Source organism: Urtica dioica, chromosome 8 (assembly GCF_054948205.1).
Source record: "Urtica dioica subsp. dioica isolate 48M chromosome 8, U.dioica_male_clone48M_v1_H2, whole genome shotgun sequence".
In the NCBI taxonomy this organism is placed as follows: Eukaryota; Viridiplantae; Streptophyta; class Magnoliopsida; order Rosales; family Urticaceae; genus Urtica; species Urtica dioica.
The window spans coordinates 31,763,858-31,835,946 of NC_142763.1; the positions used below are offsets into that span (position 1 = coordinate 31,763,858).

A 72,089-nucleotide genomic window follows, 5' to 3' on the forward strand; every position below is an offset into this window, starting at 1 on the left:
ACTTCCGATACATCGACATTGATTATTCAACTGATTTAGAATCACAATCCATTTATAGCCCGTAAAAAAATAAAAATAAAAACACTTACACAAAAAACAAACACACTTTTAACTCAAGCCAAAATCAGAAGTTCAACAATGCCCAAGACCAGAAGTTCAACAATACCAAAAATCAAAAGTTCAACAAGTACATAATCAATACCCAAATTCACATTCACATATTCAACAAATACACTACGAGTGACTCTCTAACCAATACTCAAATGATTTAAAGAAACTGAATATGATACGTTGTAATGAGACTATAATTATTGTGACTGTCAATTATATATTATGATTTTGCAATATGAATTTAATTGAATTGAAATCAAACAAAATTGAATATGATACGTTATTATGAGACGATAGTTATTGTGAATTGAATTGAATTAAAATCACATAAAATTGAATATGATACGTTATTATGAGATTATAGTTATTGTGATTGTAAATTGTAATTGTTCGATATGAATTGAATTGAATTGAATTGAAATAAAATAAAATTGAATGTGATACGTACTTTCAATTTCAAATTGTGATTTTTCAATATGAATTTAATTGAAATCCAATAAAATTGAATATGATACGTTATTATGAGATGATAGTTATTGTGATTGTGAATGAAAATTGTTTGATATGAATTGAAATAAAATAAAATTGAATATGATATATTATTATGAAACTATAGTAATTGTGATTGTTTGAAATGAATTGGGATTTTTATTGCTCCCGTTAAGTCAATGGGTATACTATTGACTATATGTTATCATATGTGAATTGATATTTATACGAATATACTTTATTTATTACATCATGTTTTCTAATATCAATTTTATGTTTATAATTATAATTTTATGTTTATAGTTATAAATTTATAATTTTACATATATAATATTAATCGTGTTTAAATGGATCGTAATCGTGCTATTACTCGTAATCGTGTTAATTGGATCATATTCGTGCGGGTCGTAATCGTGTTTCGTGTCGACCATTTAATAATCGTGTTAATCGGCTTTTTATCGTGTTACCGTAATCGTGTCGTTTTGAACCATTATTTAATCGTGTTAGCGTGTTCGATCCAATTAAGAACCGACCCATTTATTGAGATCCAAATCCGCTTTAAATCGTGTCGTAACTGTTTCGTGTTTCGTGTCCGGACCAAATTGCCACCCCTAGGAAATAACGTGGGCCTAATTCATTGGTACCGTTTTATAACGTGTTTAGTGGGTAGATTGGGTTTTTATGTAACGAATGATTTTATAGACAACAATATAGGTTATGAAAATCTTTCAATATTTATCACCTAAAAAAAATGGTATTCTAAAAAAAAAAAAGGAAAAAAAAAAGGTTATTCAGTACCGGATGATATCCTGGGCCGGTTAACAACCTCAAATTACTTCAATCAAATAACAATTGACATTTTGATCTTCAAAATAAATAATTATTGAAAATATTTCATTGACAATTTTTGTGGAACACTATTACACGCTACGGTTCATAAATTTGCGATAAGAAAATATCGGGTTTGACCATTGAATATTGTGCCCTTGGGAGTTTTTTTTTTTTTTTTTTTTTTTGAAGAAACCAGCTGCTGTTATTAATTACTTGGCAAATCAGCCTTAATGTCAACGTACAACCATGGTGGGGCTTCATCGAGCCATACAACCGAAGAATTAAACTTTAGGGAATACTTTGCCAGCTTATGCGCTGGAATATTGCAGCTACGCGGAATGAACGAGAAGTCGCAGCTTACGAAGCTGTTGCTGAGGCATTTGATCTCTTCAACAAGCATCCCCAGTTCCGTCGTCGGGGGGTGGGTTTGGGCGAGCATCTTGATGACCTTCTGGCTATCCGACTGGACATATATTTCCTTGTAGTTGAGCGCCGCTGCAGTCGTCATACCAAACAGGATAGCCTTTGCTTCTGCTTCCGGGACACCGATTTGCTGGTTTATTGCCGAAATTGCCGAGGCCAGGAGCTGTCCTTCGGGGTTGCGAAGAATACATCCAGCCCCAGTCCTCCTGACGTTGGAGTCTATGGCCGCGTCGACCGTCACAGCCACAGTACCCAGCGGCGGAGGTGACCAGGTGGTATCATGGGGACATGGTCTTTTCACTGAGCAAGGCTTTACTCTGACTGCTTGGAAGTCTGAAACCAATGAAGCAACCCACTCCACTGATCTCAGAGCATCTTGGCACTTCCCGGACATAACCCACTGATTACGGATGTTCCAAGCTTGACAGGTTAGAGCTAAAAACCACTCCATCTCCTCCTTCTTCAACTCCAGCGCCAGCCTAGCAAGTCCTCCCTGAATGTCGCCAGAGTCCTCCGTTTTCATGCTTTTAGACACCGTCGCAGCTCTCCAGAACTTCTTAGCCTCTCGACAACCCCATAAGGCATGGAAGCAGGTCTCCGGGTCCTTGCCGCAGCGTGGACAACTATCTTCAAAAATGATCTTTTTCCTCCGTAGATTAGTAGAAGTAGGAATCCAATTGTGGCAAAGCTTCCAAATGAACATTTTTATTTTTGGGGGCAGGTTCGTGGCCCAGAGGAATGACCACCAATTAGCTTCGGAGCTCGTCTCGGATCCGCTTGCCTCCTCTTTGTGGTCTTGAGTGACTCTGTACCCACTTTTGACGCTGTACTCGCCGTCAACTGTGAAGTGCCACATGAGCTGATCATCCCTCGGCTGGCTGATACACGGGATGGATAAGATTTGATCGGCATCGATCGGGGAGAACATAGCCGATATCAGTTCTACATTCCAAGATCCATCAGGGTGTTTCAGTTCAGCGACTTTCATACCGGAAGGGAGCGGTGGAGGGTCCACGATCTTGAATTCCTTTGGCCGAGGGATCCATCTATCTCGTACAATATCTGTTCGCTCTCCATCGCCAATCCGCCACCTTGAACCTTTTTCAACGAGCTCTCTCCCCCATAATATGGCTTTCCAGATTTGAGAGCTGTCATTCCGATCGTTAGCCTCTAGAAAATCTGAGTTGGGAAAATACCTTGCCTTGAGGATCTTGTTCACCAAACTGTCAGGATGTCTGATTAAGTCCCATGCCTTCTTGCCGAGGAAAGCTTGATTAAAGTCCTCCAAATTTCTGAACCCGAGTCCGCCTCTCGATTTGTGCTTGCAGAGTTTATCCCACTTACCCCAATGGGCTTTCCTTTTTTCTTTTGTGCTTCCCCACCAAAAGGCATTCATGAGCTTATGGATTTTGTCGATAAGACCTTTCGGGAGTCGGAAACAACTCATCGCATGACTTGGGATCGCTTGCACGATGGCTTTGAGCAAAATTTCTTTACCTGCTTGAGAGAAGAGACTACCTTTCCAACTCTTTATTTTGCTCCAAACTCTGTCGAGGACAAAAGTGAAGAGTTCTTTCTTTCTCCGTCCGGAAAAAGTGGGGAGGCCGAGATAAAGGTCTAGGTTTTCTGTGTGTCGAACCCCTAGCATCTCAGCCAACGCAATCTGGTCTTCCGTCGTTACCCGGGCTCCGAAAGTGATGCTAGATTTCTCGAAATTCACCTTTTGTCCGGAAGCAGTCTCATAAGTGGCCAGGCATCGCTGAACAGACCGTATATTATCCTCGTCGGCCTTAAAGAAGAGCATACTGTCGTCGGCGAATAGGAGATGGGAAATCCTCGGGCCCGAGTCTCCGAACCGAATTCCCACAATCTCCCCAGCCTCCTCCATATTTTGTAGAAGACAAGACAGTCCTTCTGAACAAAAAAGGAATAGGAACGGAGAAAGGGGATCGCCTTGACGGAGACCGCGTTGAGGGGAGACCGAGCCCACCAGTTGGCCATTAAGGTTGAAGACAAACTTTACCGACGTCACAAACCTCATGATAAGCGCCACCCATTGCTCTGCAAATCCGAGTTTGGTCATAATAGCTTCTATAAAGTGCCACTCCACTCGATCATAAGCTTTTGCCATGTCTAATTTGAGGGCAGCGTATTCACCGTTATCGAACAAACTCCTCTTCATTGTGTGTATCCCCTCGAACCCAATCACAATATTATCTCCAATTTGTCTTCCTTTGACAAACGCATTTTGATTTGGGGATATGGCTAGGGACATCACTCGTTTGAGTCTCTCGGTGAGGCATTTTGACGCGACTTTGTATAAAACACTGCAGAGGCTTATCGGCCGGTATTGCTTCACCGATGTTGGGGATTTGACCTTCGGAATCAGCACAATGATAGTTTCATTAAGTTCTTCCACGCTGTGCCCATCGTTGAGGATACGAAGACAGGCTTTCGTGACCTCATCAGCCACCGTAGACCAATGCCGTTGGAAGAAAGCCACTGGGAAGCCATCTTTTCCGGGGGCCTTAAGGGGCTCCATCGAGAAGACCGCTTCCTTAACGTCTAGCTCCGTAAAGGGTAGCAGTAACAAGTTGTTCTGCTCTTCTGAAATCTTTGGCTGAACACATCTTAGGATCTCAGCACAGGTTCCCCCGGGAGAGTCACTAGACTTGAAAATATCTTGAAAATAATCTGAGATAATTTCCAACATACCAGCCTCATCAGATTTCCAGATACCATTCTCCGTCACCAACCCCTTAATCGTATTTTTCTTCTTTCTTTGCGTCGCTTTCCGATGAAAATACTTGGTGTTGCGGTCTCCCTCTTTAAGCCATAGAGCACGGCTTCTTTGTCTCCAATAAGTCTCTTCTTTTTCTAGGAGAGCATCCAACTGTCGCTCCTCTTTACGTATATGCTCTACCGGGATAATATCAGGCCCTTCCGTGAGCCTATCGAGGATCAGAGTTTGCCGTTCAATTTTCCGTCGAAGCTCCACCAGTCGGCCGTGACCCCATGAGCTCAGTTGGCGACGACATCGATCCAATCGTAAGCCTAGTGATATTGGAGAATCACTAGACCATGCTTCAGCAATAATCTGTCCACACTCCGCTTCTTCGCTCCAAGCCTCGTCGTACCTGAAGCATCTCTTGCGCTGTCGGGCCTGCTGTCGGTCATGATGAAGAAGCCCTCCAGTGTCTAAAAGCAAAGGTCGGTGGTCAGAGCCCCTGAGAGGAAGGTGAGAGATAAAAGCGTTTGGCCACTCTTCCAGCCACGAAGGGTCGGCAAAGCAGCGATTAAGTCGCTCATAAATCATCTCGGCCCCATTTTTCCTTCGCCAAGTGAAATGAGCTCCAGTGTACCCGAGGTCTTGAAGATCGCAATCGTTGACTGCTTCTCTGAACGCTTCCATCTGTCCCATCGGTCTCGGGTTCCCACCTTGTTTCTCGTGTGCATAAAGGAGTTCATTGAAGTCCCCCCCAACGACCCATGGTTCTGTGCTCTGTGAGTTCAGCCTTCGTAGAAGATCCCACGAATGGCATCGGAGATTAGTTTCCGGGTTCCCATAGAAGCCGACGAACCGCCAGCTTCTCCCGTCTTCTTCCACCAGTCTGGCATCGATATGTCCTCGTGAATAGCCCAAGATCTGAATATTACAAGAGTCTTTCCATAAGAGAGCCAAACCACCACTGAGCCCCCTTCTGTCCACCACCAAGCTACTACTAAAACCCAAAGTGAACCTTAATCTTTCTATCTGAGACCCAACAAGCTTAGTCTCAGAGAGAAAAACAAAGTCCGGGGAGTACTTCTGAACGTGAGTCTGAAGCACTCGCTTCGTCCAAGGATTGCCCAATCCTTGGACGTTCCACATCACACCAATCATTGGGCTCGGCGGCCTTGCTCCTCAAGGTTCGCCGCTTTCAAATCAGGGGAGGCTATGTGATCATCGGTGGATCTCGAAAAATCCATAGCCAGAGTTTGAGATGCCGAGATGATTGAACTTGTGCCCTCTTCATGTCTCTCAGGCGCACATTTAGAGGGGAAAGAAGAAGGGATTTGGCTAGCGTTCTCGGATACTCGCCTCGCCAGATCCTTAATCGAAGCTTTTCGTTTGAAATTTTGGCCTGCCAACTTCCTAGAGCTCTTCGCCACTTTTCCCAGGACATCTTTTGAGGTATGCTTTACTAGCTTGCTCTGTTTTTCAATTTTATCGCGAAAAGTATGTGCAAGAGTGGAGACTGACTGCTGATGTGGTTCAGTTTGATCCAAATCAGTGGAATTCTCATTTTCGGGCCCAATAACAAAAATGAGATTGTACCTGGGCTGAGTAATGGGCTGGGCCTGAGTCTGAGGATGTGACTCTGCAGATTTGGCGTGGGCCCCATTCTCCAGGGTTGAGTCAAGAGGAGTGACATCAACATTACTATCCTCATTATTGCTCGTGCCTCTTTTTGGGTATTCTCGAGCCTGGGCAGAAACCCCAGGTGATTTATTGGATGTAGTTTCCAATAAATTTTGCGGCTCCACGTAACCCCGGGTGTTATTGGCTGGGGGGATATTCGACGAGGAATTTTTGCCAATCGAGGGCCGTGACGTAGCCTTCCCTCCGTTGTCGTTTGAACTGCCGCCGACCACCACCTTGCTAGCCGGAGATAGGAACTCTCCTGGTTTTCTCTTGTCAGCTTTTAGCCATCCTCCATAAGCTTGAACCATCTCTCCGGTTACACTTGGAATCAAAAGCGCCGGTCTGGTGCACTCCCGTTTGTCATGTAAAAAACCTCCACAACTAAAGCATATTGGAGGAAGTCGCTCATATTGGAATTCGACCCATACCTTCCGGCCACTGTGAGGAACGAATCGTCCCGGGCTCAAATTGCTCTTTAGCGGAACTGATACACAGAACCGGAAGTAGTTATTAAAAATAACTTCTTTCGGTTTTGACAAGATCAGCTCTGAAACTGAACCAGCCGCCGAAGCGATTTTCATAGCATTCTTCGGAGTAACCATGTCCGGGGGGGTTCCTACCGCCCGCACCCAGAGCTTTAGCGTCTCCATATTTTCTTGTCTCCAATTCCCTGATGTTGGCCAGGGTCTCACCACTATGATGCCCTGGGCGAAGCACCATGGATCTCGGGCCACCACGTATTGGCTTTCTTCTTTCTTTGCACACCATAGCTGAAAGAACATTCCTTGGTCATCGGAATCTAGAACTTTCAGACGCCAACCTTTCGACAGATTCCACAACCCCTCTAGGAGGGCTCCCAGAACCTGACGTCGGATTGGCTTCCTGTGAACTAGCCTCCCAAGGATTCCCTCGTCAGCGAACGAAGACACCGGAACCGTATCCAAGTCCCAGTCATCATCCTCATCTTCCATACCTAGCAGATTGGCCTGCTTGGTTAGCTCTTCCATGTCCGATGTAATATCTGTCATCTTCCACACTACGGCAGTCTTTCTCTAGCTAGGCAGAGAGTATATCACGAAGAGTTTTTTTTTTTATGTGCCCTTGGGAGTTAAGACGAAGTTAAAGCTTAGAAAGAATGTACACTAAATATCATATTTGTAATAGAGAAAATTAAAATGAATTTGATCAACAATATGATGAATTTCACAATTTCTTTATATTATTTTCCCGTAAATTTTGTCGTTCATAATACCAGCCCTTCCGCACACGGAGGACACGAATTGGCTGATCCGGCAACACCTGGTGTCCCTGGCGGCGGCTTTCCCTTCCCTGGAGTCGAAGACCGCCACTTTCACCCACAACGACGGGGGAACGGTGAATTTAAACAAAAGATGTAAATTGAAACATTAAATTGTACTAAAAAAAAAAAAACCGAGAAGAAGTTAAACAAGTAAGCAGTAAAACTTAATAAACAAAATGGTAGAAAACATATAAAAGAGGTTTGAGATATGAATTGGTTCAAAACGAACTATAATTTCAAATAATATTTTTTTAAACACCAAAAATGATACCATTTCAAAATTGGAATTCTGAAAACTCACTCAATTTCGTAGACCAAAAACGACTGCTTTTTATTTTTATTTTCTAAACACCAAATTCGGTTAAAAGAGATCAAGAGAGCAAATCAAGGAAGAAAAATCAATGCTCAATTCACACTCATGGAAGGATAAGGAGGAGAGAAGAAAAAACTTACCTTGTCTTTGTGCGACTAACCCCCGATGATATGAATCCTGCTATGTGGAACAAGGTAGTCATTGACCGGCGTCAGAAAATCAAGTTGCTCTGCGAAGTCGTCGTGGTGGTGCTCTTCTTCCACGCTTAGTCCTCGGAAAATTGGATCACGAATGCATTAGACCTCCCTTACAAAATTGGCGTCAACATTCGTTTTTAGCGTTACATCCATGCTCTGTTTAATGCCACGCCAGTGAAACTTCAACCTCACGAAGACATTCAATGGAATAATTAATTGCACAGGAAAAAAAATAATTACGAGAGAGAGAGAGAGAGTCGGCGATGGTCTTGAAGAGATCAGCCGCATGCAGGGGCGATATTGTAAGCGACGCTAGCGTGGGATTCGGTTATAACTTCGGGAGAGGGCGAAGGGGAACCCATCACCATCGGCGTTTCCAGAAACACCGTCGTCGTAGAAGGAAGACCTATTGTACGTTGCTGGGAGCTTTGTGCAAGTACAAGTACCGTGGGACAGAGGGCTCGGAAGAGGTGTCAGGCACAAGTACCATGGAGAGAGCAAGAATTTGGGTTGTGTCAGTGTGTGTGTAACGTATATATTTGTAACAGAAGGGATAAAGAAGTACAAAAAGAAACGTTGGGCTTATCTGATTGGCTGAAATCATATAATTTTTTTTTTTTTTTTAAATCAGCTGTTAGATTCACAACGGTTTGAATCTGGACAGCTGAGAAAATTTGTCCGTTATTTGTCCGTTATTTGACCGTTAAACCTCCGAATTTACACAATTTCTTAAATTTTAACCCACTCTTTTATTTCTCCTATAAATACATCCGATTTCTAAACATTTTAATCTCAAATCAAACATTCATCTCTCTTAAACTCTCAAATACTCCACAAATATATAATTAAGTTTGTATTCTAATTTTATTTATATAGTTAAGTTTATAAATTTTATTATATACTTAAGTTTGTATTCTACTTAATTTTATATACTTAAGTTCATATTTTTTTTTATATAATTAAGTTTATAAATTTGTTTTTATATATTTAATTTTTTTATTCTAATATTTATTATTATATACTTAAGTTTATAATTTCTTAGTATATAGTTAAGTTTATAAAAAATTTATTATATACTTAAGTTTATAAATTTTGTAGTATATAATTAAGTTTATAAATTTTTTATTATATACTTAAGTAGTACAAATATATATTTTAGTTTTAATTATAGTTTATAATGTCTGGCGAGTCATCATCTCACCGTGGTTCTCGTAGAGGTTCCCAAGAATCGCGTCGAAGTTCTAGTCGCACTATCAAGCCCTCGCAATCACAACAAGAAGATGAGCGACACGAAGAAGTTCAACATCCTTCTCCACGAAATCAATTTCCACAAAACTGGCTAAACCTTTCTCAAAATCTCAATTACATCGAATTCCAACGACCACAATGGCATCCACTAAATGTCCCTCAAGAAGTAGCCCGATTCACCCCGATCTCCCCTTATCAACCAGAATATCTACCACAATTTTTTTCACAACAACTTCCACCTCATCCTCGTCGAATTCATGGACAATATCATACACAACATCCTCCTCCTCATGATCAACCTTCTAGCTCCCACCAACATCCACCCGAAGACCCTTACCTCGTATACCAAGAACAACTTCGTAGATTTCAAGACCAACAACACGAGCCACCTCCTCCACCACCTCAACACGAAGCTCCCGACGCACAACAACCTCAACAACCGAAGAAGAAAAGAAAATCACGTTCCGAAATGTGGAAATACTTCCTCGAGATCAACGACGACGAAGGAAAGAAGGGTCTATATAGCGAATGCGGGAAGCACATCAAAACCGACTCTTCCTCTCATGGTACTTCCTGTTGCGCCACCACTACAAGATGTGCATCTTAAAAGGATCTTTATTCAAATTAGGTAAGTACCCACGATCCCGTAGAGTTTAGAAAAGAACTTGTTAAGTACATAGTTTCTACCGACCAATCTTTTTCTCATGTAGAAAACGAAGGTTTTGGTAGATTTGTGCATTACCTAGTTCCTGGTATTCACATTATTTCAAGAAAAACTCTTCGAAGTGATATTATGGGAAATTTTTTGGAAGATAAAGACACACTTAGAGCCTGCTTCATGTCTGCTCGGTTTAACGTAGCGCTCACTGATGGGTGCGTTAATCACGCGGAAAGCTCATATTTTCCCGACTAAATCCGAGCTTGTTCTCGAGTATTTGTGATGTTTTTTTTGTGTTTTTAAGAGACTTATAGGTTTTAGAGGCTAATGAGGTATAAAGGAGGTTAGTAGAGCATCACGTGAAGTAACAGAGCAATTTTGAGAATATTCGAAGACTTTTCCCAAGTTAGAGCAAAGAAGAAATACATCGTCCTATTGTGAAAAATTCTGAGAGTTTGAAGTAAATATTTTGGATGATCCAATTTCATAATTGGATAGAGCTCTCTCTTATCTATCCAACGCATATTTATTTGCAAGAATCGGACGTCGGAGCTAGGAGTTATGGCTGTTACAAAAACGATGCGCACGGGAAGAAAAAGTGCGCGGCACGACCCAAGGACCTCGTGCCGCGAGGTCCGCTGAGACTAAAAAGGAGGAAACGCGGATTCGGAATCGATCTGAGCCGTTGGATCACTTTTAATTACCCAGTCTGTTCCGAAAATTAAGAAAAACCCAATGATTTCGACCTAGGCCTATAAATACATCTCTCAATCTCTTGTTTAGGGATCTTAGCACTTTTTTTTTTATTTTTTATTTTTATTGTTTTCACTTAGTGTTTGGGAGAAATAGAGAAAAAGAGGAGAGCCGTTCTTCATCAATTCGCGCCAATTACAGTTTTATTCTTCTCCTTTACTCTTGAACTCCCATAGTTTAATTTACAATTGAGTTTTTAATTATGGTTTCTTATTCTTATTTTCTCATTCTCTTTTTGTTTTCTCGCTACGAACTAATTCCATTAAGGACTATCGCGTAGCGGGTTTAGGATTCGGTTATGGATATGATTTAATATATTGAAGTTCAATTTTCATTCTCTACTACTTTGCTTAATTTAAATCCGTTTTAATGCTTGATCGAGATTAGCTACCTTGTTCATGATTTTATACTTCAACTTGATGCTTGAGAAAGATTAGGTTGTTAGTGTTTAGGTTTGAATTACTATGATGCATTCCTAGGCTAGAGATAGTTAGGTTGCCATAGAATCTTGTGAATACTCTTGATATTAATGCATGTTGTTGTTAAGGATTGGGATCGAGAGAAGATTTTCCTAATTTTGACATAGGTTGTTAGATGCTTGAGAGAGATTTAACAATATTGTTCTGTGAGTATGATTAGCAAAGAGTAGTGAGTTGATTATTGATTGTGCGTGAAATTTGTGTATCCAAACCGTTGAATAAACCCGTGAAGCCTGGGTCCTTAGCCTCTTTTTCTGCTTACAACCGTTATTTGAGTTTTTTTTATTTTATTTAAATGCGTTAGAACTTGTCAATAATTTGTGACATCTTTCCTTCTCCTCTTTAGTTCAATTCGTGCTAATTGATTTGTTTGCTAATTTAATCTTTTTCCTCGTGGGATCGACACTCTTACTTAATTCACTATATTACTTGAGCGACACGTGCACTTGCGTGCATAAAAATCGCAACACCCACTTCTTATATATGGTCGGAGAATTCCAAAATGGATTGCATATCTATTGTAAATCATAACATAGACGAGGCTTGAAATCTAAACAAGAGGATCGTAGCCTTTAAAAGAATAGATGGTAGTCATACATTTGATGACATACTAGGAATCCTTCTAAATGTAATAGAAGAGTGGAATTTTCATGATAGAATAATTACAATAACTCTAGATAATGCCACAAACAACGACGCCGTGGTGAGAGCTTTACGCCTTAAGATACCCAATCAAGAGTGTCTTTTACACCAAAGGAGTGCTACCCATATCATAAACCTCATAGTGAAAGCCGGGTTTAAGCATTTTGACGAGTGTATCAGTAAGATTAGACACGCCATGGCTTGGATAAACAGTTCAAACCAAATGGTAGACGACTTTAAGAGGCGTTTTTTAATGAACGATCTTGACGAGAGGCAATTCCACACTGATAACAGGACTAGGTGGAACTCAACATTTTTAATGTTGAATTCTTTTTTTTGATAAACATGTAGAGGTTACATGTGAATACGTGAAAAAAACGGAGGCCATGACATAATCGAAACAGACATCGCAGTGGCTAAGGTCTTTACTCATTTTTTCACGTTTTTTACGATGAAACATGTGCATTGTTCGCTGTTTACACACCCACATCTTATTTAGCCATAGATAGTGTTACAAAAATTGCTGAACATCTTCGCGATTGCAACCATTTTGAAACTTTTCAACCATGCGTAGAATCTATGAGAGCAAAATTTTCAAAATATTGGGGAACTTCAAAAATTCCTTACTTATATGGTTTTGCATGCATTCGAGACCCCCGAATGAAATTTGGGGGTTATTTAACATTTTTACAGTATTTAAAACGTCACACTGGACAAGATTACGTTACACATTATCAACGAAACCCCCCAAAGAAAGAGGGGGAAGGTTCCGACCCCTGGATGCCGAAGGCGTCCTTGCAGGCCTATATTTCTTGGTTTCAATAGGACTCCAATAAAGATTGAGAAGATTTGCTAGGATCGTGGAAGAAATTTACTCTTTTTTCAGGTTTTACCAGCGACAAACTCTAGCATATCCCGAGCCAAGTCCACCTCGACACTCATCGATAAGCAAAGGAATGTTCCAAGATATAGCTCACTTTGCTCGATATGGAACTTCATCTCCAAGATCGCCACCACATCCCCAACCCACTGAAGATACGACTTCCAACAACGAGATCGCGTTATACACTTCTCAACAATTTGCCTACATGAACCAAGACGACCTTAACTTGCTATCATGGTGGCGTCAACACGAGAATATGTTTCCGATCTTATCGAAGATGGCCCGAGACGTACATTCGATCTCGGTTTCAACGGTGTCGTCCGAGTCCGATTTTAGTAGCTCGGGTCGCATCATTGACGATCGAAGGCAGAGTTTGAAACCCGAAATGATCGAAACTCTCACCATATACAAAGATTGGTGTCAACACGAACAACGTTTTCAAGAAACATTTGTGAACATTAATCTTGTTGATAACTTTGATATGAACTTTCAAAACATGACTATTAATACAATGTAGTCTTATTTTAATGTTTTATTCATAATATTGTTGTAATTTTTTTTATTTTTTTTTTTTAAGCTATAGATAAAGATGAAATTTGATTTACATATTACTACCTTCATTTGAAATTTTAACAGTTTAGTCCCTTTCATTTACCATTTAAATTTGATTTTTTTTTAATTTTTTTAATTACTTAATGGAAGTTAATGGAAATGCATATTTCCATTAAGCCTAACGAAAATTCCACTTTCGTTAAGCAATGAAATGCACTATTTTGCCTAATGGAAGTGCCACTTCCAATAAGCAATTGGAAGGTGACTTATTGGAAATGGAAGATGTAATTCCTTCCAATAGTCAAGGTGATCCATGACCACGAAATCAGGTCACTTCTTCTTCTTCTTCTTCTTCTTCTTCTTCTTCTTCTTCTTCTTCTCTTTCTCTCTCTCTCTCTCTCTCTCTCTCTCTCTCTCTCTCTCTCTCTCTCTCTCTCTCTCTTCTCTCTCTCTCTCTCTCTCTCTCTCACACACACACACACACACACACACACACACACACACACACACACACACACACACACACACACATTTCTTTTATTGGATTACAGGTGTGGTTTGATTTTGGCATGACTTCTTTATTGTTTGATTTTAAGATATTTTGAGGTCTTACTGATTTTCATTTCACCCTTGACTAATTTAGGGGTTAAGGTTGTTTCTGATGGATTTTGAGATTTTTTTGAATATCCTAAATTTGATTTATGGGCCTTTAGTTTTCTTCTTCTAACAATTGTGTGCGTCATATATGTAGTGCATGTTCATGTTATGAGATTTTGGATATGTATATCAGTTTCTAATTCAGCATTATCGGATTTTCCTATTCTTTTTTTGTGTGTGTGTGTGTTTCTTTAAGTATTATTGCTTCATTTTTTGTTTCATTGCAGAGAATAATGGATTGGAGCAAAAGGATGTGCTTGTATATATGAGATCGATCGACAGAAACATACGTGAGTACAATCTTTGACTTCGCCACCAGAGGGAAGATCAAAACGTGGAGGTCCTCACGGTTAGCCTATGTGGCGGCGATATCCATCGTCGGTGGTGATGAGGAGATGTTATCAATGCCGTTTCTCGTCAAAGTCGTTGCTAGGGAATTTGGTAAACTTGATACGGATTCACTGCATGGTTATTAATCTATGATTTTGCCATTGCTAATCTAGTATAATTGGACTAGAATTTCCTACACAACTCATATCTTATTTAGAGAGCTACAGAGATTCTACTATAATTGACTTCTAGAAATTATACTTTTGGCTTAAAATTCCCAAGGTCCAAAAACTAAAATACAAAATCAGTATATTTTATTCTAACATATAGAACCGTCACAAAACTTGTACTTCGTCGGATACCACAATCGCAAAATCATTGCTACTTGTCTCCGTCAATTCACAAGATGAAACCGTAATTTTGTCGTCTTTTCAGAGAAGTTTGTCTTATGTTAGTGGCTAAATTTCAATCATTCATATAGTTTATAGTATTTTCATTTACAACAAATTAAGAACCAAAATCATGTATTTGAAAGATATTTTTATTCAAAAATAGAATAAATAGGCATAATTCTCCAATTATGATATGCATAAATAAATTGCGAGAAATTGCCTAATTTGCCACCAATTTCATAATATTTTCTCACTTTCCACCAAAATGCTAATTTTTCTCAAAATGCTACCATCTATGTCCACAATGTTGACATCTTTGTTTTCCCTTCACTATTAGATGTCAACATTGTTGACACAGAGGTGGTATTTTGGGAAAAATTAGCGTTTTGGTGGAAAGTGGGAAAATATTATGAAATTGGTGACAAATTAGGCAATTTCTCATAAATTGCAGAGACTCTCATGTATATATTTAAATTTATTAGTGTCAGTTACATAATAAAATTGAACAAAATTATTTGTTTTATCAAATAAAATTATGTTACTAAACATAACATACGAAAAACCGTTAAAAAAAACTCTTCACATATTGATGATCATATATTTATATTTGATAAAAGGAATAGATCAAGTGATAGATTAATTGTTATTCGACAAGCTAATTGCTAAAATGAACGTGTATAATTTATAATGTAATGTCATCGGTTTGATTCAAATAGCGGGCTTTTCTTCATTTGTTTACCTTTTATGGTTGAAAATGTGCAGAAAAAAAAATCGAAAAGGCTTGTTATGGTTTTCCCACGGAAAAATTCGTATATAAAATTGCAAAAATCTATCTTTGTGGCCACTGCATCAATCAAAAAAAGAATCTTACTCTCTTTGATGTTTACAAATTAACGTGATAAGGTGCTGGTGATAGATATGGGGTAAAATTGTCATCAATAATCACCACTCCAACATATAGTATGGTAAAAACCAAGGTTCGCCCCACCGTTATCGTTATCGTATCGGGACTTCAATTTTGAGGGTAAACCGCTTACCTGAAGGAAAACCAAAGGGTATTCAAACAAAAAAAATCGGTACCAACATGAAACCGCTTACCGTAGAGAAAACCGAAAAAAAATGTAAGAAACCGATGGGTACTCAGACAAATATTTTGCAAAAATAAACATATTTTTCATAGTTCAAACTTCATAATTCATACGATGAATACATGTTATCAATTCATCATCACAAATAATCATATTCATCATCAAATCATCATATTCAACTCAAGAACATCATTAAACATCATATTCATCTCAAGAACATCATAATCCACATCATATCATCATCTACAACATTAAAAAAACTCAGATTCGGATTAAAAATCAACATTTTAATTCGGATTATACCTAAAAATACATAGAAAACCATATAAAACAACCAAAAAACTCATACTCATTGATCAAACCCTTGAAATCATGGATTAAAATAAAAATGATCAAAAAATGAAAAAAAAATCCCAAAATTTGAGAAATTCCCGAAACTTACCTACCAAAAGCCAAGGAAAGTTGACAAAAAAAACCTGCGACGAACGAAAACCGCGGAAAACACCAAAAAGTATCGGAACCACTGGTAAATTGGAACGAAAACGGTAAATGTCGAACTTGTACCGGTACTCTCCGGTAAGACGGTTTTCGGTCAGTTTCCGATCGGTTTCCCTGAAAAGTCAATCCTTGGTAGAAACTACAAATGAAATGGGTCTCCGTTGTTGGGTACTTGGACCAGGTATAGAAGTGAATTAGATTTTTTTGTTTTCGTGAAAATTGCCAGAACTGAGTGTCTGAAGTTCAAAAATAATATTTTACATATTGTAAATATTCATTTTTCTTAAAAATTTGTTTACTTTTTTGGGGTTCATTGTCTTTTACTAATTGTTTACATTTTCATTTATAATAAAGATTCTTTCAAATATTAGTTTACAATTTGAAAAACGACATATTTGGAAGGATTTAAAATAGCCATTATTTTGATATTGCTTTTAAATATATTTTTTTTGTAATTTTTCTTTTTTTCCTAGATTTTGTTTGATATGAAAGATGAAAAAATAGATGGATCTATTAAGTACGAGGGAAGAGAAAGAAAAAGAAAGTGATGAATTATAAATTTTTTAAAAGTTGTTTAGTATAATGTGAGAAAAGATTAAAATTCACCATTTGTTTGTTTGGTATAAATTAAAATAGAGAAGAATGATTGGTATTTTATATACTAAAATTACTAAATTTTCATTATATTTGTATACTAATTATAGTATTAAATGATATATTTATAATTTACTTAAATTGTTGTTTCCATCTTTCTCAATCCCTACAAATTGAAAAAGATAGTTTTTTGTGGGTCCCACGGAAAATAAATCTTTCGTAATCCTCTCAACTTGCTTTCTCTCATCTCTACCAAACAACACAATGGATTTCTTTTCATCGAATAATTCCTCCATGTTAATCTATCCTTTCACTTTCCCTTCTAGGAGACTCAGCTTGAAAAGTTCTTGTGTAAAATATAAACTTTTAATTTTTAAATAATAGAAAAATATATAAATTTGAGGGTTTAAACCCAATGCATGTGAAGGTTCTATTGCATCACAATTAAGAGACCCGGCCCAATCTTTAGAAGAACATGTCTTGACGTCTTTGGTGTGTTTTGACAAGCCGTTCCGCAAATTGTGCTGGTAGCATCTTTTACAGGTTGTAACTTTGGCATCGATAATCAAAGTTCTCGATGAAATCTACGTCGTTTCAGAAACTTTTGACCCATTTAAAATTTTCGTCATTTTTCTTCGGTTTCCAATTTTTCCCGGATTTTTTTTAGCTCCGTATTTAAGACTTTTGTTCCTCGGTTATAAGGAGCTTTTCGCCGTAGTTTGAAACATATATTTTTACCCAAATTCAAAATTCTTATGAAATGCCATTTTTATGCTTATAATCTAATATTGGTAATCTATTGAACGGCCTTTTTTATATATAATCTCTTTCGTGCGCGGACAACAGTCGAGAGTTTGCCTTTATATCGGGTTTCCGTTACATCACTCTATCATTGAGTGGAAGAATTATCTTTTGCTTGGTTTGTGGACCAAAGTATTATTTTGGATTGCTCCTTGTTCCGGATGTTTGCACACTATAAACCTTGAATTTTCTCAAACGGTTTAGGGATTTTAGTGTTCTTTATCAAAAGTTTTAAAAGAAATTTGTTAACCACGGGTATTATTCTCGAATTCTATTTGTAATTATGCGTGTTTACTATTAAAAAAAATAATAATAAAAATAAAAAAAAATCGAAAAAGAGCTATTCTCAAGGTCTTGCAGAGTCCCGAAAGAAAGCCTCCCAATTCGAATGCGACTCCCTGCCCTCTCTGATTGCCCGAGTTGCTATCTCAGCTAACTTACTATACCGCGAAATTCTCATCCTCTGATCCTAATTTACTAGTACAATTAATGCGATTAGTTCTTCTTGGTTGAATTCAACTCCTCAATTAGACTCCCCAAGTCCGTATACGAAGACCCGCCCTCCTTGACAGCCCTTCGTGCGGCCTCCGCGAGAGCCTTGGCCCGAGCCCTCATTTGGGCCGACCCCTCGCCAGCAATCACCGCCCTCACGGCCCGCCCCACTTTCTCGGCCTCCACAAAATCCCCCACAAACCGGGCCCACTTCCTCGCCCCGACCCCAACCCCCGTCCCCAACACCTCCACCACCATCTTCTCGTTGTAGAACTGCTCCGCGAATATCGGCCACGTCACCATCGGCAACCCAGCCGATACCCCTTCCAGCACCGAGTTCCACCCGCAGTGCGTCACGAAACCCCCGACCGCCCGATGGCCCAGGATAAGCACCTGCGGTGCCCACCCGCGGACGATCACCCCTCTCCCCCGCGTCCTCTCCTCGAACCCCTCCGGCAGCCAATCACAGCCCTCCAAGTCATCGCTCTTTTTCGCGACCACCCACACGAAGTACTGCCCCGAGGCCTCGAGCCCCGCGGCGATCTCGCGCAGCTGAGCGTCCGAGAAGCTCACGTTGGTCCCGAAGCACATGTACACGACCGAGCCCGGGGACTTTGAGTCGAGCCACTTCAGGCAATCGTGGCCGTCGATCGCGGGAGAGTACTCTTTTGTGCGGCACAGAGAGACCGGTCCGATGTGCCAGGCCTTCCGCCCGATGGCGTTCCGGTAGTGATCGGCGTACGCCGGCTCCAGCTCGTAGAAGCTGTTGACGATCATGCCTAGGCTTCTCTCCGCAGCCTTGCTCACGCTCTCGAATATATTAGTGAACTCGTTCTCGGGGTCGCCGTGCCAGAGAGAGTCGGGGATTTGGGTCCGAATCAGCTCAAACCGGTCCGGGAGGCCCGCGAGGACGAATGGCTCGTCGTCGGAGCTCACGGCCTCGTACGGCTTGTTCCTCCTCAGGCTGTCCATGCAGCACATCGAGACGAAGCTCGTGCCGTGGAAGGCCAGCCACGGGACGCCGTGCCTCGCGGCGATGTCCGGCGCCCAAGCGAAAAACACGTCGGCGACGATGGCGTCCGGTCGGAGCTCGGCCAGAACGCCGTCCATCGCCGGCTCCAGGAGCGAAACCGCGCGGAAGAACTTGAGCTGGTGCTCAATGGACTCGGACACCGCGTCCATGCTCTCGACTCCGGCGGGAAGGCAGGCCTGCTCCGACGGGAAGGGGACGGTGACGACGGAGATGGCGGCGGTCTCGCCGCGGCGGAAGAAAGGGGCGTTCTGAGGGGTGGTGACGACGGAGCATCTGACGCCCCTGGCGGAGAACATGGTGGCTATGTCCAGCGCCGGAATCATATGGCCCTTTGCCATCAAAGGGATGAACACAACGTGGAGGTCCTCGCGATTTTCCATCGTTAATGGTGGTCAGAAAATATCCAGAGTAAAGAAGGTCCTGAGCAGAGTGGAAAAGATGTGAGATTTAAGAAAAAAAGAATCTGAATTAATAGAGCGTTGCCTATGACTCTATGAGGATGTGAAGTCATCGATGACGACAGGACGGACAGGTATTTAAAAATATTTATGTGGACAAAGATGAATATAAACTTAATAAAGCAAGTAGACTTGGTTTGGAAGTCAAAATCATTGCCTCAAATTATTAACTTTTTTTTTTTTTTATATGGATAAATTACCACAATTCCCTTGAACTTTGAATTCGGTAACAAAAGCCCTTTTTTCGGAAAATCTATCTAAACTCTAATTTTGCTATGTAATTGTCTCTTCCGTCAACGATTCTCAATTACCATCCAAAATTTGAGCACGTTTTAATCACGTGAGGAGTCAAATGAGGAAAATTATTTTTGTTACCCTCAATTTCAGCCTAATAAATATCTCATCAATTTATTTATAAAATCCAAATTTATAAATTAATATACTTTTTTTTCCCGCTCTCTCTCTCTCTCTTCGTTTTCATCTTCTTCGGCATTCCCCAACTCAATGTTCCAGTCTGGGATTGTTGCCGGCGATCAAAGAAGTCTCCCTCGTTTTTATGGGTTTGAGTCCGAAGGAACATCCACAAGACTCATATTGTCGAAATAAGTCCCACCAACACCGCTATCGCGGTTGCAGAGTTCGGTTTCGCCAAACACTTAAACGGCGGAGGAGAGACACACTTGTGGCTTTTTATGTGTGGGTTTGTGGAGAGAGAGAGAGAGAGAGAGAGAGAGAGAGAGAGAGAGAGAGTTGAATAACGATTGTATCCTTTCATTTAAATATTGATCATGTGAGAGCCACATGCTCAAAATATAAATTGTAACGGAATACTTTTGACAAAAAGAACAATGTTTTAACATAACGAAATTCAGGAGAATTTTGTGGATTTTTTAAAAAGAGGGACACTTTGTTACCAGCCCTTTATTTATTTATTTATTTTTTTTATATATACTAGTTTTAGGCTATGCTATGTTTGATATGGTCCCTATCAAAACATCACAAACAAATAGAGAAAAGAAATATAATATGCATTTTTGAGAGAAAGCCAAGTCTGGAGAATTTTCTTTTCAATTCGCGTTCATTTAATAAATGAATCAAATACACATACACGGTGCTATTTAATTACAAACAAATACTAACTCCCACTCAAATCCACCAATATAGGACTACACAAAGACCACTAACACACTGTACGTAATTGTTACCAGCCACCACCACTAGCACATTCTGAAACTAACACACACTTCCTAATAACGTGGCTTAATTAAAATAAAATGAACACTAGTAATTAAAAAACTGCCTTGACCAAATCAAGGTTACAAGTTACAACTCACATGCTCCGCATGGAATAGCACTGCACATAGTTGTTTATTAATATAATCATAAATGACATTAAAAAGTTAAAATACAGTATAGAAGCAAATATATTGTAGTTATGACAGATATAAAATTATGTTTTAAATGATAAAATTGAATTAGTTGTAATCTAGTATTCAAAGCCATAAATTGATAAAAAAAAAATTTAATATCAGAAATTAGTATTAAGGAGACAATGAAGAGATGGTATATTTATCGAATATTAAATTCCTAATCATATTATTTACAAAATCAAGTGTAAAATGAAACAAAAAATATAAGAAAATTAAAGGGCAGTGTAGCAAAATAACCAAAATGAAACTATGAAATTTGTTTTTAGCTTACGTTTCACAACTTTTAGGGAAATAGCAAACAGGTTTATGTGGCAATAATTAAGGTCTAATTTGCCCTTATTTATTAACAAATTCGTAATTTTCTCTCTCCTACTTTTTTTCCTACACTTTTTTTATATAAAAACTTCAAAAAACCATATATATCTCATATGAACTCGAAATCGAGTGATTCCAAATCCTACGGATTCGTGATGTCGAGATCTTCAAAAATAGATCCATTGTGTTTGATGAAAAATCATGTTTAATACCATAGATGTAGAAAAATCACGTTACTACCTTAAATATGGAAATAACTGAATTTTTTTGAAATTATCGACATAAATATAATTTTTCATCAAACGCAATGGGTCTATTTTTTAAGATCTCGGCGTCAAAAATTTGTAAGATCTGAAATCACTCAATTTCGAGTTCGTATGAGAAAGATACGAATTTTTGAAGTTTTGATACAAAAAAAATTATTTGAAAAAAATATGAGAGAGAAAGTGGCGAATTTGTTAATAAATAAGGGCAAATCATACCTTAATTATTGCCACATAAGCCATTTGGCTATATCACTAAAAATTGTCAAACATATGCTAGATCCAAAATCACATGTTTAAAGTGGCCTAGTTAGTTACAAATCTCAAAAATAAATGACAAAAATATAGTATACTAATTTTACCTTATAAGGAATTAAATTGTCGTGATATTTGTGTTTAGACTTAAATAGTCATTAGTAATAAAAATGTCATGATTATTTTTACAATTATTTAGCAAAATAGCCAAATCAAACCTTTAAAATTGCTAAATAGTCAAGGTTTTGTAAATACTAAGTAAATAGCCAGATATCATTTAAGACACTTCTAAATTTACCAAAACGCCCAGACTTTCCAGCTCATAACACACGGTTGACTTTAAAAAAAAAATAGGTAACGTGATTCCGAGAATCAAGGAAGTAATAACTGCATTTAAAACCGATCATCTCCCCACCGATTTTTACTCTGCCATAAAAAAAAAATCGCTCCCAAAATTATTTTCATAAACCAGCTCCTCTCTCCGACGAACTGCAATTATTTTGGCGACTTCCGACGAACTGCAACTATTTTTCAGACCAGCTCCTCTCTCCGGCTGTAACAGTTATGCATGTGTGATTTTTTTTTATTGGAACTCTTATTTACTAATGTTCAACCTCGATTTACATATTAAAATTTTTCAATTTTTTTTTTTGAATCGATTTTGAAATTAGATGATATTGAACATTCATCTCCCTATGTGTAATGAATCCGTGGATTATTGGTCATTAATCCTAAAATTTACACAAAACCCTTTTCATCACAATGAAATTTGGGGGATCCGACTATTGTGATTTAAATACAAAATCATGTGTCATTCAGTGATTATTATGTTTATTGTAAATCCTTTTGAATGTTTAAGTGTTGTTGGAACGGGTTTGGCGTACAAATCTTGATGTGTTACATCTATATCTTGATGCGCAGTAAAATGAAATCATGTATCGGTGTGTTAGTTTTCCCGATATACCATTGTGAATGCGTTTAGAAAATTGGGTGTTTGGATGTTAGAAGAAAAAATTGGAATCGACATATTTTGCAGTAAATCTGAGTAAATATTGGATAGTCTAAGTTATTTGGACCTTTTCTTTATTTACACATATTTACTGCTGAGTTTGGATGTTAGAAGAAAATAATAGCAGTCGACATATTTTGCAGTAAATCTGAGTAAATATTGGATAATCTAAGTTTTTTGGATCAAATATTTATTTACACATATTTACTGCTGAGTTTGGATGTTAGAAGAAAATAATAGTAGTTGACATATTTTGCAATAAATCTGAGTAAATATCACACAATCTAAGTTTTTTTGACATTTTCTTTATTTACACATATTTACATCTCAAGATGAACGGCGAACCAGTTGCAGTGAAGCTTGCCATCAATGAGAGACCAAAACGCGTTATAAAGAAACCAGCAATGCTACATTCACCATATGTCACGAAGAAGAAAGTAACAAAGCAGGTTGATGAGAATCCAAGCAACCAACCTAGTTTCTCACTCAACATCGACGATGTCTAAACCGTTTATCTTGCTTTTTAATTCACCATCAGGATTTCAAAATTTATTATATTACTTAATGATGTGTATTTTGATATTTATGTTTGCTAACTCTTTTGGTACTTTGGATTCTTCGTTAATCCAAAGAAACATATATATGAGTAAACTTTGTCATTACTAAGACCTATATATTTTGATGTTATTGGTTAAACTGAAACATGACTTATGTAAATCTGGGTAAATAACCTATCGACGCAAATGTAAATGAACACTCAATCAACATTATTTACATTAGTTTAGTGATCCCTACAGAAATCAAGAATGCAATATAAAGAAACAAAAAAATTACAACTGCCACGTCCATTTAGTTCCTAAAATAAAGGGATCATTGATAGACTAAATCATGTTCACACTTATATCAGGAAATACAATTCCAAAAATTTCGGGAATAAATTTCATCCGAAAATTCAAATTAGTAATTCAAAATTCAAACGCTCATGGGCAATTTTCGGAAATAAAAAAACTATTATTGGGCCACGTCATCGGAATGGCTATTTACTTAGTATTTACAAAACCTTGGCTATTTAGCAATTTTAAAGGTTTGAGTTGGCTATTTTGCTAAATTACCCTTATTTTTAAAACATAATTTATATTGTATGACGTATTTTAGAAAATGCAAACAAAAGATAAAAATAAAACTATATGATTTTGTTTGGAAAATTGACACGATTTCATACAAATATTCATGTATTAGAAAGAATAAAAGAGAAAAATTAATCACAAAATAAAATTATTGTAACATTTTTTTTGCAGTTTTTTTTATATAATAAAATTTGTCAAAGTCTTCCAATAGATAATGAGTATGAAACCCAAAAGTACAAATATTTTACATATTTTATAAGATAAAATGATACCTCAATCAAAATTTGTAATATGAAATATAAATCTTTGTGAGACAGAGAGAGTAATTGGTGTGGATGATTATATCGCAAGTGGCATACTCTATTAATAACTATAATGATAATAATTATAATAGATAGTAGATTCTTTAGCGACGTAACTAATATAAATAAAAGAAAATATATAATCAAATGTCACATGACATGTAACAAACTTGTGTTCAAAGCTTCAAAGCTCTTTTATAGCAAGGTATAGATACAGATTTTCGAAAAATTATATGAATCCTCCGATATTGAAATTTTTTGATAAAAGGATGTTAAAAAAAATAGTTAATAAATTTTTAAAATAGTAAATATTTGTCTAAAATTAGTTAAATAGCCAAAATATATAAGAATCAAATTTTAAAAAAATTATGACAATTTTGAAACTAATAAATTGCTTATATAAAAAAAATATTGACAGTATAACTTAGACTATTTTGCTGAAAAACTTGAAATTAATTTTGATCATTTTGCTAAATAGTTAATTTTAAATGGCTATTTGGTATAACTTTTCCAAAATAAATCGTCGTCCGTCAACTGCCACCATGCAAAATCACCGCATTTTCCACATGAAACCATAATCTTCGACCTAGCTATAATTTTGGAAAAACACTCAGAACTCGCCAAGGCTCTACCACACCTTTCGCTGACCAAATATATTCCTTTCCATGGAACAGGGCATTCATATGGGCCCAAATATATATGCTCAAACACCACGGAGATGAGGATATCGTGAACACCACGATCGCAATGAACGCCACGATCTCGCGAAGATGATGATGAGCGGGTGGTGTTCAGTTCAATCCTGTTTGAGCAAATCGGCACATAGGAATGCTAAGTTACATGGAAATAAAATGTTGTTGGGATCAATGATCTCATCATAAATACAAATACGAGGACAGCGAGTTCTTGGCATACCAAACCCAACATAAGGAGATGAGGATATCCAGAATTAAGTTGTTCTTCAAACCGAGGGACCTACAAATGAAGAGTGGTTTTGAATTATGACTAATGCGAGTTGGAGTACAACGAATGGTTAGTGGGCATCAGCAATTTGTGTCCGAGAGGGTGTGCTCTGCAAAACAAATGGTTTTTTTTTCACTCAAGAGGTAGAACTCGACGGAATCAATGGAGCAAGTACATGGGCGTTAGAAAAATATGACAAAAAGTTTAGGATAACCTTTGATGCCAAGTTGACGGTGAAGGCCTGCAACCTGTCGATGCACTACTAGGATTGGAAGTTGATGGGCAAGATTGATAGGTCCAAGGAACTCCTTTCTTTGTTTATTGCTTCTGGTTTTACTTGGATTCCTAGGAATTGTAATGAAGTGACCTATAGATTTTGTAAATGGGCATGTGAAAAGAAGTTAGTCGGGTCTCTCCATTCTAAGAACCAAAATGTACCTTTAATTTAACGTTCATAACTTTTTGCATTTAATTTATAACATGCAGTAAAAAAAAAAAAAACTTCATAAACAAAGCCTCGCATAATCCTGGACATTGGAAGCTAACGGAAATAGCGTTTCCATCAATGTGTCTTTCAATGCTTAACGGAAACGGTAATTTTCGCTAGCTAAAAACCGGATTCCGAGCTTAACGGAAGTGGTATTTGTGGGGGTTAAAAATCAATTTCCCAAAATTAAAATCATTCAAGTTGGGCTTCGGTTCGACCAAAGCCCAACAGCAGACGCAATCCGGTTTTCAAAGAATTATCTAGGCCCAGCTCGATTCCTGGAGGTCGGCCCAAGCCTATTGAGAAGCCCAGTTCGCCAAAGGAATGACGAATTACCAGTGTGGACCCAGTCAGGGGAATTCGTCTCGGTCAGATAGAAGACCTCGCCGCAAAGACCGGATCTGAGATAACTTTGACCAGCAATGTGGCAGAGCCGAACTGATGAACACGTGTCTTCTTCAACGAATCCTCCCCTGCTATAAATAGAAACGGATATGTCAATTTTCGCACACACGCAAGCATACGCATTTTATACTCGATTTCTCATTTTTCTATTTCTCTGAGTTCGCCCCCTTTTGAGTTCGGCACTCCACCCCCTGATTGTAATACCTCCGATTATTAATAAAAGCATCAAGTATTTATATTCATTTTCATTCATCGCTTCTCGAATTTCTTTTTGCTTCTTATACGACGTCTTCCAAAACTCATATTTAAATAAATCAAATACATATATCATATTATAATTTGAGATTGTTGAAATCGACATCAACAATATTTCCGTTAAGCTTATTGGAAATAATAATTTTTTATAATTAAACAAAAAAGGAAAAAAAAAATCAATTTTAAATGGGAATTGAAAGGGATTAAAATGTAAAATTTTAGAAACAAGGTGCTAATATGTAAAGTAAGGAAAGAGTAAGAATTTGTAGAAAATGGCCTCGTAAAAACCTCTCCAAGAAAATTTAATGGGATAAATCTCGGTAGAGAAAAGAGTGTCCTTAATCATAATTCAAATTACAATGTAAAAGTAAAACAACCTCTCCGAGCAAACCTAATGTGATAAATCTCGATAGAGGAAAGACGGCCCTTACATCTTTATTAATAATAATTCAAATTACGACGTAAAATAAAGCATTACATATTAGCACCTCGTTTTAAAATTTTAACCTTTTAATACTTTTCACTTCCCATTTAAAATTGATTTTTCTTTTTTTCAAATTAACATAAATTATTGGAAACTATAATTTTCAGTAAGCTTAACGGAAATACAACTTCCGTTAAGCTATCGGAAGGAAGGCTTCCGTTAAGCCATCCCTCGGAAGCGGTACTTCCAATAGGTTATATATAAGTATTGGAATTTCGATAGCTTTCGATTCTGAGGCCCTCGCATTAGAGTTTAAATGAAATATATATTGTGATTGTCCAACCCAAACAAATTCTAGAATATGTTCACTAAAAACTAAATTCCTTATATTGATTTATATAAACCAATTTTAATTTTAATATTAAAAAAATTACAAAATTTTGCTTCATCGTCACATATTCTCATCAGGTTTTGATCACGGGGTCGTGTCTCACTTCAAGTCTCATCTCTAGCATTCAATGTTTTATATTATTGTCTTCATTTACTATTTTCTTTGATTTCAATTGTAATATTTCAAAGTTCGCGCACTATAAACCTTCATTCGATATATATATATATATATATATATATATATATATATATATATATATATATTATTTATTAAGAGCACCTCCACTCCATCTTCATTTTTCATATCTATTTTAAATCTTTATTTCAATGAACAATATTTTTCATCTTCGATCAATCTCTATCTTACATCTTCTTAAAAAATATTCTAAGTATATTCTCTCTCACTATAATTATTTATATATTAGTTTTAACCCATTATTATTTCTATATATTATAAATTTGCTCAACAAAATTAATTTTGTTCATATTAATCCAAATACATATGTGTTATTAATAATATCTCTGAAAATTCAAAAAGTGATAATTTATTCCTCTATTCTATAAAATATGATACTTTACTGATTGGACACAAAGTACATAAATTAAACCATTACATTTCATAATAAAAACAAAAAACACACCACAACATATCAATTGATTATATAAATAACTAAATTTAGACTTAAAAATTTGAATATTTCTCCCATGAATGGTCTATGTGTCTATATCTACTCATAAGTTGTTGAAACTGAACATGTTCACCAACCACAATTTCAACTTCAGGAGGCGATGCAGTCACATCTTCAATCGGAGCACTTAAATCAAGCTCATCTTCAATTCTCATGTTATGCAAAATAATTATAGAGATTTGTAACTAATTAGGTCACTTTAAACATGTGATTTTGGATCTAGCCTATGTTTGACAATTTTTAGGGATATAGTCAAATGGCTTATGTGGCAATAATTAAGGTCTGATTTGCCCTTATTTATTAATAAATTCGTCACTTTCTCTCTCCTATTTTTTGTCAAATAATTTTTTTTGCATCAAAACTTCAAAAATTCGTATTTTTCTCATACGAACTCGAAATTGAGTGATTTCAAATCCTACAAATTCGTGGCGTCGAGATCTTCAAAAATAGACCCAATATGTTTGATGAAAAATTATGTTTAATGCATCATATTTACATTTCCATTTTTTTTTGATAATTTCATAAAATTTCCGTTATTTCCATATTTAAGGTAGATTTTTATATATCTATGGTATTAAACATTATTTTTCATCAAACACAATGGATCTATTTTTGAAGATCTCGGCATCACGAATCCAAATCCAATCCATAGGATTTGGAATCACTCAATTTCGAGTTCATATGAGATAGATATGATTTTTTGAAGTTTTTATGTAAAAAAAAGTGTAGGAAAAAAATAGGAGAGAGAAAATGACGAATTTATTAATAAATAAGGGTAAATAAGACCTTAATTATTGACACATAATCATGTTGGCTATTTCCTTAAAAGTTGTGAAACATAGGCTAAAAATGAATTTCATAGTTTCATTTTGGCTATTTCGCTACAATGCCTTTTTAAATTTCTTGATTTTTTTTAATTGTCTATGTAATATTGTGATTTCTATTGTAGTAGTTTTAAGAGATTTGTAACTAATTAGGCCACTTTAAACATGAGATTTTAGATCTAGCCTATGTTTGACAATATTTAGGGATATAGCCAAATGGCTTATGTGGCAATAACTAAAGTCTTATTTGCCCTTATTTATTAATAAATTTGTCACTTTCTCTCTCCTATTTTTTTCAAATATTTTTTTTTGCATCAAAACTTCAAAAATTCGTATCTTTCTCATACGAACTTGAAATTGAGTGATTTCAGATCCTACAAATTCGTGACGTCGAGATCTTCAAAAATAGACCCATTGGTTTGATTAAAAATTATGTTTAATGCATCATATATATATTTCCATTTATTTTTTGATAATTTCAAAAAAAATTCAGTTATTTCCATATTTAAGGTAGTAACGTGATTTTTCTACATCTATGATATTAAACATGATTTTTCATCAAACACAATGGATCTATTTTTGAAGATCTCGGCGTCACGAATCCGTAGGATTTGGAATCACTCAATTTCGAGTTCATATGAGATAGATATGGTTTGAAGTTTTTATGTAAAAAAAGTGTAGGAAAAAAGTAGGAGAGAGAAAATGACGAATTTGTTAATGGCATCGTTTGACATAGCTTTGTTTTAAAAAAAAACGCTTTTAGATTTAGTTTTTTGAAAAACAGTTTTTGTGTTTGGTAAGTTGTTTATAAAACAGTTGTTGCTAGTAACAAAAGCTGATTCTGCGTTTGGTAAAATAAATATATTATAGTAAAAAGACTAAAATAGACATAAAATAAATATTTAACAGTGCTATGGATAATCACGTGATGATATTAAAGTAATTTTATATCAAATACAAAAACGCTTTTTCTAAAAGTTAAGATTCGTAGCTTTTGTGACTCATATACAATTTTTAAAATCGTTTTTGAAATTTTTTCTAAAAACTGTTTTACCAAACAGTAAGATTGCAGTTTGGTTTTTGCTAACAGCAAAAACAGGCTAAAAAAAGTTGTGCCAAACACGCCCAATAAATAAGGGTAAATCAGACCTTAATTATTGCCACATAAACTTGTTGGCTATTTCCCTAAAAGTTGTAAAACATGGGCTAAAGACAAATTTCATAATTTCATTTTGGCTATTTTGCTACACTGCCCTAGTTTTAATTAAAATAAAAATTTCAAATTATGAACAAATTGTATTTGAATTAATGTTTTTTAGAATACATTAATTTATAATAAATACATAATACATATAAAGTATCAAATTATAGTTATAAATTAAATTTTGGGCTAATTTTATAATTTTTAAAAACTTTAATTTTAAAAAAAAAGAGTTATAGAGATTGGATAGTTGATCTTCAAATATAAATAACCGCGCTATTGTAATCCGCTTCAAAAATGAAGAATACATATTCATATAAATATGGAGTGGAAGAGCATGGAGATAGAGCGGAGATGGTCTAAAAGTTTAATAGGGTGCTATACTCGAGATCTTATAAAAATTCGGCACATCCATTTGAAAACTAAAGTAAGAAGAACTCTCTAAGGCCTTGCAGATCTCAAGTCCCGAAACAAAGCCTCCAAATCCAAAATCGACTCCCCGTCCTCCCCGACTGCCCGCCTGGCCATCTCGGCGAGCCTCGAGGCCCTCGTCCTCATCTCTTCGGCCTCGTCGCCCTCCATGAGCCTCCGGACCGCCCGCTCCACTCCCTCCCGTCCCACGAAATCCCCTCCTCCGGTCCTCGACCACGTCCCGACCCCCACCGCGACCCCAACGCCCAAAACCCGGCAAACCAACGCCTCGTTGTAGAATTGCTCCGCCCCCATCGGCCACGTCACCATCGGGACCCCCGCGCACACGGCCTCCAAAGTCGAGTTCCACCCGCAGTGCGTCACGAAACCCCCCACCGCCGTGTGGCGCAGTATCCTCGTCTGCGGGGCCCACCCCCTCACCACCGTCCCCCGCCCCGACCGAGACCGCCACGTCATCATCCTCCCCTCCGGCACCGCGCACAGGAACTCCTTGCCCGAGGCCTCGAGCCCCTCCGTGATCTCCGCCAGCTGTGCGTCCCCGGGGCAGCCCATGGACCCGAAGCACACGTAGACCACCGAGCCGGGCTTCTTCGAATCCAGCCACGTCATGCACCCGTGCTCGTCGACCTTCTCGTCCGCGTCTTCGTCGAAGCCGCTGACCGGGCCCACGAGCCACGCCCGTTTGACTCCCAACGTGTCGGTGTAGCACTCGGCGAACCCGGGCTCTATGCCGTGGAAGCTGTTCACGACCACGCCGTGGCTCGCCAGCTCGGACCTCTTGACCTCCTCGTACACCTTGGCGAACTCGCTTTTGCTTTCGCTGCTGCCGCGTTTGCAGAAATCGGGGAGCTTGTCCCGGGTCATGGCGACCTCGGCGGGGAGGCCGGGGATGAGGAAAGGCTCCGATCCCGACGAGACCCCGTCCTGGGGCCTGTGGAGGAACACCGAGAGGGTGGCCGAGATGGAGAAGCAGGACGAGCCGTGGAAGACGAGGCGGGGGACGCCGCGCGCGGCGGCGGCGGCGGTGGTCCACGGGAAGAACATGTCGGCGACGAGGCAGTCCGGGCGGTGGACTCTGAGGAGCTCGTCGAGCTGCGGGCCCAGCATCGCCGTGGCGGCCATGAACTTCTCTCTGTCCTCGCCTTTGAGCGCGTGGATGCTGTCGGTGCCGTCGGGGAGGCCGACCTCCGAGCAGGGGATTTCAACGGTGAGGAATTCGACTCCGGCGACTTCGGATCGGAGCGAGGGCGTGGTGACGACGGTGGATCTCTGGCCGCGGGAGGCGAAGAGCTTGGCCATGTCGATGGTGGGCCTCAGGTGGCCTTGAGCCATGAAAGGGAAGAAAAAGAAGTGAAGCTGGTCGCCATTGCTTTGCCTTTTCTTGTTCTCCATTAGTTCTTCAGTTTCGACTTAATTTTCTTTTAGGTTGGGTATATTATACTCTCCCGTAACAGAAACAACACTGCTATATATAATGGGTCTATGATGTCGTATTACAAGTCATTTGTTTCTAATACAAAATTCTAAGCGTCGGATATAAATTCTTTTTATCTTTGTGAAGGTAGTGGAAATAAATTAAGCCCTGTTGTAACATCAAAATCATTTACTTTGTCATTGAAAACAGTCTACGACTATTAAATGACCTGTTTAACAAACATCTCAATTGTGTTTTTGGTTTGACGTATCTATATTCTATAGGGAAGCTTAAAACTCACATAAACTTCTTCTCTTCTTTTTTTTAACTATTGTTCCACGTCCCCTGTTTAATATGACTCCCAGTACATGAATTTTCATAAAATATATGAGCGGAACCAGAAAATTAACTTTTTAAAAAGTTGGTACTTCTGTTATTATTTTCTAGATGCATCACCTCTTATGTTTCTTTTATTACTGAAATTGTGAAGAGATTCGAATTTCAATTATTAAAGTGAAAGACCGTTATCTTATCGCGTATATGGTGCCAAATCAAACACGGCTTCTGTCCACGTGGAACGAAAGTGGAGCTTGCCAAGTTGTAAACTAGGGACGTGATAACGTCATCAATGATTCAATCAATTCTAGAGGGACGTTACTTATTAGTTATAGCATAGATCATCAGACAACATTTACCAAGTCGCACCAGCCGTGCAACCCACTCCAATTTTTTTTTGAATTTTGTAACTGAGCAGGTAATTTCTAGAAGGACGTTACTTATAGCAGATCATCAGTCTACATTTACTTATAGCATCATTTGAGATATAATCAATATTTGCATATTTTTCAAAAAATAGCTAAACAACATAGATGGCATAAGTGATAATTGATAAAAAAAAAAAAAAAAAGTACTTTTATGACCTTAATTGTTTAAAATCATCACTTTCTCTCTTTTGGTTTTAAATTTATCATTTTCTCTCTCTTATTTTTTTCAAACAATATTTTTTCATCAAAACCTCAAAAATCCATATTTATCTTATATGAACTCGAAATTGAGTGATTCTAAATCTTACGGATTTGTGGCGCCGAGATCTTCAAAAATAGACCAATTGTGTTAGATGAAAAGTAATTTTTAATGCCATAGATGTAGAAAAATCACGTTACTGCCTTAGATATGAAAATAACTGAAAATTTTCGAAAATCATCTGAAAATAAATGGAAATTTATTGAATATTTCTGGAAAAGTCATTACAAACACACGTAAACATGACGTATTAAACATGATTTTTCATCAAACACAATGGATCTATTTTTGAAGATCTCGACGTCACGAATCCGCAGAATTTGGAATCACTCAATTTCGAGTTTATATGAGATATATATGGATTTTTGAAGTTTTTATGAAGAAAAAAAATGTAGGAAAGAAAGTAGGAGAGATAAAGTGACGAATTCAAAACCGGAGAGAGAAAGTGACGAATTTAAAAAACTAAGGTGATAATTTTTATTAGCTATCACTTATGTCATCTAAGTTGTTTGATTATTTTTTTCAAACGTTTGCTATTTTTAAAACATGAATATTTTTGTTGACTATTAAACTAAAATGCCTTTTTTTCCGGTCCAACTATTTTAGTTTAATTTTAGTATTTGGTAATTTATCTCTTATTTGAGTTTTGTAGCTAACTAGTAATTATCCATTATAAACATTAATTTGTACAAATTAACATAATCTATAATAAAACAAACATACTCATTAATCTCAAATATACCATTCTTTGATTAAAACAACAATAGAAACACAACCATGAAAATCAACAAGCCATGAAAATCAACATAACCATGAAACAACAATAGAAACAAACATAATCATTAATCTCAAATTTACCATTCTTTGATTAAAACAGCAATAGAAACACAACCATGAAAATCAACAAGCCATTTCTCTCGTTTGAGCCTTTATTTAATGAATATAATATAATCTAGTTTCTTCACTACAAGAAAAAAATAGTTTTCAAAGACACTTGAATCATGTCGTGAGAATTACACCAGTTCAACTTGTAATGATACTTTTTAAAGGGAAGTAAGCAAAATAGTTAATTTATGTTTTGACTATTACAAAAGAGTTGTAAATAAACAATGAGCGGGCCTACTTAACTAATATAATTTGTCTAATTTACTCTTAAAATTTTTGAGTAAAAATCGATATAGACATTTATTTATTTATTTGAAATTAGTAGTATTTTTAGTCAAAATTCGCTTTTAATTAAGGAATCAAAATATTAACATATTAGCCGCGTGTCAAGATCACGGTGTTCTTGTAACCTCGAGATGCGAAGAGGCATTGCCATGTTTTTATGTTTTAGAAGCTTTATGTCTAACGCATTATGCATTATGTTTTAGGTTCTGCATTTAGTTATTGTCGTTTCTCCCTTCTTTTTTATTAGTGTCGTTCTTCTTTAAATAAGTTTCTTCTCGTTTATTTTCATATTTTTGTTAATATTGTACATTAGTATTTAAACGCTAATTTGACTGATTCTATAATTGATGAATTGACTGAGACATTCATGTCTACGGATTTCCTTTCTTCTTCTCATGTCGTCGGTGGGTATCATATCGTAATGGGCCGGAAATGGGAAGAAGAATATCTGAAGCTTGGTCGGTCTGGTTGTCATGATATATCTTGCGAGTTATAGCTATTCAAGTTCCAACATCCTCAAAACTTAGTTTGAGTGACATAACATTTTTATAGTGAGGTCTAATGAAGGCAATTCTACCTATTACTATATTTAAACGGGACGGATAATACTCGTTCTTAACAGGTAAACAGGTAGAACTCGTTAAAATTTTTACGTGTCCGGATAATGGAATAGGTTAATCCATACCCATCTATCCAGTATCCAGCCCGTTATCACGAAAAAAATGCTTTCACAATAATAGATCTCGTCCATTAGGTAGTTTCAAGCCGTAGTTACCATTTAGCTAATACTATAATGTTAATAATTTGTTTTATTATTTGTTTATAATTATGGAAATTAATCAAACGGGCATTGGAGTCCGACACATTTCTACCATTTATCCGGTCCGCTTCAAAAACTGGATAAATAAGTCTAGGTAATTGGTCTATTTTTTTAACCAGGGCCGAGTAATGGAACAAGTGGACCCGATCGGACTCGGGCCCGTCGTCATTCCTAGAGCGGTCTTGTAAATAATTTAATTAAATTCAAAAATAGAAAAATATTTTTTATGGTGATTTAACCAATTTAAAGTAATGGATTTGCAAAATAGCAAAAAAAAATGTCTAAAATAAATTAAATGGCCAAAATGTGCAGTAACCAAGTTTCCAACGCCCTTTCATCGTTCGCCGAAATCTCCAAAACTGTCGAATCATCTGCGACCTCGGCCACGCCGTCGATGGCTTCAGCGCCACAACACAGCTCTTTAGGATGTTGTGATGCCACATCAAAGCTCATTAGGACGTTATGACGACGATCAAATGGTGCAAGAAGTCGATGATCGATGCGATTCACATCGTGTGCGTCAAAGGCATTTCAATGTGGCGAGCGCGTGTGATGTTATATTTCGCACGCGCGAGGCGTTCTTTTCGATGAAGGAGGTGGATTTGGTAATCACAACGACCTCGTCTGTCTCCGATCATGACGACAACCTTTGATTGTCTCCGAGGACTTCCACGCGTTCCAGAGGTGGAAACAAAAGCACTCCGACGACTTGATCCACACCATTTCCGATAAGTCCTTCGCGTCCGTGTCTTTGTACTCCGGATCGTGCTTAAGCAAGAACTCGTGGTAGACACACGAGAGGCTCTAAAGTTTCGAAGGCATGCAGCAAAGATCGGGTGGATTCTATCATGTTAGTGTGGTCGTCAACGAGGATTCTCAACCGTGCGGTCATAAGTCTCTGCAGGAAGATCTACAGCGGCAAAGGCGGAGGATTTGAGTCTCAAATTCGATCAATCTCAGTTTGTTCTTCGAGAATATGGAGATCTCGTCTTAATGTTGTTTTGAAGAAGTAATTTGATAGTAAATCATATTAACTATGATAATAAATTATATTAACCATTAATAGTTAATCATATTGACTATTAACAGTTTGGAATTGTACTTCTTTTATCTTGTTTCTTATTTAAAAATTTTGTAATATTTAAAATTAGAGTTTAATGGCAGTAATTTGACAGTTAATAAGATTAACCATGGTAGTTAATCATATTAACCATGGCAGTTAATAAGATTAACCATGATAGTTAATCGTATTAACCACTGACAGGAAATAATAATTGATGTTGATGCAAATAAGATAAATTGTTGTAATTGTTTTAGTTAATAAGATTAATTGTTATTGTTTTCATTAATAAGATTAATTGTAGTTATTGCTAATAATATGTTGAAAAGGGTAGTTTGGGAACTTGACGTTATATTAGCTATTCTCTTAATTAAAAAGATAGTTGTACTATAATTTAAATTATCCCCTCAAAAATGGTTAATTACTAACAAATCTCTTTATTTATTTGCATAAGAAATGGCATCATGAATACCTATAGTTTCACTATGGATCAAATTTACAAAAAAAATTTATGGGTAAAACACCTATTGTCTCGTTTCCTTGTCACCGTTACTACCTAACTCATTTGAACGTTCCAAATTTAACGGTCGTATTAAAAGCTATTTTGTAAATGAAATTTGATTTAATAATGAATAGAAACTAATAACAAAAGAAATCAAATGAAAAAATGAAAAGAAAAACGTACAAAAAGAAAAAAGAAGATACGCATTCAACCTATTCAACTTCACAAAAAGAAAAAAGCCTTAATTAAATCCTCAAATTTGAAAGACGTACAATTCGCTTTCAGTGTTGGTCGATGATGGAAGAAGATACGCAACCAGGTGGAAATGAAGATATCGAGCTCGAAGAGGAGTATAGTGATCAAGGAGAGCACGAAGCTGATTTGCGGAACACGAACCACCCTCGATGCTCGCTATCCTTTGCTACAATTACTTCAAAATGACGATGATGATTTTTCATCTCCCATTGTCGAAGATGAAGAAGATGAATCAGGAGCCAAACAACTCAAACCAAGGTATTTCAAAATTAGGAACTGATTTAGGTAATAATCGATACCTATTTTACGATTTCCTACTATTTATTTTAGGGATTATATTTAAACTATGACCTCCACACTAGTTTTATGACCAAAATCCAATATATCTAATTTAATCCAAAACGATGACTAGTTTGTATTTTTTGGTACAAAAATACCCTCAATAAAAACATTATTTTCTTTTTATTTTCGTTTTATTTACTCTCTCTCTCTCTCTCTCTCTATCTCTCTCTCTCTCTCTCTCTCTCTCTCTATATATATATATATATATATATATATATATCTCCTTGTGCTTAACTAAGAAGGATTTCACATTTTTCAGTGACTTCATTCTCAAGAAGAATTCTTAGAATTATGAAAAGTCTGTGAATTTTTTTTTAAAAATCTGGGAAATATTTGATGATTATTTACATCGTTATCTTTTTATTGACATCGATGTCAATAAACCTTCAAACGATTCTGGAAAAATCATTTAAAGATTTATTGATATCGATGTCAATAAAAGACTAAACTGCCAATAAATTTTCAAACGAAATTCGGAGATTTTTGAAAAATGTGGAAAATCGTTGAAGATTTATTAACATCGTTGTCTTTTTATTGACATCAATGTCAATAAATCTTCAAGCGATTCTGGGAAAATCATTTGAAGATTTATTGACGTCGATGTCAATAAAAGGAAAAAATATCAATAAATCTTCAAACAAATTTGCAGATTTTCTTTTTCCCAGTTTTTCCATATTTCAAAAAAGAAAAAAATTCTTTCGGGTGAGCTTTCTCTTCGTCGCGTAGGGTTAGGTAATCTTAGGGTTTCTGATAACGTGGGTTAGCTTTTTGAAGAGAAATAAGAGAAAAAAGCAACAAAAAAAATGATAAAGTGTAAAAACATAATTGCACAAAAAGTGTGATCATAATTTTGGATTATATTAGGCATATTAGATTTTCGTCCTAAACTAGTGTGGATGTCATAGTTTAAAAATAATCCCTTTATTTTATTTGTTTCTTTAAAATATAAACAAAAAATAATACTTATTTTTATCTCTTAAAATTGTATTCCGTTTAAAAATTTGTCCATATTAACGTTACACTTTTACACGTGGCATTCTGTTAAAACTTAACATGATAAGTGTAACGGTGACAATTAGATAAGACAATAGGTATTTTACCAGTAAAAAAATATTAGGTAATAAATTGAATCTAAAGTAAATTTATAAATATTTATGTCGTCATTTCCTATTTGTTTGCATAAGAGTAAAAGATTAGTACATAAATAAATAAATAAAACTTTAACTAATTTTGAAATAAATGAAAATTGGTCTTATTCAATGTTTTTGCGTGAAATTAATCTAGCCTTCGTGGAGCGGGCAGAGAATGCAGAGTAGAGACATACCCAAAAAAAAAAAAAAAAGATGGAAAAATGCGACGCCTCTTCTCGCCGTCAGCTTCACATCTGCTTCTTCCCTCTGACAACGCAAGGCCATACCATTCCAGCCATAACCATGGCCAAGCTCTTCGCCTCTCGAGGTCTCAGGACCACCCTCGTCCTCACACCCCTCAACGCACAACGCCACTCTCAGGCAATCCGAACCAGCCGCGAAACCCTCGGGATCGACGTCCAGATCATCGTCATCGAATTCCCTTCTGCTGGGTTTGGATTGCCCGACGGGTTCGAGAGTCCCGATCATCCGGCCACGACCCCGGATACGGTGGAGAGGTTCTACGAAGCCACGGCCAAGCTCGACGGGCCTCTCGAGAGGGTTCTCCGGGAACAGAGCCCAGATTGCCTCGTCGCCGATCAGTTCTTCCCTTGGGCCACGGAAATCGCCGAGAAGGTTGGAATTCCGAGGGTCGTGTTTCACGGCATCGGATTCTTCTCTCTCTGCGCCACCCTGAGCGTGGTGACTCTCCAGCCTCAGGAGGACGTCGAGTCAGATTCCGAGGAGTTCATCATCCCGAATCTCCCCGGGGATTTCACGCTGACCAGAAAGCAAATCGCGCCATATGTTCGACGAAATGCCGCTACGAAATTCGCTGAGATTTACAGAAAAGGGAAAGAGTCCGAGGCGGGTTGCTTCGGCGTCCTCGTGAACAGCTTCCGCGAGCTCGAGCCGGACTACGCCGACCACTACTCTCGGGTGCTCGGCAGGAAAGCCTGGAACATCGGTCCTCTCTCGATGATGATCGACCAGCTCGAACCCTCCGAAACCAAGCACGAGTGCTTAAACTGGCTCGACTCGAAGACCCCGGGTTCCGTGGTCTACGTGTGTTTCGGGAGCATGTCGAAATTCAGCGACGCTCAGCTCTCGGAGATCGCCGCCGGGCTCGAACGGTCCGGCCAGAGCTTCCTCTGGGTCGTGAACCGAAAGGGGGTCGCCGGAGAGGAGTGGCTGCCCGAACGAGGGTTCGAGGAGAGAACCGCCGGGACGGGTCTGATCCTCAGAGGGTGGGCCCCGCAAGTGGCGATATTGCGCCACGTGGCGGTGGGAGCGTTCGTGACGCACTGCGGGTGGAACTCGACGCTGGAGGCGGTGGCGGCCGGGCGGCCGATGGTGACGTGGCCGCTCTTCGCGGAGCAGTTCTTCAACGAGAAGTTGGTGAGTCGGGTGCTCCGAGTCGGAGTCGAGGTCGGGGCTAAGAAGTGGGCCAGATTGGTTGGCGACTTTGTGGGGAGAGAGGCCGTGGAGAGGGCTGTGAGGCGGGTCATGGTGGGAGAGGAAGCCGATGATATGAGGGCGAGAGCGAGGCTTCTTGCCGAGATGGCTGGGAAAGCTATCGAGAATGGCGGGTCATCGGCCTCGGGTTTGGATTCTTTCGTCCAAGAATTGAGGCTTCATCGCGGCCTCTGATCATCGGTTTTGTGTTTTCCGTGACAGAAAATAAGATGAATAATAAAGAAAGTTACTTGTTTTTTAAACATGTTCTTCGAGCTGTTTCGTTGCATAGCTCACGGAAGTTGGGAGATATTGCGATGACAATGAAAGGGGGGAAAATGATAATTTTTTTAATGATTTTTCATTAGTGCATTGGTGACGATATTTTAAACGGGAAACTTGAAAATTCCTACTAATTAGAGGTCCAAATTTGGAAATCATAATTTTACACACGAGAAAAAGTTTTAAGTGAATTTTATTGAAGTGTCCGTAGGTAATCGGTTTCTCCATGAAGCCGGGCTCTCGGTAAAACTAAATAAATAAAAATTTTGATCAAAAATAAATAAAAACTTGAGACCGGGCATATATGAGAACGTACGCGATGACGTTAGAGTACTGTTGAAAAATTGAAAAACAGGACCACAAATATTATTTTATCAGAGTCGTAGCGAGATTGGCAATGCAACTTTTGACAATGTATAAGCCAGCCAATGGGAATCTTTTTTTGCTTTTGCTAATTTAAAAACATATTCACTTCCTTGTTTTATTTTTGCAAAAGTAGTAAACTACCTAGAGAGTCTATATAGTATATGCACATCCAGAGATAATTTAAGCTCTATTATGTGAATCAATCAGAGATTGAAGATCTACAGCAAACATGGCCAGAGAATTCAACAAGCTTCACGTTTGCTTCTTCCCATTCCCGGCCCCGGGCCACATGTTACCCACCGTGGACATGGCCAAGCTCTTTGCCACCCGAGGCTGCAAAACCACCGTCGTCTTGACACGTGGCAACGCCCCATCTTTCGCAGCCTCGATCCAGCGGAGCCGAGACCAGCTCGGTCTCGACATCCAAACCGCCCTCGTCGACTTCCCCGCCGCCGAAGCGGGGTTGCCCGTGGGCTTGGAAAACGCCAACCAGCTGAGCAAGCCGGAGATGGTCGGGAAATTCTTCGCCGCCGCCGCGTTGCTGGAACGGCCTCTCGAGCGGGTCTTGACGGAGCTCCGACCCAACTGCCTGGTCGCGGCCGCTTTCTTCCCGTGGGCCACCGGCGTCGCGGCCAAGCTCGGGATCCCGAGGCTCGTCTTCCACGGAACCTGCTTCTTCGCGATGTGCGTCGGTTCGAGCCTAATGGAGCACAAGCCTCACGAGAAAGTGACGGTCGATTCCGAGCCTTTCCTCGTCCCGAATCTCCCGCACGAGATCCGATTCGTCCGGGACCAACTCCCCGATCAGCTCAAAGAAGGGTCGGATTGGAGCTCCTTCGCGAGGAGAGTCGAGGAGTCGGAGATGACGAGCCACGGGGTGGTGGTCAACAGCTTCCGCGAGCTCGAGCCGGAGTACGCGGATCACTACCGGACCGTCCTCGGAAGGAAGGCCTGGCACATCGGCCCCGTGAGCCTGCTCAACAAGGACAAAGAAGAAAAAGCCCACAGAGGACCCGAATCCTCGAATGGCTGCCTGGAATGGCTCGATTCGAAGGAGCCCGATTCAGTCTTGTACGTGAGCTTCGGGTCCATCGCCAACTTCGGCGACGCTCAGCTCAGAGAGATCGCCGCGGGGCTCGAGGCGTCGGGGAAGGACTTCATTTGGGTGGTCAAGAAAAAGAAAGAAGAAGAAGCGGACGAAAATTGGCTTCCGGAAGGGTTCGAGGAGAGAGTGGGAGGCAGAGGGATGATAGTGAGAGGGTGGGCCCCGCAAGTGGCGGTCCTCGACCACGCGGCGGTCGGGGGGTTCGTGACTCACTGCGGTTGGAACTCGGTGATGGAAGGGCTGTGCGCTGGCGTGGCGATGGTGACGTGGCCGGTGGCGGCGGAGCAGTTCTCCAACGAGAAGCTCGTGACAGAGGTGCTCCGGGTCGGGGTCGCCGTCGGGGCCCGGAAGTGGGCCCGCTTCGACGGGGACAGCGTCGGAAGCGGGGCCGTGGAGCGGGCCGTGCGGAAGATCACCGAGGGAGAGGACGCCCGAGCGATGCGGGCCCGGGCCCGGGCTCTGGCCCACAAGGCGGGGATTGCTTTCGGTGAGGGCGGGTCTTCCTACTCCGACTTGGGCTCGTTGATTGACGAGTTAGAAGCAACTCAGCTTCAGACCGGTGTTTAATTACAGCTTGTCTTTCCTGTTTTTTGTATTTGAGCTTGTTAATGTAATGACAATGAAGAAAAGAGAGTTCAAAATTAGAGGCATATATCACACGGTCACTCATGACAGTGTCACTAATCCAAGTCCAGACCAAAAGCCATTGCACAAAATGAGAAGCCAGATAATTTTTCTCTTTCTACTTTCTTATATCTATGATCTATATACCAAATGATCTCTATCTCTACCCCCCAAATGCATGACTCTAGATAGGAATAACCAAATCCAAATCCTCCAACCCAACAAACAAATCATCATCGTGTTCCTCAAAATACACAGAATCAAAGCTCCCATTAATCTCTTCCTCGGTCAACTTTTTCTTCTTCTTCTCTGCAACAGCTTTCACGTTCTTCATACGCCGTGCCGGAGCTTTCGCGACTCTCCTTCCCAGATTCATATCACCGCCAACTTTCTCGCACGTGTCCGTACGAAAATCAGAACCACCGTTATTAATCCCCTCTGCGTCTGTGTCCCCGGCTTTTTCCTTCGCTCTGTAACCTAAAGGAAAAATGCCGTGACCTACAATGTACTGGTCTTTCCCCGGAACGATGGTATCCGCCGGAGGATCTCCTATCGCGACGCCGTGGAAGGTTCTGGAACAGTTCTGACACCTCAGGCAACACTCCTCGTATACCTTCCCGTACTGGAACAGCCAAAAACAGTACGGACAAACCGTCCAAAACGACGGCGAAGCGTGGGTTTCCGTCTCGTCGTCGTACTTTCTCTTCATCTCCGGGTCGGAGAGAACAGAGAACGCGTGGTAAGCGACGTCGTACGCCTCCTGAGAGAACGCTATGTCGTTCAGCTCCGGCTTCGTTAGGGTTTGGGCGAGCTCGAGATAGCGACACCAGAGGAGGTCTGAGTCGTCCGACTCGGCGCGGGTGATTCGGAGAACGGCGTAGAGGTCTTCGCGGTGTCTGGCGAGGAGGATTCCGGCGACGGTGAGGATTCGGTCGGCTTCCGCGGCGAGGCGAGGGTCGGAGGCGATTTTCACGGCGTGGGCGGCGAGATTTCGGGATGAAGAAAAGTCGCGTTTGGCTAGGTCGGTTAGGGCTCGCCGGAGGAGGGTTTCGGGGTCAGGCGTGGTTTCCATTTTCGGTACTGTTTGTGTGTGGGTTTGAAGGAAAATGGAGAGGGAAATATGAGACTTTGGATGGGTCATAAAGTGTGATAAGAATGGTTGTGAATTTTTGGCCGTTAGATCGTTTTAAATATGTCATCTAACTGATTATGTGGACGGTTGAGATGGCGTTTCTTGTTCTGGTCCTGAACGATGGGTGCTTTTAGTCTTTTCACAGAGATTTTGCAGTTGCGTAGCGGGATTTTACTTGCACCCCAATCTTCAATTAAAACTAAATTTTTAAAACATTGAAGCCCTGGCAGGCTTTGCTTTTTGGCTTTGTTTCCGAGGCCTGCAACCATAGCACTATATTTGTTGTTAAATCAATACAATTTTTGTGTTGATTTAGCATCAAATTTTTTTTCCAACTCTAACCACAACATCAAATTTCACACTAAAATTACTATTTATCATTATTATATTATTATAACTATACACTTTTTTATCACACTAAAATAATTATAGTATCTTTATTTTTAATGACGTGATTAAATTATTTATTACTTGCTAATGTTTAACAAAAATCAAAAATTTAAAATAATAAAATTCTGAACTAAAAATTACATTACTTAAAAAACATATTACATCTAAATAATTAAAAAAAAACATACATTTGAAATACATATTACTTCATACTAATTATCAGAATTAGTATATTCGTTCCACAAGTGCTCAATTAATGCATTTCGAAGTTCAATATGAGCATCTCTATTCTTGATTTGTCGGTGTCGGGCTAAGAATTGTTGAAATCGAGCATCTTCATTGTCTGTTATCTCAACTTCTGCATTTGGGACTTCGGCTCGTTCTTCAATGGTTGGACAAACATCGCGTTCATCTTCTATTATCATATTATGCATAATAATACACGATGTCATAATATCATGTAGCACTTTCTTACTCCATAAGCGGAATGGTCCGGCCACAATTGCAAATCTTGACTTCAATACTCCAAATGCACGCTCCACATCCTTTCTACATGATTCTTGTTTCATTGCAAACAACTTTTTTTTGGGCCACGGGGATCGTGAATAGTCTGAACAAGGGTCGACCATTTTGGGTATATACCATCAGCTAGATAATAACCCATATTAAATTATTTTCCATTAATGACATAATTGGCCTGTAGAGCATTACCCTCAGCAAGATTAGCAAAAAGATGGGATGCCTCAATCACATTAATATCATATTATTAGATCCCGGTAGACCAAAATATGCATGCCATATCCAAAGATCATAGTCAGCTACTGCTTCTAGAATAATAGTAGGAGATCCACTACGTCCAGCATATTGACCTCCCCAAGTTGTTAGGCAGTTTTTCCACTTCCACTGCATACAATCTAAACTACCCAACATACCTGGAAATCCTCGACGCTCGTTAATGCGGAGTAGCCTTGCAACGTCATTAACATCAAGTGCTCGAAGATAATGGCCTCCAAACACCTCGACCATGGCACGGCAAAATCGCTTCAAGCACACCAAAGTTGTAGACTCGCCTATTTTGATATACTCATCGGTGAAATCTACTGGTGATCCATACGCTAGCATTCGAAATGCGGTTGTTAGTTTTTGTAAACTAGACAACCCGAGTTTACCGACTCTATCTCATCGTTGGACAAAGTAATTGTCATGCCTTTGCACAACATCATGAATAGGAAGAAATAAAGCTCTGCTCATTCGAAATCTTCGTCGGAACATCATCTCTGGGAATCGAGGATTCTCTGCAAAATAGTCGTTGAAGATATTGCGAGCGGCTTGTTCCCGATCACGGTTAATAACTACATGACCAGGAACAGATCCGCGATGAGAACCTTGGGTATTTAGCATACGATTTAGCATAAAATTGTTGTTTCAGTAATTTGAGATATGACTTTGTTTTCTAGATCTTCATAAAATTCATTATCTGAAGCAGAAGATGATGAAGAAGAAGATGGTATATAAGATGATATATAAGATGAACTACCATATTGAGAATATATGCACTTGTGTCATATCTATCTTGATATTTCTCAAAAACCTATCATAGGGATTTCCCAAAAAAAAGATCAATTTTGGGCAAGAATTGAAGCAAATTACCACTCAAATGGAATCCACAAAGTTAGACCACGAATATCTTTAGAAAGTAGAGTGACAACCATTCTTAGAGCTCTTTCCAAACTAAGGGGATGTGTTAACCAGATTGAAAATAAGAATCCCAGAGGTGCTTCGGAACAAGACATTGTAAGTATATATTTTGTGGATAATATGAACTCACATTTTTTTTATTTATACTTACTAACTTTTTTAACATTATTCTCTTATCAATATGTAATAGTTGACTCAAGCGAATATGTTATTGGTAGAGGATAAAGATTACAAGAAAGGCTTCAAATTCGATCATGTCTGGCCCATCCTAAAAGGAATTGAGAAGTTCGCTAATAGCAGCTCAAACACCAAGTCACCGGGTCCTAATTTTCCTTCATCGTCATCATTTTCTACCGAGTCACCGGCAACCCCCGGTATGAATTCTTTTGATCTTAACATGAACGATCAAGAAGGTACTTGCATTTTATCTGGAAGGCCAATGGGTGTGAAAAAAGCAAAGAGACAACAAAAAGAGGGAGAAGAATTTAAAAAAATGATGGAGAAAAACAATAATCTTGTTCGATCTATTAAAGATACTAGTTTTGATAAAATTGAGCTTCAAAGACAAAAAAAATGAACTTCGGAAGAAAAAGATTGAGCTAGCTCAAATGAAGGAAGAGAATAAATTTTATTTATGAATTTGGATATTGTATCCGATCCAAATATGCGTGTATTTCTTGACAAAGAAAAAGAAAAATTATGCAAAAAAGAGCACAGACAACCCAAAATGAAGAACAAGGAGGAGGTTCTGAATATTATGGATCTCAATATCGAGCATCTAATTATCAACGAGATCAAGCTCAGTAAGATCAAGCTCAAGAAGATCAAGCTAATGGAGAACAAGTTCAAGGAGATCAAAATGAAGATTTTACTCAGTATTATAATTTATTGGGTGGAACCAGAAATAATTTTTCAGGTTTTTAAATTATGTTTTTATGTATTTACTATATATTTTGAAATTATGCTATTGTTTTTAGTATATTTTGTGTGTTTAATTTGGACTTTGTAACATATCTTTAAATTTTTAAGTTTTATTGAATTTTATTTTAATGTGTTTTTGTAGTCAAATTATGAGTTTTGGTGTTATATAAATATTAATAAGGGTAAATATAAGTATATATATGTAAAATTTTTGTTTAATGCATAATTAAAATACTTAAAAAAAAAACATTTGGCGTGTACACAATGCCACGCTATATATGGTGTGACACTGTGTATAACGCTATATATAGCGTAACATTTACCGTGCGATTGCAGCATCAAATCCCACCAAATTTGGTGATTTGGCGTACCATTGGAGTTGACCTGAGCACCTATCCTTTTTTTTTTTTAAGGATTTGTTAAAAAAAAATGGTTTCTATGAGGATTCCGTCCCGTCCCGCTACCGTTAGACCAGGTTTAATGAAGAAAAAAGAAAAATCACCTATGGTTCTTCACTTCTTCTTCTTCGGATGATTTTTTTTTTCTTAAGACTGTAACAGGCCAAATTAAAGTGTAAGATATTTCGTTACAAAATAGTTAATATTCTTATATTATCTAGTTCACGTTTACAAAATAATTCAGTAAAAAAAATTAGTTATGTGAACCAATCAATTGATCTGCAATAAATAAACAACTAAACCATATCTCACATTCATGTCATGACTTTTAATCATATTAAAAAACTAATTTAAATTTTGTAGCACATTTTACCTGTTTATAACGGTTTATCAAGCTTAATTTCAAGCAATTTGTCAATATAATTCTTACACACAAGAGAAACCATAACGTATGTAACACTATACTATCCAAAACGCTTATGAAATAAACCAGTATAAACCAAAACTTACCAGAATACACAACTTCAAATAACCAAATGTAATGTATTTTATTATGAACCATTTAAAAATGACAATTCCCTAATCTTGAGGGATTTAACCGCCACATTAATTTCCACATTTCTAATTTTTTTTTTGTTAAAAGGAAGTAAACGATTTTACTGTTAAACACTCATAACATTTTCTCACTTTCCACCAAAACGCTAATTTTTCCCAAAATGTCACCTCTATGTCAACATTGTTGACATTTATGTCAACAATGTTGACATCTAATAGTGAAGGGCAAACATAGATGTCAACATTGTTGACATAGATGGTGGCATTTTGGAAAAAATTAACATTTTGATGGAAAGTGGGAAAATGTTATGAAATTGGTGGCAAATTAGGTAATTTCTCTTCATAATAATAAGGTTCAAAATACCGTTTTCGATGCCATTTCGTGCATTTTGATTTACAGAAAATGGACACGTCGACGGAAAATCAAACAAAAAAATGTGAAAAATAGCAATTGATATGCCGATCTAAATACCTATTTCCATGGAAAATCGACATGCCGATAAAAAATCAAACGGAAATAATATTACATAATATATTAAGTATATATATACATATATTTTACAATTTTTAAAATTATATATATATATATATATATATATATATATATCTCTCTCAAAATATGTACTATATATAGTTTTTTATCTATTATATATATATATATATATATATATATGTACCAAAATAATAATAATAAAAATATCAATTTATGTATAAATATATATATATATATATATATTGATTAAAATAGTTAACAATATTTATGGCTGATTAAAAAGATTATCTACATAAACTTTTATGTAATTTAATTATATTTATCTTTTATCCTTTAAAAATTTATTTCATTTAATGGTCTTATGTCTTTTTTTAACCCACTTAGGCATTGATTGGGCTTTGTTGTTTATTTTGGCCCAATAAGGTTTTAATATATGGGATTATTCCTAAACTATGACTTTTACAATAGTTTTGGACCAAAATCCAATATCTCTAATTTAATCCAAAAACATGACTTGCTTTTTTACACAATTACGTCTTTATCCTTTTATTTCTTTCAATTTTTTCTCATTGTTTTTTTATCATTTATTTCTTTTCTTCTTCTTCTTCTTCGTTCAAAATCTCTCTCTCTCTCTCTCTCTCTCTCTCTCTCTCTCTCTCTCTCTCTCTCTCTCTCGCGTCCAAAAGAAGAAGAACTCCGTCGAGGCTTATCACGGGGGTTTCAAACCCCTAAAATTAGTTTGGGGTTCTCGTGCTTTGTCGCCGAGTTGAGCGAGGAAGAAGAAGAACGAGAATTCGGGAGAGAGAGAGAGAGAGAGTGAGAGTGAGATGGAGTTGAGCTCGCGGAGGAAGAGGAAGAGAACCCACCGAGGATACGAGAACGCCGAGCGTCGCCGTGGAGACCGACCGGGAAGCGAACGCCGGGAAAGGAAGAGAACCCACCGAGGATAGTGAATTTCACAGGAATTGGGTAAGAAAAATATGAATATTTCTGGGTTTTCGTTGAAGATTTATTGACATTAATGTCAATAAATATGCATTTTTATTGACATTAATGTAAATAAATCTTCAACGAAAACCCAGAAATTTTCAGAAACTTTTCAAAATTATCCAGAATCAAATCTTCAACGAAAACCCAGAAACGTTGAAGATTTATTGACATTAATGTCAATAAATATGCATTTTTATTGACATTAATGTCAATAAATCTTCAACGTTTCTGGGTTTTCGTTGAAGATTTATCTTCAACAATTCTGGAAAATTCATTTGAAGATTTATTGACATTGATGTCAATAAATATGCATTTTTATTGACATCAACGTCAATAAATCTTCAACGAAAACCCAGAAATATTCAGAAACTTTTCAAAATTATCCAGAATCCCGAGAATCGTTTTTTCTTTGATTTTTTAACTTTAAAAACCACAGAAATTCTACGCGGAATCCATGGCGGGCTGTTCCGGCGGACACTTCGAGGTCGCCGCAGCCGGGATGGCCATGGGCTGCTCTTCGGCGGCCATGACCGTCGTTCCCAGGAGCTTCAGCGTCGGAGATTATTTTGGCCGAAAAATCAGGGTATGTTCATTAGAAATTGGGGGTTTTGATAATCTTGAGAATTGTTGATATTGTGAGTCAATTTTGTGTTTGGAATTATGCTTAGGATTGTTGATTTGAGCTGTTTTCGAATTTTGGATGAATTAACCATGGATTTGCTGATTTTTGGACGTGTTTTGGACTTGGCCGTGAGACTTGACCGTGTATGCTGTTTTTTTTTTTTTTTTTGCCGTGTGTAACTGAGTTGTTATGGATTTTGTTTGGTCTTTTTTTTTTTTTAAATTAATGTCAATAAACATTGGAACTTATTTGTATTAATGTCAATAAAAAGTCACAGTGAGTTATTGAGGGTATTTTTGTACTTAAAGAAAATAGATAGTCATAGTTTAGGATTAAATCGAACTTATTTGATTTTGGTCCAAAATCATTGTGGATGTCATAGAATAGGAATAATCCCTTAATATATTCCAACCATCATCATCATCTTGCTCATATCGCTTTCTTAACTAACGCCGCAAAAAAAAAAAAAAAAAAAATTGAAAACAACAGAGGCATTGTAATCAAAACTTCCTGAACTTCGTCGAAAATCTTATGAGCATTGCCGAAATCTGGAAACTTTTGTACTCCGCCGAGCCAAAACAACGACGATGACATGGAAATTCATCGAGAGTCGCCGGTGTACGTGAGGTCTCATACGCTTCTCTTCCCTCTCCGATTTTCAGTCGCCGATTTTCGTTTCCCCAACTTTCCCGAAAATGAGACAATTTTGGACAGTTTTTTACGCATGGAGTGAACAAGCTTTGGCGAATGTCGTACAGAGAAATGACAAGTCATTTTGGCGATTTTCGAATGAGTTTCTATGACGAAACGAAAAAAGACATCTTCGTCTGCTGTTAGTACTCCGGCAGTGACGTCGCCGCCGAAAATCGCCGATTTTCGCCAACATTTGAAACACTGATTCATAATAATTGAAAGGTATGATTTTTTTTAGTAAAAGTTAATTACGTAAATTTAATTATGATTAACATGGCCACGTCATAGTATTTGGTGATATTTGAAATTGTTACTCATATATATAAATCAAGATGGCCGAGAAGGTTGCCCGGAGTCCCAAGAACAGAGATATCCAGCACCGAGTTCGAGTCAAATAGGCCTGAGAATTCTTGAAAGTTAAAGACCGACCCGTTCACAAGTCAAGAACAAACCCTATCATGTAGAACTTCGAAGAGAAGAGGAGATGGTATGTCAAAGACTAGTCAAAACTAAATAAACACGTGTAAAATCAAAGTAAAATGCACACTTCGACAGTTAAAGCCGAGCATCCGAGGAATAACGACCCACTACAAGAGTAGCGAGAACGGTTACTAAGAAACCGTCTGGGATGTGAGATTGATCAACCCTCGATCTTCGGCGCCACGCCCGCAGAAACAACACGTCCAAGAACCCAAGGCACCTATAAATAAGAGGAGAAGAAGACAGAACGAGGAAGATTTTTACACATAAGCACAAGTCACAATTATCACCTATCGTTCAGCACCCTCATTTACATTTTTTCTTCTAATAGATTAGTCGATAGTTAAGAAAAAGTCTTCCCTAAACACTTGGAGTTCTCGGGACTGCGTTCTCGGTACCTTGTGTATTTCGTGAGATATTTGTGTATAAATTTTTTAGGTCAACAAAAATATACTTATAGCGTTGGCTAAATAGAAATCTAAACGTTTCAAGTGGCTTATTTTGTTATATTTATATAAGCAAGTAGGCACACAGAAAATTAAATATTTGAATATAGTCAAACTTTTAGTTGTTGATTTAAAATAGTCAAGTTGCTTACGTGGACTAAATGTAACTGATTGATTTTTACGTTATTGCCTTTGTTACATATTTCACCATTTTATGAAAATAAAAACTAAATCATTTATTAAATTTTCTTTTAATATAAAAAAACAAAACTATTTTCTTTCCTCTTTTATAGGAAACGGTTACTATTTGACATAAGCATTTTTTGTGCGAATTTTATTTTGGCTATCGCGCTTCAGACCTAGGCTGCGTTTGGTTGAGATTAAAATGTCCTGTTTTTGTTTTTAGAAAAAACTCAACTGTTTATCCGGTGTTTGGCGAAACTGTTTTTACAAAAAACTTCATAAACGATTTTAGATTTTGTACATGAGATGGAAAAACTAGGATTCTTAGCTTTTGGAAAAAAAAATGTTTTTAAGTTTGCTATACAAATTACCGTAATATCCTCGTACAAAGTGTTTCTAAGTCATCTTTATGATATTTTAAATTCTATCTCCCTTCGTAAATTGTGAGAATTTTTGTACCATAATACATCACTTTTCTCTTTGCCTCATTTTTTTTTTCTATCTAAGAGTGAAACTTGTTCAAAAATGATTTATGCATTTTATTGGAATGGCGTTGGCCGTTGGAGTCCAATAGTAGTTTGTCTTGTTACGTTATCTTTTTTTCTCTTTGATTTAAAAACAAAATATTATTCATATACATGCATATAAATAAAGATATTAGTCATTATTATTTAATTTTTAAAAACATGTATATTTTAGTCTTTTTACTATAATATATTTATTTTACAAAACGCTAAATCAACTTTTGTTATCACCAACATCTGTTTTATAAACAGTTTGACAAACATCTGTCAGTTTTTGAAAAAAAAAATCTAAAAGCACTTTTTTTAAAAATAATTAAGTCGCGCCAAACGGAACCCTAGTCGAGCGTCAAGGATGCGCGCGCTTCACATTTGGGCTCTACACGACATCGGGAGCGGAGGAGACCACCATTTGGTGCCGGCGAGCACCATCCCGAGGAGCGGTGATCTAGGCGCGCATTTCTAAGTGACTTTAGCAGCGCGGCGAAGGCGATAGAGGCCCAGGTGCAGTTCTCTCGTAAATATTATTTTCTTTGTCGTCTAAACTCCATCTCTGCATCTTCCCCTCTATTTTTTGAGTTTGTCGCGCCGATATCTTTTAGCAAAGGAGCCGAGTTCGTCGTGGCCGCCTTTTGTTCATCGTGGAACTCTCCATCATTGTTTGCTGACATAGATCTCTAAGACAAAAAAGTTATGGTTTCGTTTTTTTTTTCCTCTAGTGTGTACTATTGTGTTTTTATTTATGTTTTTGAAGTGTTACTTCGGATTTTGTTGTCGTGGAAGCGTTTCCTTCATTTCTTGTCGCCACATGTCTCTAAGATTTGTTTCATGTTTTTTCTTCTTCTTCAAGAATGTGTGTTGTTTTTTTTTTCCTTTTTATAATGAACTTTGGATTTGGTTTGGCATGGCCTTTGTTATTTAGAAATATTAGGAAATAACCGAAAATATTTGAAAATAATTAAAAATATTTGAAAAAAGACGCGCGTTTTTTTTATGTTGTTGCAAAAATCTTCAAAGAACAAAATTATTCTAATTACTGCTCAAAACAACTTTTAAAAATTAGCTATGTAACAGACTAAATAATTATGAGTAACTACTTCCTATTAATTTGAATATAAACCTGTGACAATCCTAACAATTAGCTTTTTATTCCACGTATTAATGCTAGTTATGTCAATCAACGATTTGATTTTTTATTTTTTATTTTAGAACCATTTAAAATAGCAGTCACTTACTCAATATGTCACAATAACAGGGCCTGATTTAATTCGTCATCGCTCAGTTCATGGATGTCGAATAATCTGAGATTTGATTTCGATTTTAGAGTTTTTGAGGGTTTTTTTTTTCTCTAAAGCTTTGACCTTTCAATTTTGAGTTTTCCAATCGACAATAAAACAAAGGATTAGCATATTACGACAATGCCCTCTAAATTGGGAACACGTGCGTCACACGTGGTATAAATGGTAACAAAATCGACCACAATTTGACGGAAGTATACAATGTGAAAGAGTTTGACAAATATACGATCACCGGTTGTAAGTTGTAACAAAACAGAAATTGAGATAAAGTTTGTGGTTCGTCTACAAATTCAAAGGGGAAATGTGAAATTATTAGACTAGGACAAGACGCATAGTCATATATATTATGAGGGAGTTAAGCGTGCATTTGAGATTTATTTTTATTATTAGAATAATTGAACAATGATTTTGAATAATAATAGTAGTTAGGCTGTTTCAAACAATTTCTTCAATCTCCAATGTGAGGTTTTTCAGCATAATAATTATAATAATAATTTTTTTAAAAAAATATTTTACGCCGTCACCCTCATTCTATACTTCTATACTGAACTAGAAAAACTGCTCCTTTTTCAGCATGAGCGTAATTCATCCTTTGTGCATTCTTTTTGGGATTTTTTTTACAACCTTTCCTATTCGTAATCATCCGTACGTCTGCAAAAGTGTGTAGATCACTTCATAAAAACAAAAATGAAAAATATAAAAAAACAAAAACAAAAACAAAAACAAAAAAAAACAGAACAAAACAAACTCCTTCATTTCTCTCTCATTCCTATAAAGTTAGAAGGATGATCATCATCCTAAATGATAGCATACCAGTATTGATGAGCATTTTACCAATACGGTGATGCTTCGCTAGATACACATTCTCGTAGAACTAAAAAAACTCAAACGTATCCACTTCTTTAAACCCAAGTCAGAACACTTTCGTTCCAATTGCCGCTCTATCTTTTCTTCCACGGGGTTCTCCGAAAACCCACCACCAAGTATGTATAAATCACAGTCGTAGCCACAACAGAGATGGCGATATAAACGCACACTGTCATGGCACAGACATAAAGATACCTGAAAGCAAATCAATTCCACATACCGTCAAGCTCCATCACAAATCATCATAAAACTAATCAAGTGCAGACATACGCGTCATATGAAACTTACTTTGGGGAAAAAACACTCCAGATGAAGAGATGGTTCCTCATCAAGATCAATACGATGGTGTAGGCTATTAACAAATAAGAGTTCAAGCATAGCAGAAGCAGACAAGGAAAGCCGAGCATTTTTTTCAGGAGTTGTCCCGGCCTCGAGTAAAGTATTACATCATTACTGCTCTTAACGGCGATGTACATCACCATGCTAAGGAGCGCTAACATTGGTGACGCATAAGTAATGATGAACATCAGAATTCCAGAAAGTACCGTCGAATGGCTTGAAATTCCCTGGGAATGAACAAATAAATAAATAAATAACAATCGCAGTACCGATATTTATTACCAATTAATTTTGTTTTACATCGTGGGAAATAGGGGTCGTACAATAAAAGCGCCAGCAACATCAATTGTAGCCAAAGAATTGCTGTTGCCTAGAGCATAATGGCCTGCCATTCCCATATAGTAAAATAAAGCAACCTAAACATACAATGGAATGTTAGTAATAGTTGAAATTATTGGTAAAAGACTGAGATAACTACAAATGGCTCAAAACTGCATCTACAGAGAGAAACATAATTATCCTCATCTGAATTAAGAATACAACCTGAAGCTAAAAACTTAAGTAAACTTGTCGATAAGAATCAAAGATAAGATAGCTAAATAATTCATATCCACTACGTAATTTCCACAACAGTCAAATGAAGAATCCATATTACACCATTGAGAAGAGATAAGTGGACTGAGTTTGAGTTTATTCATCCTTGAATGCAACGTATAACTATTTTACATAGAAGCAACAAAATAAAACTATTTATTTGATTGCCTTTCTGTTTAGCTTTATGGCATATCGCCTAAGGTAGCTATAACACATAAAGAAAAGCAAAAGCATTAGCTGAAAACATGAAGATTTCGTACTAACCTCAACCCACTGCTTATGGTGTGACTCACTATTTTGGGCATATAGCATTCCCAGAAAAACTTGCACAAGGAGCAATAATATAGGCATTGAGTTGATTGGTTGTTGGAGTATTAGCTGAAGAAGACACCACGAGCATGTGTATGCCCACCCAATCACAAATAATGAATTCCTAAACTCGGCCCGCTGAAGCACTCTCTTTTTGTTGTGATCAGAAGCGGAATCTCCTAGTGAGGCTAATTTGGAAGTCAAAAGAGGCGAAAGCCATGGTATGACCACAGCAATACTAACCGTAGAAAAACCCAGAAGCATATAGATTGACTGTACCAAGGCGATGCCCTGATGTTTTATAATATGTTGCAGAATCAACAATCCAGGGGTCAAAATGAAAAATGCAATAACTCGATCAAAGTACTTGATTTTCAATGTCGATAAAGAAATTAAGCTCAAGACAATCACTAACATGGCAGCAACTATATGAGTAGCTTTTATACATCCACTTCCAGTCTGCTCAAGCCACTTAGATATGTCAGGAAGGTCAGTCCAATTCACACCTCCTTGATGCCAGCCTCTCAAGAGTCTTCCACAAATAAGGAGCAAAGAAACTGAAATTATTCTGATACCGCTAGTTTTATTTTGTCCCTTGAACAAATCAAATAAACTATGTGCTCTTCCAACTTGAATAGACTGTATTGCTCTACGCAGTAATAACAAAGTCAATGTAGATGTAGCAAAATGCCATATATATTGCTCTTCCTCCACCATAGAACTTGATCCCATACTCATGATAACGACAAAGATAACACCAATTGCAAAGGCCTCGTCTAAATGCCATGTATTTTTCGTACTACTAACTGGATTGTAATGGCCTTGCTTCTCTTTTCCATAAACATCTTTCGAGAATAAACATAAAAGGCTCGTCAGTATTAGGCAAGATAGTAGCATTGTAGCAACTCCAAAAACAAGCAAGTTGACAGGTTTCTGCATAACCACAATTTTATTGATTTGAGTAAATTGAAAGCAAGAACAAAGGGCTTCACCTAAGAATAATGATAATATAGAATACTAAAACTAATTGAGAAGTACATACATTAGTGACACTCCGTGATAACCATTCACTTGCAGTTCTTAAAAACTCGTCGTATGCTCCTACGACAGTGTTGTAGTCTTCCTCACTCTTAAACCTATTTACCATGGTTCACAAACAGAGCAACACAGCCCTGGCATTAGCATCATGTTCATATAATATTGTGTTATGACATTTGTAAATGGTATCATGTACCCACCCAGATTCATCATTAGAAACCCAGGAACTGTGGAGAAAGGAAGCATTCATATACAAGCAGCAAAACATCTTCTCCATGCTACCATTGCACTCACTAACTTTAGAGACTTCGTCAATTGAACTGCTGTACGGTAAATTTCCACAGGACAAACCAGGTATTTGCGCTTGCAGGAGTCTTAGTAATTGCCATGAATTCAATTGTAATGCTCTAATCTTTTGATCAGCTGTTCTTAAGACCCACAAGTGAAAAATGGCATATTAGCATGATAGATTTCGTTATGACAAGAAGATACAGTATATAAGAATTGTTCGCAATATTCCTCATCTAAAGGGTACAGAAGATACTAATACATGTGGTATATTAACTAATAGCAGCCACACAAATGAAGCGACTACATTTTATGCAAATAAAATCACCACATAAATGTGATTAAACAAGACTCTTTTTGACAAACTTCAAAACCTGAGTATATAAATTTGTCAAAGGATGAGTCCTGATTATTCATATTGAAAGTAATGTGTGTGTGTGTGTGTGTGTGTGTGTTTATATATACCAGCCAAGTGCTCAAAAACTTTTGACATCAGGATCCCGACATTGTTCTTCGGGATTGGCACTCCATAAAGAAGAGCTAATGTGGGTGCAACGTCAACCTGATATTCAAGAACCAAAGGCGAGAATAATAAGAATTTCTCAAACATAATTGAAAATATTAGCATGCACTGAATATATTGTACAATCAGTGCGAAATTGGGGCGATGCAATTTAGTGCCAAAAGATGTGTTTATGGAATTATTTGATTGGCCATATCAAAGTACTAGGACTCAGTAGGACTCAATTTATTCATTACAAAGTTCATTTCAGAAGATCGCAATATGAGAGCCACATTATAAATCATGCTTACCGACAAGAGGGGCCAGCTCAGTTGGTAAGCACCCCTGCCCTCCCAAATGAGGAGAAGGGTTCGAGTCACCGCGAAAGCAATTTGCTCATAAAAAAAATAATAATAAAATAAAATAAAAAAATTCATGCTTACCTGGTGAACAGTATTTTTTATGAACCCAGAGACGTTATTTCCCAGGCCAATAAACAAAGCCAATGAATCAGTCTCTTCATAAGAAGACCCTCCATGATTCCCATTCTCAGTCATGCCATGGTCACTAACCACCACCTAGCAAAAAAACTGGAATCAGGACACATTAACAGAAGGTTGTGAGCTATATAAACATGAATAAAAAAAAGGTAGGGGGAGGAAGCGGCTGCATATTACACGATGCTTTATTGTAATGGTAAACTGAGTAGTAGATTGGTCTGAAGTTTTTAGACCATATAGTCTAGTTATATCAATACTAAGCCATCACGGGTACAGGCCCTTTAATTTCGGGGAAGGATATGGTGTCATGCGTTGAATCTAGGTATGTTTGTTGATTAATATATTGCATAAAACAATCCATAATATTGTCTTATCATTTTGTTTGTTCGTTTATGAATTTCCATTATAACCTTTAACTGTGAAACATGCAGACATTTCCAGCATAGCAATACGGACATCCTTAAGATAACTGATCTACAGCAAAATTCCGAAGGGGATTTGGGTAGAAGAACATCATAGGCTATGAAGCAAAATAAATAAAAACAAATATATCACAATCACAAACCAAAAGGGTCTTCTCATGGCTATTCATTTGATTCATAGTTCTGCTTGTATGAATCATCCTGACCACATCATCCATCTCCTTGAGCTTTGGGGCCATCAAGGCACTGATATTTTTTCAATAAAGAAACTGAAATGATGCTCCAGGGAAAGAAAATAAAGAAATCAGTGACATTAGAATTGTAGATAAACAAATACCTGTTGCGGCCACCAATATGGCCAACATGATCCAAGCCCAGGTAATGAAGAACCTGAGTCATAAACTTGGTCATAAGCATATTTAAGACCAATTAAGGATGTCTACCATTAGCATATGACACTGGCCCAAGGTGGAGGTTTCCCGCCAAGGAAATTTAATTTACTAGCTTTTTCAGATACTCAAAAATTTCTTTACTACAGGCTCAAAATCAGTGATCTTTATTTCAATCTAGCCAGTAAAAACTAATTTAAAATGATAACCAAGATTAGTAAAGTTTACTCAAGATACCACATCTATAAAACAAAGTGTCTCCTCGAAGTTCTTAATTAGTAAGGCTAATAAAAGATTTAAGAACGTCGAACTAACCAGGAGATCCCAGTCATGTCTACCGAGTTCGTCTGGCAAATGTCGAGAAACATTATGGTCTACTGTTACAGTATCTTTAACCTGTAGCAGAAATTTCGTCAGATATGAGATAATTACATAAATTTCCTACAAGCACCACCTTGAAACAGGCCAATATACAACACTACTCTAGCCATTTGCAAAGGAGCAAAAAGCTTACTTGACCGTACCGGAATGAAAAGAGATCAAACCAACTATCATGAGAAACATTACATAATCTTCAACTCCATAAAAGTTACACATGAGATTTAGATAAAACACTAGGAGCTTTTCCAGATTTTACATCAGCGATAAATAAATAAATAAAAACAAAACAAATCAAAACAAAACTTACATAAAAGCTACTAACACCATCATGTCTCGTAAATAGTCCTGGAAACAACTTAAGCCATGTTTCGTCACCAAGCATCACCATCCTCCAACCAATCTTAAAAAACTGGTCTGTGACACAAAATGAACAATTCCTTTTGTATAACGAAGGCATCAAGAAAGAACCCAGACGCACAATATCTCAAGCACAGAACGAACAGCTTACCAATAAGATTGTCATCTAAAAGCGCTTGCGTGTGAAAATTGAAAGCCACATCCAAAAATCCTCCAATCGCCCCAGAAACCATAGCCTTTAAAACATGCACCAAAAATCATCACTCTCTAATCCAATTTCCCCACAAAAATTCAACTGTATACTATAAAACTGGCTCACCTTCAACCGAGGCATTGTAACTGTAGGCGGCGCAGCCTTTGCATGGTACCCGATCGCTGCTCCGTTTGCCAACAATGACTGAGTGTACGGCATGGCTTCCATCAAATCTCTACTTGGAGGTTCATCATCCTTTCCAAGCATAAATTCTGCTGGAAGACCATCAATTACCTAAACTAAGAACCGAAAATCTCATGTTTCCAAAGAAAAACATATTCGTAGACAATAGTTCATCACCAGCCATCACTAAGCCATTTCGTGGACTAAAACGTTGACATACCATTAGGATTAGTTTGTCGTACGACGGAGCAACTCCAGATAGTTCCTACATCCCAATTACGAGGACCGAATCCCAAATCAACAAAGTAAAAATACAAAATCGAAACGCAAAAATCCAAATCAACGCGTAGTTAAACTGAAACAACTACCTGATACAGTGATCTGAGCTTTTCAGGAGGGAGATTCCCATGGCCGTCGTTCCGAACCGAATTGAAGCTGGGGGATTGAAAACTCTCCGGACCACTGAAATCTTATAATCATTGTGAATATGGAAAGAAGAAGAAAAAAGTAGGTGTTTGGATTGAAACTGAACGATCTGGAGAAGAATTGAATTTGTTTGGTTGGCGTGAGAACCGAACCTGACACCGGAGAGAGCTGGTTTGACGGGGAAGAAAGCGAAGACGAAGATGGAAAGTCCAATGGCTTGGATAATTACTCCAACGATGGTGAAGATCGTAAGGTTTGAGCAGCTTAGTTGAGACATTTGCGTCATTGTTTTGGGGTTTGAGTTGAAGAGAAAAGCATAGTTTTTTTTTTTTTTGGTTATTTCTTTCTGAAGTTTCTCACTCGGAGCCAATTCTATGAAGTCGTAGATGTAAAGACATTTTCAAAAAACAAGTTATTAAGCACTCATATTTTGTGGGATTGTTGAAACTTGAAAGAAAGATGTAGCAATATCATCTTTTTCTGGCAAAAAAAAAAAAAAAAAAAAAAAAAATATATATATATATATATATATATATATATATATATATCATCTTTTAGTCATCTAACTTGTCTCAAGTAAGTAAGGACCAGTCTTGGGCATCGGACGGAGCTCCGATTCCGAAGAAAAACACGTCCAGTTGCTAATGGAATTGGAAAGGGAAAATAACACATTTATACCATGTGTTTTAGTGAAGTGTCGAATTTAACCTCAAAAATGTCGAGTTCACACCCTCTGTTTAACTAAAATGACGAAATTATATCATCTGTTTAACTAAAATGATGAAATTATACCCTGAAATGAATAACAGCGTCACAAATCTCTCTTTCATTGATATTAACTTTTATATCAGAAAAACAAAATCAAATCTAAATCAGTGCCCTAACTTTCAAATTCTCAATTTTGAAATAAAAATAGCCTTAAATTGAAATTGAATAATAAAACTCATACCTCCTAAGAAATGACTTCATTCCGTGTTCGAATTGTAACTCTAAATCCTGGATTCTCTGTTCGAATATGCGATTTTGATGACTATCAACTATCGATGTTTACCCATTTGTCTATTTCTGTGTTCTTCACGATTAAGAGATTGTTGTTTATTTTTTAGTTTTTAAATAAATTACATATATGGCGCGAATGAATAAAGATAATTGGTGTTTATATATAAATATTATAGTCAACGTCAATGAAAAGTCAATAAAAATAATATTCGTGACACTGTTGTCTATTTCATTGTATAATTTCGTCATTTTAGTTAAACAGAGGGTATAATTGTGTCATTTTAGTTAAACAGAGGATATGAACTCGACATTTTTGAAAATCGAGGGTTAAACTCGATATTTCACTAAAACACGGGGTATAAATATGTTATTTTCCCAATTGGAAACTTCCGATTGTTAACGACTAGAAATGCCATCCACCAGAATTGGAATTTCCGATTTTGTGACCGGAAGTTCCAAGTTCCGATCAAAGAATAGTTAAAAAGATTAAAACTCATTTGAAAGAAAGAAATGCTATTAAAAAAAATAATTCTTATTGTGGCGAAATTACGACTACGAAAATGACAAGTTTTTGGCTGTTGGATGGAAATCCAACGGCCAAGAAAAAAAACAAGTGGGAAATAACCAGAAGGAAGTTCTTCCGATTATTTATGTCCACTTCTATTTCCTTTATGAAATCAGAAGTTCCGTTCAAACGCGCCACCGAAACGGAAGTGGCGTCTTTTTTGGCATCATAACCGGTTTTTCCGAGTTCTTCCAGTTCCGATGCCAAGATTATAAGGGCGGTAACATCTATTAACATATATGGATCCAGATAATAAAAAAATAATTGTTTTGATGCATAAATATATATTAGTGTAATCAAATCCAGTTTTAATTTTGATAAGCTCGGTCTTTTGGTTTTTTCGTGACGGAAGCTATGGCTATTTTGAGTGATTTGAAGAAAATGTGTGCAGAAGGTCTCAACAAAGTGGTGATACAATCGGATTGCGAGGTGATGATCAAGCTCATTAACATGTTGGGCCCCTTCTCTCTCTTAATCGACCGTGGGACTCTCCAGCTTCCTTTTCTCTAACTCCCGCACAAGCAATCGTAATCATCCACACCACAGTTGTAAAAATCATCAATCCACCTCCACAGTCGCAATCGCCTCGTCCTCGCGGCGGCGCCGTCGCTCGTCGTTCGCCACCACCACAGTTGCTCGTCGCTCGCCAGTCGCCACCACCGTCGCTCGTTTAGTCGTCTTCGCCCAAAGCCCAATCGGATTTCAAGAGTCTTCAAGGTTTTTTTTATTCTTCTCCAAGCTCTACAAGAACGTTTAGTGATTGTGTTCTGATATGTTGTTCAAGATTTTTTTTTTTTTTTTTTTGCCAAAGTCATTTCTTTTTGTGCACAGGTTGTGCGTGCTGTGAAATCAGCCAAGTTTTATTGTGTTTGACTTCGATTGAGTTTGTTTTCATCTTGCATATTATGACAGCAATTTTAGAGATCTCGGATAGACTATGTCAAGCTTTGCAACTTCAAGCCCAAGATATTTTAAATGCAATGTCACTCGTTTCCGCTACAAAACATACAATGCAGAAGCTAAGAGATGATGGATGGGAACCGATAGTTCAAGATGTGCGTACTTTTGCGAAAGAAGTGTGTCTAGAATTCCCCGACTTGACTGCCAAATATGTTCCTAGAAGGAGACAACCTCGTCGTAAATAAATGATGATACTCTAGAGCATTATTACAAATTTGATATCTATTTTGCTGTGATAGATTGCCAACGGGAACAAATTAATTACAGATTCAGTGATAATACTATGGAATTGATTAGTCCGAGTACATCATTAGATCCCAAAGAGATGCGTACGACATTCAGAATCGATGATATTTGCAAGCTTGTGCAAAAATTTTACCCAAGAGACTTTGAAGCTTACGAAATGCTACAATTACGCTCGGACTTGGTAGGATTTAATTATTATCGAGGGCTTCCAAAATTTATGGAGTTGATTACACTTTTCGATCTATGTCGTTGGATGAAATTAACAGGGAAAGCTAAATCATATCCTCTTCTTCATAGGGTGATAACTCTTATCTTGACACTTCCCGTTTCTACTGCTACAACAGAGCGTTCTTTTTCATCTATGAGTATAATCAAGAATGCACGCCGCAATAGGATGGAAGATGATTTCTTGTGTGATAGTCTGTTTGTGTATATCGAGAAAGAGATCGCTATGTGATTTAGTCTTGATGAACTTGCCGACGATTTTCGTGATATGGCAGAAAGACGCTCTCAATTTTGAATCTTTGTTGTTCAGGTTTGTTTTCTGAATTAGCTAGTTACTAATTATTCTATTTTGCTATATTGGTACTTGAATGTTATAAATTTTAATATTTTGTTTTCATTGTCGTGTTACAGGATAACTAATATATTGAGATTTTGTGAAAACCGAACAAATACATGCGTATTTCAGGTTCGGTTAGACTTATTTTGTGGATTCATAATGACAGAAAAAATATATATTTTTTGTGGATTTGATGATAAAAAAAAAAACATATGATAATGTATATTTTTGTGGATTTGATTACAAAAAAAAAAAAAAAAAAAAAAAAATTCCGGCCCCCCTCATTGTGAAATTCTGGGTCCGCCACTGCCGAGAACCGATGTCGGTCTTATTATTTCGCAGTTTCAATATTTCTCATACTCATAAGTAATCTTTTGTTGTTATGGCCTCCTTTTGTTTTTGTAAGGTTATTTTATTCCTGGACTTTGTAACATGGTAGACCATAAACTTGCTAAAAAAGGTCTTCGATATTGTTTGGAATTCTACACCCCTCTTGAGTTACAAGAAGAGGTTTTGGCCAATGTGCCCATGAATGCCAAGGGTATGTGAACCCATGTTAAAAAAAAAAAAAAAAAAAATTTATAAGCTCACGAGTTTGTTTGCCCGCGCGTTGCCGCGGGTTAGCCGAAAAAAATAATAACCATACTTTAATATGTTTTAAATTTTAAATAACAAAAAAATATCGACACTTAGTGTAAATTTTGACTATTTAATTAATTATAGTCAAACATCGAATTTTATAAATTTATTAGTTTCAATTGACTGTTTAGCTGGAACATCCTAATAATAATCTTAATATGATGATTTTATGTCTTACTATAAATTTAAATCAAGACATAATTAGTTTAAACATACACCCGTTACTATTTCGTCAATAAAATGCTTAACTTATTTAATATGTGAGTAATGTATTTTATTAATCAGTTTAATTTTAGCCAATTACATCTAACATAAAATAACATAAAATAGTTTAATTTAAAACATAAATATTATTTTGTTGCTGCTAATAGTATTACCTAGAAAAATTTTATTATAAAAACAATATTTATTTTTAAGTTTAAAAACAAAGACCCATTAAATTAACTTATAGGATGAAAAAAAAATATAAAGTGTTTTCCGAACGACAACATTTCAATGTAATGAAATAATTAAAAAAAATTTAATGTAAAGCATTGTAGACATTTAAAAAGTGGAAAAAAAAAGCTTTTTTTTTTAAATATGCTTACCTCTTATTATTAGTTGACTTGATTCGTTAGAATTTTATTTTTGTAACTAACTAATTTAATTATATACTAAACAATATCTAATTTATTAAAATAAATAGATTACATTACCGTACGTTATCACAAATTCAGAAGTGTTTATTATGGTTATCACTTGCTTGGTTCCCACTCTATCATCTTATTAATAATTTAATTAAAAATAGCAGCAAAATCATGAGTTAAAATTAGTGGTATATTCATTCATTTTGCTTATGTCGATATATTTTTTTTTATAAATATACTGACGTGAAGAAATAAGATTTGTTTTACACGTTTTAGTAGAACATATTGGTTTCTTTTAATTAAAAAAGGTATAAGCAAACGATGCTAAGTTTCTTTTGTATATAACAAAAATTTAATCTAGCAAACTACCATGTTTTTAGATTTAAAGACTATATTTAATATATTTCTTTGTGCATTTTATATTTTATTTTAAAAAAATGTGTACATATTGCTATATCTAAGTAGAAGAGAGAGAGAGAGAGAAAAAAACTTATGTGTGGGACCCACTCATAGCGTGGCAATTTTTAATTGGGAAAAAGTTTGTATATATTGCTATATCTAAGTAGAAGAGAAACGTGGAGGTAAAAGAGAGATAAAAACTTTTGTGTGGGACCCACTAACAATGTGGTAATTTTTAATCGGGAAAAAAGTTTCTACAGTGATATTGTACCATGTTTTAGTATATATAGAAATTTAAAAAAAATGTGTACATATTGCTATATCTAAGTAGAAGAGAAACATGGAGGTGTGTGTGTGAGAGAGAGAGAGAGAGAGATAGAAACTTATGTGTGGGACCCACTCATAGTGTGGCAATTTTTAATTGGGAAAAGGTTTGTATATATTGCTATATCTAAGTAGAAGAGAAACGTGGAAGTAAAAGAGAGAGAGAGAGAAACTTTTGTGTGGGACCCACTAACAATGTGGCAGTTTTTAATTGGGAAAAAAGTTTCTACAGTGATATTGTACCCTGTTTTAGTATATATAGAATGTGAGTTCTTAGATTAATAGAATAACATGAAATTACTATCTTATAAATATCAAGTTATTTGACAATAGAGATACGAAGAAACACTTCTTTAGAATCGTAGTACAGAATCACCAATACATTTGTTCACTAACGTGTGTGATAATCCAGAAACCATATTCCCCCAATATTCCTCCGCAGCCCAGATTACAGATTCAAATCCAATCGCTAACGTGTGTGATAATCCAAAAGTTGCTAGATATACAATACAAACAAACAAACAAACAAAACTAAACAGAAAAATGTAAGGCCTAAAGCAAATAAATCAATCAAATCGCTCTCAAGGGAAGCATTCATATTTCCTTCATCGTGTGATGCGCAGCTTGAGAAGCATTATCTGTATCCGTGTATATGAGACTATATATATATATACTAGCTATATATCACTATATACTGAACCATTGCTAATTCAAATTGGCACGCTTTATCTGCAGAGCGGCTCTAACAACACCTCCTCTAGTAATCATTCCAACCTTGGAACACGAAGAACAGAAACAAATCAGAGACGTACATAGCAGAAGCGATACAAATGATTTGAGTATTAACGACAGAAAAGTTTTCGTTACCAGATATCCATTGGCGTCAATAACTGGCAATCGTCGGTACTTTGTTTCCAGCAATAATCTGACAGAAAGCCATGTGATACCATTTCGATAAACCCAACTGTCTTAGATAGAAGATCTAAATACGGAGTATAGTTATTACCTTGCAGCGTCTTCGAGGTTGGTCGTTTCACAAACGACTAGTGGAGAAGAAGTCATCAAGTCACCGACGAGCTTTCCGTTAGTCTTGCTCAGCAGCCTTTGGATCTCGTTAAATGTCTGCGATTCAGTGTTCAACGAGGTTTGAGTAACGACCAAAAAAAGAATTCACAGGACAAAAGTTAAAAAGTAAGGCTTTCACGTACTTTCCAAGAACTGTCAACATTGGGGAAAAAGCTTGCGTCACAGTGAGCGCCACCTATTCAGAAATGAAAGAAATTGCATACAGGTCAGGAACTTATTGGGAATTTTTTAATATGAAAGCTTTTTATAGCTCAATTTTTATTCAGCCCGATTTTTTCGTTTCAAAACGCTGAACTGGTATAATCAAACAAATGCGTTTTTTTTTCTTCCTTGAACCAGTTTTCCAACGTCAATCTAACAAAACAAGGGTTATTCGGTTCTGTGAAGGCTATAATTAAACAAACCTGACACGGAATCGAGTGCTAACAAGTCATAGTCTGAAATAACACCAACCTGCAAAGATACGTAATGTTCAAGTCAGTACAATAAAACTGAAAACTATCTGAGGAAATAATTATGGAAACATCCAAATTATAAATTACATTTCTGGCTATTTACTATGAGTGAACTTGAAAGAATCTATCAGTCTAATGTCGGCTTTGGTTTATCGATAATCTTAATATCTTAAGTTGACAAGAGCTACTAGACCAACAATAAATTTTAATTCTAGCACGTCCGTTCTTTTAATTGAAATATAAAAAAGTATATGTCATTTCAACTCAGAGATATATTACCAGCTTCCAATCATCATCGACCACGGGAAAACCAGTGATTCTCTTCTCCACAAGCAATTCAAGAGCTGTGATAAAATTCAAAAATTAGAATTTAATTATAAAAAATAACCAAACAAAGTAATTAACTGTTCAAAAATAACAAATAACAAAGTAATAAATTTTAATTCTAGCACATCCGTTCTTTTAACTGTTCAAAAAATAACAGAAACACAAATCCCTACCTTCGTCAACGCTCGTCGTTGGTTTGACAACAACTAAATTCGCCTTCCGTGTCATGAAATCGCCAACTGTATAAGTTGACTTTTCAACCATTAAACAAATAAAATCATCAGTCTATCATCTATACACACCAAAAAGGGCATATTTATTGAATGAAAGTTCTAGAACGCCTCCAAATATAGTTCGCTGCAAAACCAGGGGTCAAAATGAAATTATAAAAAAAAAGCGGAGGCGAACCGGAAAAGAGTTGGCCACGCGGGAACCGGACGAGGAGGCGAGAACCGAACGGAGAGACTTCGCGAGTCCGTACGATAAGTCGAAACGGCGTCGTAGCGTAAAAGCCAGCGAGTGAGATCGACGGGATTGAAGAGGAAGAAGAGATTTGGCGCCAGAAATCGGTGATGACGTGTAATTGGTCAAGCAGATCTTCGAATTCGAACTCAATGCCATGACGTAACCAATAATAATAAAATACAAAGATCTGAGACAAAATATTATCTTCTTCTTTATCGGTCTGACAGGAATTGTTGATATCTGTATATAATATTGTTTTTTCGGGGAGGAATGAAAATTATATTTGATTTCAGTGAGTAAATGCACGCACAAGAAGAATATATAAATAGAGAGAAAACGAAGACTCTGAATAATCTGATTTGGTTTTCCAATAGAAGAGGAAATGAGAGAGAAGAGAGAGATTGCTATTTTGGTGGGGCTGGGGTTGGGTGACAATTGAGACTTTTTCGACTTCTATTCTACTTCAACACGCAGCTTTACCAAATATCTATTTTATTTTATTTTTATCTCATATGTTGTCTTAATATATATATTGTTTTGTTTTAAAAAAAATTGCTTTTAGATTCAGTTTTTGAAAAAAAAAACTGTTTTTATTTTATTTTATAAGTGTTTGGCAAACTGTTTATAAAACAATTGTTACTGATAAAAAAAACTGATTTAACGTTTAGTAAAATAAATATATTCTAGTAAAAAGACTAAAATAAACATGTTTTTAAAAATTAAATAATAAATATTAATATGCTTATTTATATGTTTATTAATATGTTCTTACTAATTATTAAACTAAAAGAGGAAAATTGAGATTCAAGTATTTCCAAAGAAAGCGATTTTGGAGATGGAAGACAATTATATAGTTCTAAAATATAATGTTGCATACCATAAAGGTTTTACATCTCTCGTACAAAGTCATTAGCTATTCTTACAAAAATGAAATAAACCTTTCGCACAAAGCAATAATTATTATTAAAAATACAACACTCCTGGAAAAAAATGATAAAATAGTAATCACATCACATGTCAACCAAATTAGTATTGTACTATTGTATTTTCTGTTCTCATCAGATCAGTAATAGAAAGAGGGAAAAAATAAAATAAACAGAGAAGAGAGAGAGAGAGTGAGAGAGAGAGAGAGAGAGACAAGACATCGGGTCCAGTGACTATCTAGTCATATGAAACGTTAGAAATTTTGAAATAGTCAATGTTGTGTTAATTTTTTGTAAATAGCCACGTAAATCTATTTACGCTATCAAAATAATAAAAAACGCAGAGTAAATTTCTAATAAATATGACTATTTATGAAATATTTACAATAGTTTTTCGCTATTTACGAAAAATTTACAAAACGTTGGTTAATACACAAACGTTTGTGTTTATGTGGCTTATATAACTAAGTTTTTGTTAAAATAAATTTAAACTAAAGCTAGAATACGAGGATCAGTCCCATTAAATGTTATATATGAAGAAGAAAAAAAAAGTCCACCATTTAAATGTCTTAGATTCAGAGCTTAACTCATGGTAGCTATTTAAAGCACTTATTTTAAAATGATTTTCTTAACTATAAATTCCGTGGGTCGTACAAAACTATTAGATCGTAAACTATTAGAATGCTTAAGCCGAGCCAACACAAATGTCTTTTTATACGGATTTTTTTTTTTCTGACACGAGGTTTTTTTTTATATACGGAATTGTTTTTAATTGAAAATAATTTGTGATCGTCAATGAAATGTACATATTCCAATAAAAGTCAAACTGCCATATGGCCGACTGTTAGACAGTTGCTTTACTTTACCAAATCGCTGGGATTTGTCAGCTGTGACGTTTCTGCACCAATTAATTTGAGCGCACAAGGAATGCGTGTATGATTTGCGGTGTCGTTTTCTACCGCAAAACATTTGCGTCTTTCGGTCAACGTTTTCGAAACTTCGGTGTTTTGAGGGTCTCTCTTCGACATTCTAGACCTTTACTATTCAAATCGAAACCCTATTAAGTTTTGCTGTTCAATTGTATTTATTTAAAGGTTTCCAAAAAAAAAAATGCATTTATTTAAAAGAAAGGAAACAGCAAAGAGATTTATCAACTTTACCGGTGAGATCGTAAGGGTAATATAATTTAAGTCTCAAAAAATAGTTTTTTCTCCAAAGCCCAAATTTTTGAGCTGTAGAGTCCGCACAAACTATTACTGGTGAGGACCGATGTTGGCTATTTTTATATATATATATATATATATAGTGTTCATTTATCTACCAAACTATATGACTCACGTTAACACCGTGACGACGACTGAGACATACATGGGTGTTTTCGCAAATTACGATCTTCAAGGTCGTGTGGACTAATTAACTTGACACGTAAAGAGACACGAATCTTGAAATATTACTCGGACACCATTAAATGTGTAAATTCGTAAGTTGTGGATGAATGCCACCGCTTTTATAAATAAAGTATAAACTGTTTTCAAGAAACAAAGAGAATCGCTCCCACATTTATAAATAAATAAATAAAAAATTAACATATTTTTCTTTACTTGTCGAACCTCCCTAAGTAGGAAACAAACCCAAATTAGGAATTCCTTCTTGACCTAACTGTTGGCATTAGTGCCCACAAGAAGAGTAGTAGTCATAACTTATATACATTTGATGTAATAAAGTCTTACGAAGACTCTTGCTTGTAACTGCTGAATAATTAATAAAAAGTTGAAACTTTCATTCATTCTTCCTTATTTATTTGAAGCTTTATGATAAACCTTAGTCTTTAGTACTTAAACAAACCTAACAACAAATGAAGAGTCAAATATAGATTTGCATGAATAAACTCTTCATGGTTTGCTTAAAACAACATATTCACAATTTAAAGACCAAAGGGATATTGATCTCAGTATGATTGTTAGGAGAACCTGTGATGTCTGGTTATGAGACATAGAGAGTTGGAGACTCTATAGTTCTTCCTAGGTATCTTCTGAAGATACTGAATTGACTAATGCACTTCTAGAGACATTGTAAGAACAAACCATTTAACATCTTCTGTCTCAAAGTCACTATGTATGAATTGCATCATGCTTACCTCAATCATGAAATGACACGTGTCATTTCATAACTTACGTACTCTCATTTGAGAAAGTCAGAGCTCTAGATTCACTATGTTATATAGACAAGGCCTATTGGTGAAATACTAAGTTATGAAGATGTCATGAACAACTTTGTGAAGATCTCATAGATATGAAATTCATGTACAAGATTGCTGAAATGCAATATATATCACATCATGCTTTGTTCCTTGGAATGTGAATAAATGAACTGGCCAGTGTCCAAATTGAGTCATGACTCTTTTGGATGAATCAATGTGACTTGTTAGCTCATCGTCAATACATTGTTTCTAACTCATCCACAAGTGACAACGGAGTTGAGGAAATAACAACTAGAAGGGTAAAATGGTAATTTTATAAATCCCGTCTAGTTGATGATATTCATGAAGGGTAAACATAGATAATATTCAATGGATTCACTCGTCACAATTAAGTAGAATTTTGAGTAGAAAATATATTCATTTGAGCCGAGAGATTTTCAGTGTCAATTATTTAGTAGAGTCAGTTGACATTAAGCTAGAACTTGGAAAATGTTTGTGAACTTTTGAGTCCAAGTATGCTAGCTCAAGCTTTGTTCATTTGGATCCATGAGGTCAATACCACAAGTCATTAGAGTATGATTTGTTAAACTAGTAGCTAAGTCAAAACAAGTTCAAATGTTGAACTAGACGAATTTTACGAAAATTTTCTAAAGGGTAATTTTGTCCATAAGGAAATAAGATGGTATAAATGTCAAAATAAGATTTTGGACACTGTCATATGATGACAATGTAGATGATCCACACGGCCAACATGGACATTTGGGCCTTGAAGATTGAATCTCATTTTATGGAATTTTATGTGAAAATTCTACATGTGCTTTTCTTTTAGGGTAATTAAACTATATAGCCTCCTGAAAATAGCCAATTTATTTTTAGCCCACATTTTGTTAATAAATGGTAAATAGCCAGGAGGATTTTTTTACAGCCAAAATATGACTAGACTACCCTTTTGTTTTCACGCCCAGTTTCTTTCAATATTTACACGTAATCAAGTCAAATATTTGGTTGTTAATGCTCGCGAATATCAAGGAGGTAATTATAACCGTGTAGCTGCGTTCACACTTAACCACAACCGCTCCCATTTATAGTTTTTTTTTTAAATGAAAGAGAACCGAGAGAGAGAGAGAGCCGAGAGAGAGATCGAGGGAGTGAGAGCTCGAGGAAGAAGAGAACGCTCGACCGGACCACCACCAAACACCCCGTCATGAGCGGACCCAAAACCCGCGCGCGCTCGGACCGGCAGTCGCCGGGAGTTGCCGAGAAGAGATTGACGATGAGTTCGGCTGGAATCAAAGAGGACCGTCGGAATTCATCAAATTGAGAAGGTATTTCCCGTGAAAATTCATCAAATTGAGAAGGTATTCATCAAAGAGAACCGTCGGAATTCAAGAGATTGATTTTTTTTCTCGTGCTCCCTGTTTGAATTTTCCGAGAAGAGAAGAATCTGTGTCCAAAGGTCCCGATCGATATTACGGACTCCGCGAAGAACAGTTTTTTTTTTTTAAGTATCTTCGTGTAAATATAACTCATATTTACAGTATATTCGTGTAAATACAAAGCTTATTTACAGTATATTCATTGAAAAAACAAAGCATATTTACAGTATATTCACTGTAAATACAAAGCTTATTTACAGTATATTTACAGTATAATCGTGTATTTGCACTGAAAAAAAATTCTGGAAATATTTTGAGCACGAAAATTCTGGAATTTATGAATATATGGAAGACAAATAATAGCAATGAATGAAGAATATATT

At 36.8% G+C, this 72,089-nt stretch overlaps 6 protein-coding genes and 2 pseudogenes across 6 annotated transcripts; 2 read left to right on the top strand and 6 right to left on the bottom strand.

Annotated features, from left to right (window-relative positions):
- Positions 1-17,984: 17,984 nt before the first annotated feature.
- On the bottom strand, positions 17,985-19,591 carry LOC149389222 (putative UDP-glucosyl transferase 73B6). Its single transcript, XM_089623823.1, has one exon. The coding sequence runs from the start codon at positions 19,547-19,549 to the stop codon at positions 18,140-18,142; it is 1,410 nt and encodes a 469-aa protein (XP_089479949.1). The 5' UTR covers positions 19,550-19,591; the 3' UTR covers positions 17,985-18,139.
- Positions 19,592-30,230: 10,639 nt separating this feature from the next.
- On the bottom strand, positions 30,231-32,086 carry LOC149389223 (putative UDP-glucosyl transferase 73B6 pseudogene; annotated as a pseudogene).
- A 6,149-nt stretch (positions 32,087-38,235) lies between these two features.
- LOC149389224 (scopoletin glucosyltransferase-like) lies at positions 38,236-39,832 on the top strand. Its single transcript, XM_089622098.1, has one exon. The coding sequence runs from the start codon at positions 38,328-38,330 to the stop codon at positions 39,762-39,764; it is 1,437 nt and encodes a 478-aa protein (XP_089478224.1). The 5' UTR covers positions 38,236-38,327; the 3' UTR covers positions 39,765-39,832.
- A 498-nt stretch (positions 39,833-40,330) lies between these two features.
- LOC149389225 (putative UDP-glucosyl transferase 73B6) lies at positions 40,331-41,974 on the top strand. The gene has a single exon (XM_089622097.1). The coding sequence runs from the start codon at positions 40,447-40,449 to the stop codon at positions 41,887-41,889; it is 1,443 nt and encodes a 480-aa protein (XP_089478223.1). The 5' UTR covers positions 40,331-40,446; the 3' UTR covers positions 41,890-41,974.
- A 140-nt stretch (positions 41,975-42,114) lies between these two features.
- On the bottom strand, positions 42,115-43,284 carry LOC149389226 (uncharacterized). The gene has a single exon (XM_089622099.1). It carries the CDS (start codon positions 43,085-43,087, stop codon positions 42,131-42,133), a length of 957 nt encoding a protein of 318 aa, XP_089478225.1. The 5' UTR covers positions 43,088-43,284; the 3' UTR covers positions 42,115-42,130.
- A 396-nt stretch (positions 43,285-43,680) lies between these two features.
- LOC149389227 (uncharacterized) lies at positions 43,681-45,180 on the bottom strand (annotated as a pseudogene).
- Positions 45,181-53,501: 8,321 nt separating this feature from the next.
- On the bottom strand, positions 53,502-60,000 carry LOC149389228 (Alkaline-phosphatase-like family protein). The gene is made up of 17 exons (XM_089623615.1): positions 59,707-60,000; positions 59,497-59,590; positions 59,349-59,393; positions 59,072-59,239; positions 58,904-58,988; positions 58,703-58,809; positions 58,330-58,410; positions 57,963-58,015; positions 57,769-57,871; positions 57,147-57,281; positions 56,667-56,763; positions 56,114-56,336; positions 55,918-56,011; positions 54,831-55,808; positions 54,296-54,388; positions 53,922-54,199; positions 53,502-53,828 (listed from the first exon to the last, which is right to left on the bottom strand). Exons 1-17 carry the CDS (start codon positions 59,838-59,840, stop codon positions 53,708-53,710), a joined length of 2,889 nt encoding a protein of 962 aa, XP_089479741.1. The 5' UTR covers positions 59,841-60,000; the 3' UTR covers positions 53,502-53,707.
- A 5,210-nt stretch (positions 60,001-65,210) lies between these two features.
- On the bottom strand, positions 65,211-67,606 carry LOC149389229 (CBS domain-containing protein CBSX2, chloroplastic-like). Its single transcript, XM_089624273.1, has 8 exons — positions 67,151-67,606; positions 66,916-66,994; positions 66,695-66,759; positions 66,365-66,413; positions 66,083-66,135; positions 65,881-65,996; positions 65,742-65,799; positions 65,211-65,648 (listed from the first exon to the last, which is right to left on the bottom strand). The coding sequence occupies exons 1-8, from the start codon at positions 67,361-67,363 to the stop codon at positions 65,580-65,582; spliced, it is 702 nt and encodes a 233-aa protein (XP_089480399.1). The 5' UTR covers positions 67,364-67,606; the 3' UTR covers positions 65,211-65,579.
- Positions 67,607-72,089: the final 4,483 nt, after the last annotated feature.

What these genes read in the sequence shown, in the direction of transcription:
- LOC149389228 (XM_089623615.1), bottom strand. Translation starts at nt 59,840, where the DNA reads ATGACGCAAATGTCTCAACTAAGCTGCTCAAACCTTACGATCTTCACC. An exon ending in AGCTCAGATCACTGTATCAG is followed by an intron (nt 59,394 to 59,496) that starts GTAGTTGTTTCA and finishes ATTGGGATGTAG; the next exon opens with GAACTATCTGGAGTTGCTCC. An exon ending in AGTTTTTGAGCACTTGGCTG is followed by an intron (nt 56,337 to 56,666) that starts GTATATATAAAC and finishes TCTTAAGAACAG; the next exon opens with CTGATCAAAAGATTAGAGCA.
- LOC149389224 (XM_089622098.1), top strand. Translation starts at nt 38,328, where the DNA reads ATGGAAAAATGCGACGCCTCTTCTCGCCGTCAGCTTCACATCTGCTTC.
- LOC149389229 (XM_089624273.1), bottom strand. Translation starts at nt 67,363, where the DNA reads ATGGCATTGAGTTCGAATTCGAAGATCTGCTTGACCAATTACACGTCA. An exon ending in AGCACTCGATTCCGTGTCAG is followed by an intron (nt 66,136 to 66,364) that starts GTTTGTTTAATT and finishes ATTTCTGAATAG; the next exon opens with GTGGCGCTCACTGTGACGCA. An exon ending in TTGACGCCAATGGATATCTG is followed by an intron (nt 65,649 to 65,741) that starts GTAACGAAAACT and finishes TCGTGTTCCAAG; the next exon opens with GTTGGAATGATTACTAGAGG.
- LOC149389225 (XM_089622097.1), top strand. Translation starts at nt 40,447, where the DNA reads ATGGCCAGAGAATTCAACAAGCTTCACGTTTGCTTCTTCCCATTCCCG.
- LOC149389222 (XM_089623823.1), bottom strand. Translation starts at nt 19,549, where the DNA reads ATGGAAAATCGCGAGGACCTCCACGTTGTGTTCATCCCTTTGATGGCA.
- LOC149389226 (XM_089622099.1), bottom strand. Translation starts at nt 43,087, where the DNA reads ATGACCCATCCAAAGTCTCATATTTCCCTCTCCATTTTCCTTCAAACC.